At 43.5% G+C, this 67,345-nt stretch overlaps 3 protein-coding genes across 6 annotated transcripts; 1 reads left to right on the top strand and 2 right to left on the bottom strand.

The window, feature by feature from the left end:
- Window positions 1-8,134: 8,134 nt before the first annotated feature.
- Window positions 8,135-22,569, bottom strand: LOC130213251 (plasma membrane calcium-transporting ATPase 1-like). Its single transcript, XM_056444728.1, has 18 exons — window positions 22,374-22,569; window positions 18,786-18,983; window positions 18,411-18,656; window positions 17,757-17,882; window positions 17,242-17,421; window positions 16,365-16,475; window positions 16,042-16,253; window positions 15,326-15,568; window positions 14,827-15,068; window positions 14,509-14,746; window positions 13,781-13,960; window positions 13,485-13,572; window positions 12,104-12,210; window positions 11,674-11,865; window positions 11,364-11,577; window positions 10,986-11,197; window positions 10,796-10,903; window positions 8,135-10,088 (listed from the first exon to the last, which is right to left on the bottom strand). Exons 1-18 carry the CDS (start codon window positions 22,567-22,569, stop codon window positions 9,978-9,980), a joined length of 3,204 nt encoding a protein of 1,067 aa, XP_056300703.1. The 3' UTR covers window positions 8,135-9,977.
- Window positions 22,570-37,090: 14,521 nt separating this feature from the next.
- Window positions 37,091-46,082, top strand: cacng6b (calcium channel, voltage-dependent, gamma subunit 6b). Of its 2 annotated transcripts, XM_056405846.1 has the most exons (5): window positions 37,091-37,120; window positions 38,563-39,347; window positions 42,104-42,178; window positions 44,027-44,164; window positions 44,273-46,082. In XM_056405846.1, the coding sequence occupies exons 2-5, from the start codon at window positions 38,984-38,986 to the stop codon at window positions 44,491-44,493; spliced, it is 798 nt and encodes a 265-aa protein (XP_056261821.1). In that variant the 5' UTR covers window positions 37,091-37,120; window positions 38,563-38,983; the 3' UTR covers window positions 44,494-46,082. The 2 variants fall into 2 exon arrangements, with proteins under 2 accessions (XP_056261821.1, XP_056261820.1); XM_056405845.1 differs by lacking the exon at window positions 37,091-37,120 and having other exon boundaries at window positions 37,129-39,347.
- A 2,586-nt stretch (window positions 46,083-48,668) lies between these two features.
- Window positions 48,669-65,742, bottom strand: cacng8b (calcium channel, voltage-dependent, gamma subunit 8b). 3 transcript variants are annotated; one of them, XM_056444895.1, is made up of 6 exons: window positions 65,455-65,742; window positions 57,888-58,185; window positions 55,963-56,187; window positions 52,471-52,554; window positions 51,495-51,635; window positions 48,669-51,219 (listed from the first exon to the last, which is right to left on the bottom strand). In XM_056444895.1, exons 2-6 carry the CDS (start codon window positions 57,916-57,918, stop codon window positions 50,423-50,425), a joined length of 1,278 nt encoding a protein of 425 aa, XP_056300870.1. In that variant the 5' UTR covers window positions 57,919-58,185; window positions 65,455-65,742; the 3' UTR covers window positions 48,669-50,422. The 3 variants fall into 3 exon arrangements, with proteins under 3 accessions (XP_056300870.1, XP_056300871.1, XP_056300872.1); XM_056444896.1 differs by lacking the exon at window positions 65,455-65,742 and adding an exon at window positions 62,781-63,187; XM_056444897.1 differs by lacking the exons at window positions 57,888-58,185; window positions 65,455-65,742 and adding an exon at window positions 52,844-53,019 and having other exon boundaries at window positions 55,963-56,066.
- Between the last annotated feature and the right edge of the window lie 1,603 nt (window positions 65,743-67,345).

The raw sequence follows: 67,345 nt of genomic DNA, 5'->3' as shown, positions 1-67,345 counted from the left end.
CAAAAAAAATTTTTTAAAAAAAAAAAAAAGGAAAGGCGGGTTTTAAAAAAAATTTTAAAAAAAGGGGGGCCCCCCCAAAAAAAAAAAATTTAAAACTTTTAAAATTGGGGGGAAAAAAAAATTTTTAAAAAATTTTTTAAAAATTTTTTGGGGGGGTTTTTTTTCCGGAAATGGGGAAAGAAAACCCGGGGGGGGAAAAAAAAGGGGGGGGGAAAGGGGGGAAAAAGGGGGGAAGGGGAAAAAAAAAAGGGGGAAAAAAAAGAACCCCCCTTTTTTTTTTTTTTTGGGGGGGGGGGGGGGCTTTTTTTTTTTGGGGGGGGTGGGAAAAGGGGGGGCCCCCCCCAAAAAAAAAAAAAAAGGGGCCCCAAAAAAAAATTTTTTGGGAAAATTTTTTTTTTTTTTTTTTTTTTTTTTTTTTTAATTGGGGAAAAGGTTTTTTTTTGTTTAAAAATTTTTTTAAAATTTTTTTGGGGAAAAAAAAAAAAAATTTTTTAAGGGTTTAAAAAAAAAGGGGGGAACAAAAACCGCCCCCAAAAAAATACCAAAAGGGAAAACCCAAAAAACCGTTAAAAAAATTTTTTCCCTTTTTTCAAAAATTTTTTCTGGGGTTTTTTTGGTTTCCTTTTTGGGCCCCAAATTTTTTTTTTTTTTTTTGGGGGGTTTTTCCCCCCGGGGGGTTAAACCCCCCTTTTTTTTTTTTAAAAAAAAAAATTTTTAAAAAAAAAAAAAAAAAATTTAAAAAAAAAAACCTTTTCCTTTTATTTTTTTGGGGGTTTTTTTTTTCCCCCCCCCCCGGGGGAAAAACCCCCCTTTTTTTTTTCCCCTCCCCCCCATTCCCCTTTTTCCAATTAGGGTTTTCCCAAATTTTCCTTTTAAATTTTTTTTTTTTTAAATTTTAAAAACCCAAAGTTCTTTTTTTAAAAAAAAAAATTTTTTTTTTTTTTTAAATTTTTGGGGGGGGGCCCCTTTTTTTCCCGGAAAAACCTTTTTTTGTTTTTTTTTTTAAAAATTTTTTCCCCTTTTTTTTTTCCCAAAGGGCCCCTTAAATTTTTTTTGGGGGAAAAAAAAAATGGGCCTTTAAAAACCCCTTTTTTTGGGTTTTTAATTTTTTTTAAAATTTTTTTTTTTTAAAAAAAAAAAAAATTTTTTAAAAAACCCCAAAAAAATTTACCTTTTCCCCCCCCCAAAAAAATTTAAAGGGGGGTTTTTGGCCCCTTTGGGGGCCCCCCTTTTTTAAAGGGGGGGTTTTGGGGGGGTTGGGGGGGTTTTTTTAAATTTTAAAAAAAAAGGGGGGGGGGGGGGGGAAAAAAACCCGGGGAAACGGAAAAACCCCCCCCTGGGCCCCAAAAAAAAAAGGGGAAAAAACCCCCCTTTTTTTTTTTTTTTTTGGGGGAAAAAAAAATTTTTTTTTGGGTTTTTTGAAAAAAAAAACCCCCCCGGGGGGGGCCCCGGGGTTAAAATTTTTGGGGTTTTTTTAAAAGGGTTTTTTTAAAAATTTTTTTTTGGGGGGGCCCCCCCCCCGGGGGGGAAAATTTTTTTCCCCCCAAAAAAAAGGGGGGGGGGGAAAACCCCCCCCTTTTTTTTGAAAGTTTTTAAAGGGGGGGGGGTTTAAAAACCCCCCCAAAAGGGGGTTTTTTTAAAAAAATTTTTTGGGTTTTCCCCAAAAAAGGGGTTTTTCCCGGGTTTTTTTTTCCCCCTTTAATTTCCCTTTTTCAAAAATTTTTTCCCTTTTTTTAAAAAATTTTTTGGGGGTTTTTCCCCTTTTTTTTAAAAAATTTTTTAAAATTTTAAAAAGGGGGGTTGGTTTTCCCCAAAAAAGGGGCAAAAAAAATTTTTTTTGGGTTTTGGGGGGGGTTTTGAATTTTTTAAAAAAAAGGGGGGGCCCCCCCCCCCAACAAAAAGGGGGGGATCCCCCAAAAAACCCCAAAAAACCCGGGGGGGGTTTGGGGGGTTTCCCCAAAAAGGTTAACCCCCTTTTAAAAAAGGGTTTCCCCGGGGGAAAAAAACCCGATCCGGAAACAACCCGGGTTTTTTTTCCCAAAACCCCCCAAAAATTAAAACCCGTTTTTAAAAAAAAAAAAAAAACCCAATTTACCAAAAAAAACCCCCCCCCCGGGGGGGGGGGGCCCCCCCCAATTTTCCCCCCCAAAAAAAATTTTAAAAGGGGAAAAAAAAATTTTTTAACAAGGTTTTTTTGGGTTTTTTTTAAAAAAATGAAAAATTTAAGGGGAAAAAAAAAAATTTTTTTCAGTTTAAAAATTTTAAAACCCCCGGGAAACCTTTGGGGAAAAAAACCCCTTTTTTGGAAGGGTTTTAAACCTTTTTTTTCCCAAAAAATTTTTAAAAAAAGGGTTTTTTTTTTTTTTTTCCAAAAAAAAATTTTTTTTTTTTCCTTTTTTTGTTCACAAAAAAAAATTTTTTTTTAAAAAAACCCCGGGAAACCCGGCCAAGGGGCCCTTTTTTTTTTAAAAAAAAAAAATTTTAAAAAAACCCGGGAAAAGGGAAAAATTTTTCCCGCCCCAACCCTTTTTTGGGGCCCCAACCAAAAACCAAAAAGGACCCCAAAATCCGGGGGTTTTACCCCCCCCCGGGGGGGTTTGGAATTTTTAAAAAAAAGGGCCCCCCCCCCCCAAAAATTTTTTTTACTTAAAATTTGGAAAAAAACCCCCCTTTTTTTTAAAATTTTTTTTTTTTCCTTTTTCCCAAAAAAATTTAAAAATTTTTCCCGGTTTTTTTTAAAAAAAAAATTTTTTTTTTAAAAAGGGTTTCCCCAAAAAGGGGGGGGGGGGGAAAAAAACCCCCCAAAAAACCCCCCCAAAACCCCCCCCCCGGGGGGGGGGGAAAAAAAAAAAGTTCCCCCCTTTTTAAAAAATTAAAAATTTTTTTAAAAGGGCCCCCCGGGGGGGGGAAAAGGGGGGGGGGGCCCTTTTAAAAAAAAAAAAGGGGGGAAAAAAAAAATTTTTAAAAAGGGGGGGGGGGGGGAAGGGGTTTTAAAAAGGGGGGGTGTTTTTAAAAAAAACCCAAAAAAATTTTTTTTTTTTTAAAAAAAAAAAACAAAAAACTTTAAATTTTTCTTTTTTTTTTCTACTTAAGGTTTTTTGGAATTTTTTAAATTTTTTTAAAATTGTTAAATCCCCGGGGGGGGGGCCGGGCCCCCCGGGGTTTTTAAAATTCCCTTTTTTTTTTTCCCCCCCCCTTTTTTTTTTTTTTTAAAAAAAAAACAAAAAAACCCCCCCCCTTTTTTTTTTTTTTGGGGGAAACCCCCCCCCCCTTTTTTTGGGGGGGCCCCCCCGGGGGGGCCCCCCCCCCCCAAAAAAAAACCCCCCCCTTGGGGGAAAATTTTAAAAAAACCCCCCCCCCCAAAAATTTTTAAAAAAAATTTAAAAAAATTTTTTTTTTTTAAAAAAGGAAAAAATTTTAAAATTTTTTTTATTAAATTTTTTTTTTAATTTTTTTCCCCTTTTTTTAAAAAAAATTTTAAAAAATTTTTTTTTTAAAAAAAAAAAAATTTTTTTTTTTTTTTTTTAAAAAATTTTCCCCGGGAACCCCCCCTTTTTTTTTTTTTTTTCCCCTTTTAAAAAGTTGGGGGTTTTTTAGAGGGCCCTTAAAAAGGGCCCCCAAAAAAAAAAAAAACCCAATTTTTTGGGGAAAGGGGGGGCCCCCAAAAAAATTTAGGAAAATTTAAAAAAAAAAAAAATTTTTTTTAAAAAAGGGGGGGTTTTTTTTTTTTTAAAAATTTTTTAAAAAAAAAAAGTCGAGAGGGGCAGCGGTCGCTCTTCCTCGAAACAATAAATAAATAAACATAGTTGTGTTCAATTTAATGAACATTCATGTCGAGTGTATGGCCCCGGGTGAAAGAGATACCCCTCGGTGCGACAGTGGTGGTCCAGGTAAGTGGTGAAGTGCGTGTCAGTCCGCGGGAAGTAGACCGCAGATAGACCCTCTGGTGGGCGTTGTGTGGTCAGTAAAACCGAAACCAGCGAGACGGGCAAGAAAAAAACTTCGTAGATTTAGTTCTCACGCACTTCAACATTATCTACTCACATGCAATTTGTCGGATTGACTTTTATAAGTTTTCAAGTGAATCGTTAAATCACTGCGACCGGGAAGTGAGGCGCGAAGCTGCCGACAAGTGGCTCTAAATATGCAACAGTCGGTTTTTTTATTCTATTGTCTGGAGACCAATTCATTATATTTTCTTCACTAACTTTTGTAGGCCTACATATTCAATAAACTAGCCTGACTTTAGTTTTGTAATGTTTGTTAAATCCCCTTCAATAACTCAGTGTTATTTCTAGCAGAGGAGAATCGAGAGAGGGCGAGTGCAATCACTGGCACCGACAACTCACTGGCACCTCACTGGCAACTCACTGGCACCTCACTGGCACCTCACTGGCAACTCACTGGCACCTCACTGGCACCTCACTGGCACCTCACTGGCACCTCACTGGCAAGTCTGTGGCAAGTGCCACAGACTTGCATAGATAATGTATTTTTTTAGACTTACTTAAAATATGCAATACGATATTGCTGTACAATACTGCTGTACTATATTGAATATTGTTTTGCTACTACTACGTTTCACTTCGTAATATATAACACTTATATACCATGATATGTATAATGTACCGCCTTTCTTTAATAATAAAAATATATAATTACTTTTTTTACCATGTCATACTGTTATACCTCCATGAAATTCTCCTTTGAGGAGATGCCACTGTTAGTCTAAAGTTTAAGCACTGGCACTCAGTGACACTTGCGGCACTTGCCATCAGTTGCCAGCAGTTGCCAGCAGTTGCCAGCAGATGCCACTACTAGTCAAAAGTGCCACTACTAGTTAAAAGTGCCACTACTGGTTAAAAGTGCCACTACTAGTCAAAAGTGCCAGCAGGCCGGAGGGTCGGCCGCAGTGACGAGTCTGCGGCGATTTAGTGACAAGCTTCACTGAAGTGCCCGGACAGCGGAAGAAATCACTTTCATGATCACAGAATGGAGGAGCTGCGGTTTAGCTAGATAGATAGATAGATAGATAGATAGATAGCTAAAATAGCTAGATACACAGATGGATATATATATATATATATATAGTGTCTTTCTGTAGACACTTACTTACAATATGCGATAGTGCTGTACATTACTGCTGTACTATATTTAATATTGTTTTGCTTCTACTACGTTTCACTTCGTAATATATTGTAGCGACCCTGTGAAGTGGCTGTCAATCACAGTGTGGCACCGTGCTTGCTGGTCGAGGGCGTGCCTGTGATTGGCGGAGTAGAGGGAGGCGGGTTAACCTGTCGGAAAACAGGAGTTAAGGGTGGTTGACGGGAACCGTTGTTGTTGACTCGACCTGCTAAGCTGAGAGGAACACGCTGTCTGTTGGTGGATGCCCAATAAAGGGATGATTAATAACCTCGTCCCGTCCCCGTGTCGTCAGTGCCATGACGTCGGAGGCGTTACAATATCATGGTATATACGTGTAATAGGTTACAAGTGAAACGTAGTAGTAGCAAACAATATTAAATATAGTACAGCAGTAATGTACAGCACTATCTTATTGCATATTGTCAGTAAGTGTCTACAAAGACACTGATTAATATATATATATATATATTAATTAGTGTCTTTTATATATATATACACACATCCATCTGTGTATCTAGCTATTTTAGCTATCTATCTATCTAGCTAAACCGCAGCTCCTCCATTCTGTGATCATGAAAGTGATTTCTTCCGCTGTCCGGGCACTTCAGTGAAGCTTGTCACTAAATCGTCGCAGACTCGTCACGCGGCCGACCCTCCGTCTGCTGGCACTTTTGATAGTAGTGGCACTTTAACTAGTAGTGGCACTTTTAACTAGTAGTGGCACTTTTGACTAGTAGTGGCATCTGCTGGCAACTGCTGGCAACTGCTGGCAACTGATGGCAGTGCCGGCAAGTGTCACTGAGTGCCAGTGCTTAAACTTTAGACTAACAGTGGCATCTCCTCAAAGGAGAATTTCATGGAGGTATAACAGTATGACATGGTAAAAAAATAATTATATATTTTTATTATTAAAGAAAGGCGGGTACATTATACATATCATGGTATATAAGTGTTATATATTACGAAGTGAAGCGTAGCAGTGGCAAAACAATATTCAATATAGTACAGCAGTATTGTACAGCAATATCGTATTGCATATTTTAAGTAAGTCTAAAAAAATACATTATCTATGCAAGTCTGTGGCACTTGCCACAGACTTGCCAGTGAGGTGCCAGTGAGTTGCCAGTGAGGTGCCAGTGAGGTGCCAGTGAGTTGCCAGTGAGGTGCCAGTGAGGTGCCAGTGAGTTGCCAGTGAGGTGCCAGTGAGTTGTCGCTGAGTACTGGCACCGAGCGGCACTTGCCACAGACTTGCCACTGAGGTGCCACTGAGTGCCAGCGTCGCTAGGGGGATCTCGCCCCTACTGGGAGAATCTGCATTTAACATTTTTAAAGAGTCTGCCAAGAACTTTCCTTTGTTTTCAAATAAGTTATATGATAATATGTCTTATTTAAACAAAATAAAATGCAGTGCATTTAACTTTTGATCCAGATATGAATCAGCAGTTGTTGCTTATCTCTTTGCAGATGGTTTTGGTTTGTCTGATTATGTGTTGAGAAAACCACCTAAAAGTTCTGTTTTCATATTAACTATGTATTTGTCATAGAGTAGTGCCTTTGTTGTTGATCCTGACGAATAATAAACGCCTCAAATGAAATTTCCTTGACCACCATCAGAGATGGATGACTCAAAACCTCAGCAGTTGAATCAAAAACAACAAAAAACATGCTGGTTAGATACTTTTGAACGGTAGTGTATATATATATATATATTTATACATTTACATATATACATATATATACACACACACATTGTTATACCTTGTGCCTTTTTAAGTTGTCATTTATTTATGACAACTTAAAAAGTGCCTTACTTTTGTCTGTGCCAGTTTATTGATGTTTATCAAACTGGAGAGTCTGCCTATCGACGGTGTGTGAATGGGTTGTTCAGAGTTTTATTTGAATGGTGTATATGTAATAAAACGTTTTTATATTCAAAAACCTGCTGGCAGTCATTACAGATCACGTTAACGGTGATGAAAAATAAAGATTGTTAATTCAACATTTAAACTCCACTATTATGATATAACTATCTGTTACTGTGCAGATTCAGATTAATGATACAAAATCCAATCAACATATCCATATTTCTATGGATCAAGACTCTACAAGTACAGATCGTAACACCACGGTATAAATATGGAGGTGAAACCCGAGCATTCAAAATCTAAAGTAAAAGATATTGGCACCAGTCCAACCAAGCAAAAACAGACAAAGTCATCCGGGTTGCATTTGTTTCAAGTTGAACCATGTTGCACACAATCAAAACAACCTTGGAAATGAAAAGAAAATGGATATTTGCACAAAACAGCTAAATTGAAATGGAAAGGTGTCGCTGCCATGTTATTTTTTAAGTGTTTTATACTGTATCATTCCTAAAATGGTTTCTATGTTAAAAATGTCCATGTGTATAAAAAATCCTATTAACCTCTTCAGACTACATACACAACATTGTTAAGTTTCCATGACACATTAAGTATTCCCTATTAACATTATGAACATTCAGAATTCGGTTGATAAAAAAGTTAAATAATGTCTTGTTTTGTCCAAACAATGGTGCAGAATCTAGAATTATGAAAATTACTATCAAATACATGACCTGAAAAAGTAGAATGTTGTCATTTTTTGCTCCGACATTGTTATGGCTCACTTTCTATGATTTTCTGACATGTTTATGGCATTCTAAGCTATTCATTTGGTTAAATGCACTATTTGCCATTGTGGGATCATTTGACGACTCCTCTGCAGCACCCCCGAAAGATTAAAATGTGATTTTATACAATAATTGTATATTTCCTCCCAAGTAAACTAATGTGTAGTCCTTGAAATATGGCAGCAACATATTCATTCAATATATATTTTAAGCTAATGGGGTTCTTTTTGTGTCTGTAAAATAGCTCCATCGTTTGGACATCATTGAGCACAGGACTTGGTCTCACTGGATGAATTACAGAGCGCGAAACGAGAAGAAGCATGAAGGACAAAGACATCATGTAAATTCAGTTTTTAATCAACATTTGAAAACAAATTGGACAAACGAATGACCTATTTTTGCTTTTTATAAACTAGATGTGGTTTTCAGGATTTTAAATCACTTTTTTTTCAGAGAGGAAAAGAAATTAAATGACAGACACTGAGAGAGCAGAGTTCAGAACATAAGGAGTAACATCTCATAAGTTATTACTGACAAACTTTTCTTCAGCGCATTCATCTTTAGCAACCCCCCCCCCCCAAAAAAAGCAGTCTCCGGCTGCAGTGTGAACATGTGGTCTTCAGATTTCAGGGCAGAAGATGGAGATGAGAAAAGCTGACCGGGTACATACTCTTAGAAAACAAATTCACAAACAACATAATAAAATCAGGAAAGCGAAACACTAAAATGGGAAATTCTGTTTGTTGAAATTTAGTAAGGTATATGATACCGACGCTTCGTCTGCAGTTATTTATGAATTAATCTCCGGAGAGCCCAAACGTCTCAAAAAAGCCATGACAATATTCATCTTAAGTTTTGTGGCCGAGCCATCTTATCTTATCTCGTCCATCTTCGAGACAAATCATGCTGGAAGTTGACAGAAGTGATAGAAGTTGTGTGTTTTGGTTTCACCTTGCGGTAGAACATGAGTCAAGGGTGTTAGTCATGTGTTTATTTGGTCTTATTAAAGAGGCGAGACGCTTCACACACAAAAACAACCGGATCCAACACATCGCTCACTCCAATCTGCGGGGAAACAAGGATAGACGAGAACTAGTGATGCAAGGCTGAAGGACAAGATGGTGACATTTATTAACGCAGCGACATCATTGGTCGAGGGGCAAGCCAAATTTATTTCTTTAGCGAATTGACATTTATATTAAGGCTTTTTGGTAAGGAAGATAAAAATCCTCTATTAAAGACCAATATGTTTGCCTCTCCTATCATACTTTGTATTATTTTCTCCAATTAAATCCGGACTGAAGTGCTGAGCAAACAGCCTCACCTGTTAAAAGCTGAGCACACGAGAGTGAACTAAAGTTACAGGAAGAAGGAACTCAACACGCTGTCGTTGAACATGTTCTTTTGCGCCGCTCGTTATTCTGCGGCCTGAATATAAGTGATATTACAGCTCAAATCAGTGACGCTAAACACAGTTTTGGAACAATTACAGTTGACATTTAGATAAGAGTCCCACGAGACAACATATTCTCTAACAGTCGTCCTGAGGGGGGCAGTAGTCTGATAAAAATGGAAGGAACGCAACATTACTCAAATCAAAAAGTAAAATGAAAACTTCTCCACCGTTCTAATGATGCTGGCCAAACGGAAGTGGATGTTACAGCTATTGTGGATCTAAATTAGATGGTCAAACTAAAATGCCCTCATCTTCCTCTGCCCACATCTCCCGCTCACAAATAAACACTCCTGTTTTCATAATCCCTCTTCTCCATCAGAAAAGTCCAGTTAGTTCCCGGCTGCAACTTCTTCCTAATGTACTTAAAACAGGCTGCCTCCATTTAAATACAAACCGTAAAGTGTGGTACCCCCCTCCCACCCAAAATGACATTCCTGTCTCTCAAAGTATAACAATTGTTGACCCCATCCTGGACCCATTATTACACACATTACTCAAAAAATCTTCCCCAGCTACAACCTTACCACACAAACCTAGCCCCCTCCGTTATGGACTCCATATAAACACTCCCCACTCTTCTCCAATTCTGAAAAATTGGTTCAACTGCTGGACATTTCACATAGATCTGAAATGATTAATTGGATATCACCAATCGTCCGTGAGGGGGATCTCGGGGGCCAAGTCCACGATGCGGCGCAACAGCAACTGTCTCCTCTCCAGCTCCTACTGGCGCCGGCCGTGACCCGCCGTGTTCACCTCGGGGATCTCCTGGCGCCGGCCGTGACCCGCCGTGTTCAGGACCTTGAACCATCTGGTGGGGATGCTGGACACCACCTGGAGGGGGGGCCGATGCTGTATTCACGATGACACGCGGCTGAATGAAGCTCATTAAACATCTTCACTTGTTTCCTGTTTTATGTCAAACCGACTTTGTTGTTCACAATTCTGTTTTCTGGTAAAATCCCCCCCACACATGTTGGCCACTTTCTTCCAATTTCCTTTCTTGTAAAATGATCATCACATTATGTTTAATTATTAACTATTTTTCTTTGGACATTTAGAATTCTGTGTTCTACTTGTACAATTATGACCTTCAACGTTTCTTCAAATTTAAAATATTACCTCGTTATTCTTGTAATATTCTGGACTTTTTTCTTGGAAAGTTATGAAAAAGAATTTCACAATAATTATTTATATTTTTATATGAAACATTATGAGATGAAAATCTCACAAATAAAAAATAAAAAACTCCCTTGAGGGTAAAATTAAGGATATAAATCTTTTTATTATCATTTCATTTGGTTAATATTTCTATAAATATATTGTCCTGCAGTGGGACAGTGGGTGTGATGTAATGAACAAGCTGCAGCCTGAAAAGGAAGGATGTATGACGTCATGGAAGCCCCACGAAGGGGGCGGAGCTTCAGCAGGTTGCTAGGGGGACCAAAGAGGATCAATCAAGGGTCTTTAAGATGCGGACCGTCCTGCTGGAAACCTTTATCCCCCATCGTCACCTGTCTGCTATCAACACAACGTCTCACCTGTCCCCACAGCAGGCTGCCAACACCTAGGAGGAGGCACCACAGCCAGTGCTTCAGGCTCAGCGGCACGCAGCTGAATGGTGCACCACCAAACTCCACGATGAAGATCTAGAGGAGGAGGGAGGGAGAGAGAGACGCCATCATCCAGGGAGCCCCTCCCTGTCGAGCTGACCGAGTGACGACCTCCTACCTGCAGGACGAAGGTGCCCACGAGGATGGAGCAGAAGATGGGGTTCTGGTGGATGCCCTCGAACACGTTCCTCTCGCCGTGGATCTTGCGGGCGTTGATCTCGTTAAAGATCTGCATCAGGACGAACACGTTGAACACGATGGTGTAGTGCACGGAGGGCGGCGCGTGGAGGGGGGCGCAGCGGCCGCTGTCGATTTTAAAAATCGTCTCGCCTGTGAAAGGGGGAGGAGCCACAGAGCACTGAGCAGGTGCAGGAATCAATACGTCCATGATTTCACCTCCAAATGTCATGAATAATGAAATAACGATTAATTAGAAAGTCCCAATTAAGGGGCTTTCAAGGGGATTTCTTCGTGAGTCTGTGGTGCGTTCACTGACCCGCGAACAGCAGGGTGAAGATGACGGTCAGCTGGTAGACGGCGTGGCCCAGGATGTTCTTCATCATCGTGCGGGAGATGAGCGGCTTCTCGCGCCCGTACGGCTCGCGGAGCAGCAGCGCCTCGGTGGGCGGCTCGGTGGCCAGAGCCAGCGACGCCAAGGTGGCCATGATGAGGTTGACCCACAGCATCTGCACAGCTTTGAGAGGAGAGTCCTGGGAGCACACACACACACACACACACACACACACCGGTGGTCAGCGTCAACGCGGCGCGTCGGTGTGAGGACACAGGGTGTGGTGTTCCCCGACCTGCGTGATGCACGCCCCGGTGAAGGCCACGATGCCGGCGACCACGTTGACGGTGAGCTGGAACTGGAGGAACTTGGAGATGCTGTCGTAGACGTTGCGGCCCCACATCACGGCCTTCACGATGCTGCTGAAGTTGTCGTCCGTCAGGATGATGTCCGACGCCTCCTTTGCCACGTCCGTCCCGGCGATGCCCTGCAGGACACGAGGGGGACGTGAAGCTGGCAGTTAGACTGGGTTTAGACCGGGGCCGGTCCACACGGGGGTTCTGGACTCTGGGTTCTGAGTGACAGCCTGTGGTCACGTAGAAGCTCCTCACACAGAAGACGACGTTACTCAGGTTCCCACCGTTTGTCTTTTTGATCGGTTCAATGGAATTTATTTAAACATTTATTACTAATCCTATGGTTTTCTAAATCTCGTGAATGGTTACCATGGCGAAGCCGACGTCCGCCTTCTTGAGGGCGGGGCCGTCGTTCGTTCCGTCTCCGGTGACAGCGACTACCTGCCGCTTCTCCAGCACCGTGCTGTCGATGATACCTGAGAGGGCGACACGCACACACACACACACACACACACAGCTGAGACACACTCATGGAGAAAGATGAAGATGTGACCATGTAAATAATGGTATATATATATATATATATATATATATTAGGGCTGTCAGCGTTAACGCGTTAATCTATGCGTTTAATTTGGCCGCGTTAACGCACTAAAATATTTTAACGCAATTAACGCAACTTTGTTTACTTCCGGTGTTCGTTGAAGTTTTTACACTCCTCTGAGTGTCAAACCGCGGCAGTACGGTTTAACACTGTTTCCGTTTTTAAAACAATTATTTCTCCGCGAAAATAAGGAGCAGAAATCAGTTTAAACTCGTGTATGAATCAGTCGGGTTTCCTCCTCCGCTCCTTCCTCCCGTCTCCCCCTCTGATACACAGAGGAACAGAGGGGCGACGTGTTGGGTGACGCGGCGCGGAAAGAACTCGTCACACGAAACCTTCAACGTGATTTGTCAATCCGTTTGTCTGTCAACATTTTGCGAAAAAAACAACCAATGAACACTCAGTAAATCACAAAGGACCTCCCACCACACAGGTGAGGCTCATTAGCAGCCTGTCAGTCAGAGAACCAGAGAACACGGCGCGAGGACAACTGAGCCTCATTGAATAGAGCTGAGATTGTTCTGGAATGTTTGATGTAGAACACGTGGGTATGTGTCATATGAAAACGCCTTTAAAAGGTGAATTTAAATTTTTTTGTAAAATGTATAAAATGCCCCCAGCCTCCAGAGGGTTAACGTGACATATTTGAATGTCAGTCAGTTACCAAGGCCACTGGTTCTGCTGCTGTTCAATGTTAAAGATGACAGGACCAATGGGGTGTCAGATATACTTCATTTTTTAAACTAATCTGGATGTTTCACTGAAGAAACAATTTATCATCCACAATATTAAATACCTCGCTGCACTTTATAGGTAGGAGCCTCTTTGAAAACACAGCTCTGTGGGAAGTTTTGTCTTTAAAAAGAAAGAAAAAAACGTTTAATCGCGATTAATGAATTTCTAAATGTGCGATTAATTAGTTAATTTTTTTTAATCGATTGACAGCCCTAATATATATATATATATAAATATATATATACCTGAATATATATATAAAAAAGAAAAAAAAGATGTGTCCCAACCAGAAGCCCCAAGAAAGGCGGGAAATATGGTTTGTGTTTGTGTCTGAGTGGGGAGGTCGAAGAGGGCCGGGGGACCGAGTCCGTCCACCAGTCCGCTTCGCCCTCTTGACTCAACACGGCTCACCTTTCACCAGAGTGTATTTGTCCGTGGGAGAGGATCTGGCAAGGACTCTCAGCTTCGGCCAAATCAGATCAATACGCTCCTGCTCGATCTGAGAGAGAGAGAGGGGGAGAGAGGGAGAGGGAGAGAGAAAAAGAGAGAGAGAGAGAGGGAGAGAGAGAGAGAGAGGGAGAAAGGGAGAGAGAGGGGGAGAGAGGGAGAGAGAGAGAGAGGGAGAGGGAGAGAGAGATGTTCACTTGAAGCTGCTCAGAGACTCAGCAGCTCCTTCATCACGGTTAACAAACACAAACATGTCCGACCTCTCCGAGCTCGTTGCGGATCCGCTGGTTGAACTCGTTGCCCTCCATGCACAGGAAGTCGCCTCCCGGGCAGATGATGCCACATTTGGTGGCGATGGCTCGGGCGGTGGAGATGTTGTCTCCGGTCACCATGCGGATGGTGATTCCGGCCTGCTGGCAGCGTCTGATGGCGTCCGGTACCTGACGAGAACCACAGAAGACCAACGTGTTCAACGTCTCTGGATGACCTCTGAGGCACTTGAATAACTTACAGGCCGTTAAAATAAACAACTTCTTAAGGTGTAAATCGGCATCTTGATGAATCAAAGTTCTTCTTCTTCTTCACGTGTTTTTAAAATGCAGTCTGAAGTCTGCCGATGCGAGGAGTACGACACCAACCCCCAGTGTGCCAGTTGCATTGTGGGAAATGAAGGCCTCACATTCTGTGGTAGCGCCAGCATCAAAGGGGCGTAGACTTTATTTTTACTTTAGACGACGACCTTTTACAGCCGTCTTCGTCCAGTTTGTGATGAAGGTTTCTGACTCTTCGTATATTATGCTCTATTGCATATTTTAGGATTTCTTTAGATCCTTCAGCGCATTTGGGATTTTATAAAAACATTTTTAGATACGTTTTCTAAATGCCATTTAACGTTAACAAAACTCAAACGACCCCCTTCGGGTCTCGGGGACTAAAGAGCCTGAACACAACATGTGAGTCGTTGCTTCACTGTGATTGGCTGACGTACCTCGGGGCGCACAGGGTCCTCGATGCCCACCACGGCGATGCAGGTGAGGCCGGTGAGGATGTCGGCCTCGTCCTCCCAGTCGGGCTCTCCGTCGGCGGCGCTGAAGTCTCTGTAGGCGAGGCAGATGGTGCGCAGCCCCTCCGACGCCATCGGCTCAATCACAGTCCTCACCAGGTCGTCCCGGTCCCGGGGCGTAAAGCGTTGGGCGTGGCCGCTGCTGGACAGGATCATACAGCACCTGGATCCACACGGGGAGCAAGAGTCACGTGATCATCATCTAACCGGCGGCCGTGTGTGTGTGTGGGGTGGGGGACCTACTTCCTGAGCAGGAGCTCGGAGGCGCCCTTGCTGTACATGCGGTAGCTGCCGTCCTGGTTCTTCAGCACGGTGCTCATGGACTTCCTGGTGGAGTTGAAGGTGTAGACCTTGAACAGGCTCTCCTCTGGGAACTGGTTGCGGATGGTCTGGTAGTCTCGGTGCAGGCTGAGGCACAATCCCAGTAAGGCACATTCCGTCTTGTTTCCCACCTGGCGAGCCAGCCCGCTCTCCTTCTCCGGAGGCTGCGGGGAGCAGAGGAAGGTGAAGACTAATCAGCCTCTCCACATGTTGGATCTTCAACAGCTTCCCCTGACTGATGGGAGGCCCCGTCCCCGTGGGGGATTTTCTGCCCGCTTGTTCAAAGTTAAGCACATCAAATCCATCAATCCAGATAAACTGACGATTGAAAGAAAGGATGCACGTCGTGCGCTCTGTGCGGTGATCACATGAGTCCTGAGTCGCTCTTCACACCGACCGGACGGCTGTTTTTAGAGCTCACCATAATCTTGGTGGTGTAGGCGCAGTTGACCCCGATGCCGTGGACCAGCAGGTCCAGGTTCGCGGCGGCCACCTCGCCCGGCTCCAGCAGCCGGCGGTAGAAGTGGCCCGCGATGTAGGCCTGCACCACCGTCATGCGGTTCATGGTGAGCGTGCCCGTCTTGTCGGAGCAGATAGTCGTGGCGTTGCCCATCGTCTCGCAGGCGTCCAGGTGACGCACCAGGTTGTTGTCCTTCATCATTTTCTGTGCAGTGACCAAAAATTACATCAGAACCAGGTGACACATGTCGACCAATGGGTGTCCAGGACTTTAAAACAATTTTCCATTTTGTGAAATCTCGGTGTAAACATAATAAAGTGATAACATGTGGCATTTAAACTAACAAAGAGAATTACAAAGCATACAGTAAATAACCTTAAATGACACAAATGAATGAGAGACAATAGTTTAGATAAAAAGAATAAAACATTTATGTCTTTTCAGTTACGGTGCGTTCACTTGCAGCGCGGAAAAATGTGTGCTGTGAGTGTGAAAGAGCGTACGCAGGCTTTATATTTAGAGTGTTGTTTCTTTTATAAGCATGTTCATTATTTAAAACTCAGCGTGAATGAACATGTGAATATGGCACATATCCAAAACTTTTCAAAAACTTGAACAGTTCTTCCACATTTCATGAGACGTCGTGTTTTTACAGAACCATCTAGAAAACAACAGACCTTCACAGAGTAGGCCAGGGAGATGGTGACGGCCAGAGGGAGACCTACAGGCACGGCCGCCACCAGCACCGTCACGCCGAGGATGAAGAACTTGAGGAAATGCACGTAGACGGGCGCCAACTCGGAGCTCCAGAGCACGTGCTGCATCCAGAAAATGCCGATGACAAAGCGAGCGATGAGGATGTTGATGGTGTGCAAGGACATCAACCGACCTGGAGACAGAGAGGGACAGAGGCGTTCAGGGACCTGATGTTGAGGAGGACTGAGAGTGAGTGATGAAGCCTTCTTCGAGGACACCTGCACTCCCTCTCGTCTGATAGTACCCGCTTTGCCGATCTGCATGGCCATTTTGGTCAGCTTCCCCTGGAGGACCGACTTCTCCCTCTTCTTCTCCGGCTGTCCGTCCTCGTTGAAGTTCTGCACCAGGTTCGCTCCTGCGGAAGAACGCAGAGTCGGCAAAACGATGAGACTTCGAGTGGCGCACAACTATATCTGTACGGGTTATTAAACGGGCGATTGGTTGAAAGAATTGCTTCTGCAGACGTTTCGGTACAAACAGCTTCCCAGGAAAAGGAGAGCGTGGTCGACTCTGAGATGAAACGTGTGCAGGAAGACGCAAACAGCCGCTGAACAAGTGAGTGGCTGAACCCCTCATCGCATCATCAGGAGCTTCCATCTTGTAACTCATCAGAACAGATGAACACGGAGGAAGTGCTGATTGTGATATATGATCCAATAAGCCGTTAAAAACAATTAGATGTAAAAGTCTGTGCTTGGATGTCTGTCTGTGGTAAACGACAGGTCTCTAGGGCCGAACAGTCACCCAGCAGGACCTGAGGATGATGATGATGATGATGATGATGATGATGTCAGTGTGCGGGACACACCACATGGCCAGAGCTATAAAGCGATGGAGGATGAAATCATCGCGCTTACACACGTATTGCAGGGCAACATAGACAGAAATCAAGTCTTCCCGTCATGGTTCCACCCGGTGCAGCTGCAGCCTGGTGGTCGCTGCAGGGACTACATGCCCCGTTCTAGTTATTCGGTGTTTACTGTCTCAATACATCTGGACTGTGGGGATCAATACAGGTTCATGTCTTCTTCACAACAGAAGAGTATCTGAAGTGTGACGCCATGAAGGGCAGCAGCCTCCTGCTATGAATCCCTTTGATACCCTCAACTTATTTTTCTTGCCCTTCTTGTCTTTCTTCTTTTTCTTCTCCTTCTCCTTCTTCTTGGCTTTCTTGGCCTTCTCCTCAGCATCAGCGCCGCCGTCCTTACCAGCAGCCAGCAGCTTGAAGATGATCCCAGACTGAGAGTTCTCACCGACCGCGGTGACCAGCATCTTGCCTGAGCCCTCCATCACATGGGTACCTGAGAGAGAGAGAGAAAGAGAGAGGAAGAGAGAGAGAGAGGGAGAAAGAGAGAGAGAGGGGGAGACAGAGAGGGAGAGAGAGACAGAGAGAGAGAGAGAGAGAGACGTTACCCACTGCAGGAGTTCTCCCAGTGGGTTTGAGTGGGTCTCTTATGATGACGTATAGAAGGTGAAACCAGCCTTCACTGAGACTGCGTGTCTTTACATGTCCCATCGTCTCTACTCTCATCTTACTGGGTGGGTTTTTCTCGACACAGGGCACCTGTTGCAAGTCTGAAACCCGTATGATTTGTGAATAGCCCCCCCCCCCCTCCCCCCCCAGAGAGAGAGTCACCTGACAGCAACACAGGGTCACTGTCCACGGCCTTCTTGACGTGGTCAGACTTTCCGTTCATGGGGCTCTCGTCAATCTTCAGGTCGTTGCTCTGGATGAGGACTCCGTCGGCGGGGAGGAGGTCACCTGGAACACAGGGAACACCCGCTCACACACACAGGTCATGATGCTGCATCACATGGGGTCGGTCACATGACGAGTGGCGGGAGAGAAGAACAGGGTACATTTTGAAAGAAAGATGTTGAGACCTAAATGGTCTGGTTTATAAACGGGAGCGTGGGCCGTGTGATGATCACCGCTGGTCAGGACAATAATAACATTTGAAGATCATACAGTAGCCTGAGAGCATTTAGAAATACAACTCGCTCAATAACATTTGAAGATTTTCAGTCGTGAACTTCAAACTGAAGACGAGCTAAAGGCTGCAGGTGGATCAGATCTGATGTTTATTGCATCACTCTGGGACCAGAACTTCAGTTCTGATACCTAAACACTTCTTTTGATATCTTACTTTTAGAAATAAAATGTGTGTCTTCAAAACCCTTTTTTATTTAAACTAAAGATATGAATAAAATAAAACAACGAGATTATGCCTCCGCCGCATTCAGCTCTAATCAACCACCGTATCCACCACACCTGCTCTGGGTGCCTCACCGTACTTGACTTGAGCGATGTCCCCGACCACGAGCCCCGACACTTTGACCTGGAGCACCTGGCCCCCTCGGACCACGCTGAACTTCTGCTCCTGCTCGATGTGGCTCTGGAGGCCGCGGAACTGCTTCTTCTTGCTCCAGTCGTTGAAGGCCGTCACCAGAACCATGCAGACCACCGACAGCAGGATGGCGGCGCCTTCGATCCAGCCGGCCTTCATCTCCCTGTTGCCGGCTGCCGAGCGGCACACTGAACGCAGGTCGACAGTGTGACGGGATGTATGTTGAGTGTGGATGCGTGTGTGTGTTCTGAGACTGAAAAGGTAGGTTCCTGCTCACTTGGACAAACTGGGTGACAGTTTAAAATGTGTGAACTCACTGATTCTTTCAACATCGGGCGGGTTGTAGAAAGACACGTCGAGTGAAATGATGGCCACCACCTCCAGGATGATGAGCGTGGGGTCCTGCAGGGCTTCCCACACCAGCTCCAGAAAGGTTTTGGCTTTTTTCAGAGGGATGACGTTGGACCCAAACACCTGTCTCCTCCTGTCGATGTCCTCAGAGTTTCCATCTAAACCTGCAGACACACACAGCATCAGAGACGCGTCCTGCTCGGATCCCTGGAGAAGTACAAATTGTCTGTGTGACCTCACGTCTTTTGATCCTAAATCATGCTTAAAATGAACCTCTTCCCATGTTTTAAACTCTGAGGATTATCATTGGAAGTTATGAGTGCCATCATTGACACACGGACGCATCACTTGAAGATGAACTCGAGTCAAATAATCGGGTTGTACCGACCAATTCTCTTTCTCTTGTACTTCGTGGAGGCAGTTTCAACGATCACAAATCAGGCTCTGCTTTGCAGGAATGTGTCTAAAATGGTCACGCAAATATGGAAAGTGTCTTTCCTCCTTCTGTACACGATGCAACACCAGCCAGGACCGATGGAACATGTGGTTAGCCTGTTGCCCTGTGGTGGACAGATACTTTCAGGAATCTCTCACATAGGCTTGTGGGTTGCACAGCAGTGTTTCCCCCACCATTCGATCAGGGTGGCGGCCCGCCCCCCTGAAATCTCCGCCCGCCACCCTGTAATTGTCTCTATAGCGCCAGATTACAGCAGAAGTAATTTAAGGTCCCTTTTCTTAAAGAGCACGTCTTTGTTCTTTTATTAAACAAACTAAACAGCCGTCTGTTATTGATCGTATCTTCACAGCAGCTTGTCATTTCTGTCTCTACGTGGTGAGCACCAGGCGCGTCTCTAGGATTTGGATACATCTGGGGCTTAGCCCACGGCGAGCATTGTCGACGGGAGGGGGGGGGTGCTAGTGAGTTTTTCTAGTGAGAGTGTGCTCACCTGTGTGTGCGGATGTGTCGGCGCTTATCACGGCAGAGCGATGTGTGTTATGGGAGCCGCGGCGCTGGGCTTAGCCCAGAAGAGTGAAGCAGCGAAATGTGTAGACATAGAAACACTCTCAGACAGCAGCTTGCTGTTACGTGCGCCTGCTGCCAGTCTGACTCCGCTGCTTTGGGTGAATGACGTCACGTGCGACCTGGAGGTGTTAACCACTTTTGTGCCAAATTTTGTTTGTTTTTGTTTTTAAATTAACATTCGGGGCTAAAGCCCCGGATGTTTTTTAGCCTAGGGACGCCACTGGTGAGCACACTCCCGCTGGCACCAACCCCCCCCCTTCAAGCTCCATCTTTTAGTTTGGAGAAGATCACTTTCTTTTCCCCTCATGAATTCAGTCTGCACCAGCGTCAGATCACCGCAAAGCATCATGGGACTAATGTAAAAGGAAACAGCATTTCTCTAATTATTATATGTTTGAAAAAGGCCTGAATAGTATTTGCATGGGATGATTCAGGTAGTTTACTTCTGATCCTCACTAAACATCTGTTCAAATGTCTTTCATCATGACCTCATAACCATCACTTTTAGAGATATTATGTTCAGTTGACTTTTAGTAACGTTGGTAACTAAAATATTTAATGCCATCATATTTCAGTTCCACATTGAACCAGACCATCGCTAGTGAAAGACCAGGCATGAAAACGAGTCAGGGGTGAAAAAGGTGAGAAGGATAGGGGGGGGGGGGGGGGGAGACCATAAAAACAACATGATACCATAAATACGATACTGGTATATTTATCTATAATAGTAATAAATAAAACATCTGTATGGTTCACTTTTTACCAACTTTTTCAACACTAAATAAATGGCAGTAATCAGGCACGTGCACAGACATTTTGGGGGACAGGTGCTCAAACCAAAAAAAAGGAAACCCATTGCCAAAAAAAAATTCTGACAGAGTTGAAGCATAAGCAGCAATACACTGATGATGCTGTCCTCGACCTGCGTTTCCTCTGGGCGGGATTAGACCGCTATCTTACATGTTCCTTATGAATAAAGATGAATTATTATATGGCAACAACAGTACAAGTGTTCTGATTGGCGAATGGGTCGTCATGCCAGCCACTATCGCCCTCCTCGCCGGTCTGATTCGGATCCGTCTTGCCCTCTGACCTCATTTTCAAAATGAGCGATACTGATAGACATCAACAGCCAAGAAGAAATACAGAAGCGGCAAAAAGGTGTTGTTGAAAGTGATGAAGACTGGAAACTAGTTTGAATCACTTGTGTTGTTACTTTACTGTTAATTAAAATGTATATTAGCTGAGCCGTGTTGTTCGTTTTCTACAAGATTGATCGTTGTAAGACTGGAACAGAGCAAACAAAGAGATAACACATAAAACAACGAGGCACAAGGATAGCATGACACCGAGAGATAGCATAGTTAGAATAGTCTAGCTGCTATTTTCTAGCTGTGAATTCTCGAGACATTTATAAACATACTTTCAAAATACTTTCGAAATTGTCTAAACGGCATTTATACAACACAAAGAAAATGCTCTCTCTCTCTCTCTCTCTCCATTAAACATGACGCCAGTAAACAGCTGGACAAGGCTTTGAAATCACGGATTTCGTGAGTTTTTGTTTGTTCATTTTTTTTAGGAAACGTCGGACCACTAGTGACTTCATGTTTTCAGCAGCGCTAATGTTGTGGTTGATTTATCATAAAACAACGTCAGGGGACAAACACCGTCATGACCTCTTGGTCTGATGCTGCTGGTCAGAGAAGGAGGTGCACCCGTTTGGTGGCGTGAGGAGCACTGTGCGAGCACCAAGTGGAGGAGGAGGAGGGAGGGGCGCTGGGGGAGGAGGGGGGGGGGGGCTCGTGAGCGTCGCGGAGCATGTTGGGGCGAAATTCTCACAAGAACTCAAATAAATGCCCCGTCGGATATTAAAACACATTTGTGGGGAATTGATGACAGAGAGCAACTTTTATTCTTAAATACTGAAGAATGAAAAAAATGTGTCTCCAGCAAAAATGGTCCTTTTCTCATCCAGGGCAAAAGGGCTGGTGCTCGAGCACCACTAGGGCTCTATCTGTGCACGTGCCTGGCAGTAATATTCGTATTAGCCTACAGCCAGATATGAATGAAACTACATGGTGCCATCATACATTGATTATCCACTATGAGCCCTTTAGTCTCTGACCAGATGATACAGAGTTCATCAGGATGAGCAGCTGTAGAGTTACATCACTTTACAGACTGTCTGCATTGGAGACAAAGAACTGAAACATTTCACTTCTGGCATCTTTTTGTATTTTTATTTTTAAAGCCGAAGACTCAAAAATTCCGTCACTTAATTCTCTCGCTGTGAGCGCAGACAGCTTGACACGGAGCAGCGCGTGCGCTCTGATGGCTCTTTTAATGAAGTATCGACACTAAAAATATGCTAAATCACATCGTTTTAAACATACAGATAGGTTGTTACTATCGATACACCGTGCAGCGTGACAGCAGTAGATGTAGCGGGATAACATTCAAGCTAACACTAAACCCCAAACGCTGAAGACATCTTGACGCTGATTGGCCGAGTTCTTCACATATTTACCTTGGACAGGTGAGGTTCTCAGTCTGCTGCACAGTCCGGCCACGCCTCCAAAACTGGTGGTGATCTTGTTGATAGCTACTTGTCCTCTCAGCTCCATGAGGGTGCATAGCTCCTTCAGCGAGCAGCCGAACTCGGCCTTGATAATGGCCTCGGCGTCCCGGCCGTGGTTGCACCACCGAACAAAGTTGTTGCCCATGCCTCCTTCCTCTAGGCCTCGACGGAGGCCTCCCGAAAAACAGACTCAGTGGTCGGGTGCAGATGTGGCCTTACAGGGACTCTATGACTGGAGTGAGAAAGAAGGGTTGTGTCATTTCAGAGACCTCTGGGATCACAAATAACAACAAAATAACAACCTCAAGGGGAACGATGGCGCCGGTCACCAAGGTCATGACTTTGTGTCAGGGGTTCATGATTACATTCAATTTACACACGAGGGGTTTTAAAAGACTCAATATATCTAGATCAGATTTATGTGCCCATATGTACACATTAGTTTCACAAAGTATCTATATACAGACGTAGACGAGGCCTATAACTCTCCTATCTCCTGTTTGAGGAAAACTTCCATTTACCACTTTATATTGTTATTACACAACAAAACCAAGACTTACAGACCAACCCTTTTGTTCAACGTGTGTGCCATGCACCAACATTAAAACATTAGATCATTCATTAGGCCTTTACAATGATAATCTTAATTTTCCAATTATTCAAAATGATATTGCACATTATTGCACATGTTTCATTCACAAAAGTGTGCTTATTTGCTTCCTGGATCATACAAATCAGGCAGGGAAATATGTAAGAAAGTAAAAAAGCTACCATGCTTGTTTGGATTGAGAAATGGAATATTAATAACTTGGTCTAAAAAGTTGTTGTGCAGGCTGGATATTATAAAATGTATCAAGTCAAACCACATTATTGGGGATTTTATTAAGTACTATTAACACAGATACTATACAATAAAATAATGAAAGTTGTCTGGAAGAGCAAAACGTGGCAGAAATACTGGGACTTAAGTGGCACAGGGAGAGCTCTTTACAGTATTCAAAAACATGAAGGCATTGGTGGGATATGGAGGAAAGAGATGTTCGTTACCCTTCTAAGAATCACTGTACTGCGTTAACAGATAACAGATATGACAAAGAAAGAAGGGAAATAGTATTTGGAGCAATTGATTCCACAATATTTAATTGGGCAATGTGATAGGAAAGACATCAAAGAAAGCAACCACTCTTCTAGTTCTTTACTTAAGAGCAACGGCCATAAAAGAGAGAATTTAGTTTATATTTTTGGTGGTTTTCCTTATTCTTCTGCATATCCAACCCCCGTCCAGCAGGTGGTGACAATGGTGGCGACGCTAGGCTTTTACCAATCGCAACACACACAAAACCACAAAAGAAGAAGTTTTGAGCGCTGGTCCAAGGGGGGAGGAGTGGTCCCAGTGTTGCCAGGTCCGCGGTTTTCCCGCGGAATTGGGCTACTTTTGAAGTGTTGCCGCGGGTTGAATTTTTTGTCCGCTGGTTCGGGTAGACCTATTTTGCATGCAAATTACATGAATATCTTTCAATAAAAATCCATATTTTAAATGAAATAATTTATTTATACCCAAATCCTACCAAACTGACTCCAGATCAGCACGTCCACACATGGGCATGGGACACGCCCACATACACATACTGTCTACAAGGCAATTTTAGGACCTAGGTGAAATAACTGTTTAGGGAAAACTGCTTTTAATGCTGGCATACTAAACATTTGGTGTTACTTTGTAGATCTTACAATACATTTGGCAATGATAGCAATGCTGTTGGACTTTAAAAGCAGTGTATATGGTTTGGCACGGGCATATTTTGAGTTCTGATATTGGGCTGGTTTTTGGGCTGGTTTTGACACATTGGGCTGGTTCTGTCACACAGACCTGGCAACCCTGAGTGGTCCTCTCACAATTTGTTCACAGCAGATCGTGACGTCAACATGGCGGACTGGAATCGAGGTATTCTTTTTTTTATTTATTGTGACACGTATTCACTTTTAACTAATGTACACATATCTAATTCAATGGATGAGTGAATTACTGTGCTTGCTTTCTGTACGACAGCGGGAGGCGGGAAAAAAATGCTTAGAGACCCTGTTACCGTTGCTTTCTAACAAGAATACACGGTGGTCTGGGTGAATCAAACCGGTGTTACGGCTTAATTGACGACCCCGTCAACTGACGACTTTTCACGTAACTTATTACAAGCTGTCCTCGTAACTGCCGCTTGGTTTAATTTGGTCATAAAGTGTCTTATATACTTAATAATATATACTATACAACTTAAACATAGCGATGTTCACGAGGACATTTATACGTGTTCTCTGTCCATTTCCAACGGCTGTCTGTAACTGCGACAACAACGGACGCGTTGGTTCAAAGTCGCCAGTTAACACGGTCGCTTCCTAAACCGTAACCCCCTACAAATAAACGGTAGCTCTGCGGCGGGAAACGAGTCAGCAACTAATTTACGTTATTTGTAATCGGTAACGTTTTTAAAAAGCTGCCGTCGCGTGAGGCGGGCAGTCCGCGGTGGCGCATGACGGTGAGAAACGGGTTGAACCGGAAGAGCCGCCAGTTATATTAGGACCGTTTGAAATCTGCCACCAACGTTATGTTAATTCCTACGTTACAAACGTGATATGTAATAGTTATTACTATGTAATAGTTATATTATGTTATCACTGTAGGTTGCTTGACGAGGAATTACGTGTTATAAAGTAATTTATTCATCAAACACTCCACCAACGAAGTCCGTGTCATGACTAACGGCTGTTTGTTTTTTTACGTTAGCTAATGGTTGACGTTAGATAACGACCGCTAGATACCTTCAGTTGTGATAAAAACTTGTCTCAGTAAAATCAGTTGACTAGTTCTCTAAACGACACTTATTACTTTATTAAATTCACCTGAAAAAAGAAATTATATGTAAAAGTTTCTGCATACCGTTATATTCTTGTCGAGATGCGCAGCGACAGTCAATTAGGTTCCGGGGTTACTTTGGGCTTTAAAATCTAACGGGGTTTCCTGTATGGAAAGCACGGAGTTACGAAAGAACGTCACGAACAACCGCCAGAAGACCGGAAATGACATAGCAGTTACATAGTTATGTGGAGTTAATTAGCAGATTATTAAAAAGAAGAGAAACATATTAAATACTAGAACAATTGAGAAAGAAATGGTGTATTATTTTTTTCGAAAAACATTGTTTTAATTATACCCAAGAAAATATTGTATCGTACCTATCGCATGTCCAGCGGTTTGGGTCCATTTAATTTAAATCTGTTCAAGTGTGAAAAGCCACACAAATTGTGCATATATTTAATTTAAATCCATTTAAAGTGTGAAAAGCAAGATAAAGTGTTCATACATTTAATTTAAATCCATTTAAAGTGTGAAAAGCAAGATAAAGTGTGCATATATTTAATTTAAATCCATTTAAAGTGTGAAAAGCAAGATAAAGTGTGCATATTTAATTTAAATCCATCTGAAGTGTAATAAGCCACATACATTGTGCGTATATTTAATTTAAATCCATTTAAAGTGTGAAAAGTTAGATAAAGAGTGCATGTATTTAATTTAAATACAATCAAAGTGTGCGTCCGTTTAATTTAAATACAATCAAAGTGTAATAAGTCACATTAATTGTGCGTATATTTAATATAAATCCATTCAAAGTGTGGGAAAAAACAGATAAAGTAAATATATATTTAATTTGAATCCGTTCAAAGTGTGCTCTGAGATGGGGCTCAGGGCGTTGCTTATTTCTTTTAAAACGTTGTCACTTCATATTTGTAAATTAATATCATGAATGCAACAGAACCTGCAGAAGAGAGGACTTTTAGGCGAAACAAGTGTTACGCCACAACACGCCCTACACTTCAATGAGTGTGTTTGTGCGTTTCCAGGCCCGCGACTCTGTGGAAGGGGAGGAGTGGTCCCAGTGTTGCCAGGTCAGGTTTTCCCATGAATTGGGCTACTTTTGAAGTGTTGCTGCGGGTTGAATTTTTTGTCCGCTGGTTCGGGTAGACCTATTTTGCATGCAAATTACATGAATATCTTTCAATAAAAATCCATATTTTAAATGAAATAATTTATTTATACCCAAATCCTACCAAACTGACTCCAGATCAGCACGTCCACACATGGGCATGGGACACGCCCACATACACATACTGTCTACAAGGCCATTTTAGGACCTAGGTGAAATAACTGTTTAGGGAAAACTGCTTTTAATGCTGGCATACTAAACATTTGGTGTTACTTTGTAGATCTTACAATACATTTGGCAATGATAGCAATGCTGTTGGACTTTAAAAGCAGTGTATATGGTTTGGCACGGGCATATTTTGAGTTCTGATATTGGGCTGGTTTTTGGGCTGGTTTTATTGGCCATTGGGCTGGTTCTGTCACACAGACCTGGCAACCCTGAGTGGTCCTCTCACAATTTGTTCACAGCAGATCGTGACGTCAACATGGCGGACTGGAATCGAGGTATTCTTTTTTTTATTTATTGTGACACGTATTCACTTTTAACTAATGTACACATATCTAATTCAATGGATAAGTGAATTACTGTGCTTGCTTTCTGTACGACAGCGGGAGGCGGGAAAAAAATGCTTAGAGACCCTGTTACCGTTGCTTTCTAACAAGAATACACGGTGGTCTGGGTGAATCAAACCGGTGTTACGGCAATTGTGACCCCGTCAACTGACGACTTTTCACGTAACTTATTACAACTGTCCTCGTAACTGCCGCTTGGTTTAATTTGGTCATAAAGTGTCTTATATACTTAATAATATATACTATACAACTTAAACATAGCGATGTTCACGAGGACATTTATACGTGTTCTCTGTCCATTTCAACGGCTGTCTGTAACTGCGACAACAACGGACGCGTTGGTTCAAAGTGGCCAGTTAACACGGCCGCTTCCTAAACCGTAACCCCTACAAATAAACGGTAGCTCTGCGGCGGGAAACGAGTCAGCAACTAATTTACGTTATTTGTAATCGGTAACGTTTTTAAAAAGCTGCCGTCGCGTGAGGCGGGCAGTCCGCGGTGGCGCATGACGGTGAGAAACGGGTTGAACCGGAAGAGCCGCCAGTTATATTAGGACCGTTTGAAATCTGCCACCAACGTTATGTTAATTCCTACGTTACAAACGTGATATGTAATAGTTATTACTATGTAATAGTTATATTATGTTATCACTGTAGGTTGCTTGACGAGGAATTACGTGTTATAAAGTAATTTATTCATCAAACACTCCACCAACGAAGTCCGTGTCATGACTAACGGCTGTTTGTTTTTACGTTAGCTAATGGTTGACGTTAGATAACGACCGCTAGATACCTTCAGTTGTGATAAAAACTTGTCTCAGTAAAATCAGTTGACTAGTTCTCTAAACGACACTTATTACTTTATTAAATTCACCTGAAAAAGAAATTATATGTAAAAGTTTCTGCATACCGTTATATTCTTGTCGAGATGCGCAGCGACAGTCAATTAGGTTCCGGGGTTACTTTGGGCTTTAAAATCTAACGGGGTTTCCTGTATGGAAAGCACGGAGTTACGAAAGAACGTCACGAACAACCGCCAGAAGACCGGAAATGACATAGCAGTTACATAGTTATGTGGAGTTAATTAGCAGATTATTAAAAAGAAGAGAAACATATTAAATACTAGAACAATTGAGAAAGAAATGGTGTATTATTTTTTTCGAAAAACATTGTTTTAATTATACCCAAGAAAATATTGTATCAGAATCAGAATCAGAATCAGAAACAGGTTTATTGCCAAAGAATGAATGTTTTCACAAACAAACGAGGAATTTTTTTTGGTGGAAGGTGCAACATTTGGACATGACAAACAACAATCAACGCAAGGAGGGAGGAGGAGTGGGAGGAAGAGGGAGGAGGAGGAAGAGGAAGGAGCGGGAAGAAGGAGGAGAGAGGAAGGTGGAAGAAGAGGTGGTAGTCCTGGGGTGACAGTCAGTCAGTCCGGGGTCCATTGATGAGCCCGACCGCCGACGGAAAAAGCTATTGGTGTGGCGGGAGGTCGTGGTCATGATGGACCGCAGCCTCCTCCCGAGGGAGGGACTCGAACAGGAGTGTCCAGGGTGGGAGGGTCCGCGACAATCTTTCTGGCGCGCTTCAGTGAGCTGGAAGTCAACAGGACCTGGAGGCAAGGCAGATTGCAGCCGATAACCCTCTCGGCCGAGCGGATGATGCTCTGCAGCCTGCGCTTGTCTTTGGCTGTGGCTGCAGGGTGCCAGACGGTGATGGAGGAGCAGATGATGGACTCAACGATGGCCGTGTAGAACTGTACCATCATCTTCCCTGGCAGGTTGTATTTCCTCAGCTGCCTCAGGAAGAACATCCTCTGCTGGGCCTTCTTGGAGATGGAGCCGATGTTCAGCTCCCACTTGAGGTCCTGGGAGATGATGGAGCCCAGGAAGCGGTAGGACTCCACAGCGTCGGGGAGTCACACAGGATGAGAGGGCGGGTGGGGCTGCATTCCTCCTGAAATCCACAACCATCTCCACTGTCTTCAGGCGTTGAGCTCCAGGTTGTTCGGGCTCCACCAGGTCACCAGGTGGTCTGTCTCCCAAGTGTAGGCGGTCTCGTCCCGCCAGAGATGAGTCCAATGAGGGTGGTGTCATCCGCGAACTTTAGGAGCTTGACGGACTGGTGACTGGAGGTGCAGCTGTTGGTGTACAGGGAGAACAGCAGAGGGTGAGCACACAGCCTTGGAGAGGACCCGTGCTGGTGGTCCGGGAGCCTGAGACGTGTTTCCCCAGCCTCACGTGCTGCTTCCTGTCGGTCAGGAAGTCTGTGATCCACCTGCAGGTGGAGTCGGGCACGTGCAGCTGGGAGAGCTTGTCCTGCAACAGGGACGGGATGATGGAATTGAAGGCAGAGCTGAAGTCCACAAACAGGATCCTGGCGTAGGTTCCTCGGGAGTCCAGATGCTGGAGGATGTAGTGAAGGGCCATGTTGACTGCATCGTCTGCAGACCTGTTGGCTCTGTTGGCGAACTGCAGGGGGGTCAGGAGTGGGTCGGTGATGGTCTTGAGGTGTGACAGGACCAAGCGTTCAAAGGACTTCATGACCACAGAGGTCAGGGCGACGGGCCTGTAGTCATTGAGTCCTGTGATCTTGGGTTTTGGGGACGGGGATGATGGTGGAGGCCTTGAAGCAGGCTGGAACGTGGCATGTCTCCAGGGAGGTGTTGAAGATGTCGGTGAACACCGGAGACAGCTGGTCCGCACAGTGCTTCAGGGTGGAGGGAGGCGGAGTCCGGGCCCGCTGCTGCGGGGTTCTGCTTTTTAAACAGCCTGTTGACTGCTCTCTCCAGGATGACGAGGGGCGTCGCTGAGTTGATGGAGGGTGCTCCAGAGGTGTGAGCCCCTGATGGGCTGGGGAGGTGGGCTGATGGTCTGTGGCTTGTTGGTGGGGCTGTGGGGGATGGTCTCAGGACTGCTCCATTGTCTTTCAAAGCGGCAGTAGAACTCATTTAGCTCGTCTGCCAGAAGCACATTGTTCATGGAGTGGGATGATTTGGGCTTGTAGTTGGTGATCTGCCTGAGCCCTCTCCAGACAGAAGCAGAGTCGTTTGCTGAGAGCTGCTGTTGCAGTTTCTCAGAGTACAGTCGTTTAGCATCTCTCACCGCCTTGCTAAACCTGTATTTGGACTCTGTGTACAGGTCCTTGTCCCCACTCCTGAATGCCTGGTCCTTCTGCAGTCTTAGCTTCCTGAGCTCCGCTGTGAACCAGGGTTTGTCGTTGTTATAACTCACCCTGGAGCAGGATGGAATACAGCTGTCCTCACAGAAGCTGATGTAGGAAGTTACAGCCTCTGTGTACTCATCCAGGCTGTTGGTAGCAGTCCTGAAGACATCCCAGTCAGTACAGTCAAAGCACGCCCGTAGATCCTCCAGAGCCTCACTGGTCCACTTCTTGAACTTCCTCACCACAGGTTTGCAGAGCTTTAGTCTCTGCCTGTATGAGGGAATCAGATGAACCATGACGTGGTCAGAGTTTCCCAGTGCAGCTCGAGGGACGGCGTGATAGGCCCTGCTGATTGTTGTGTAGCAGTGGTCCAGAATGCTCTTCTCTCTGGTAGGGCATTTAATTAACTGTCTATATTTAGTACCTATCGCATGTCCAGCGGTTTGGGTCCATTTAATTTAAATCTGTTCAAGTGTGAAAAGCCACACAAATTGTGCATATATTTAATTTAAATCCATTTAAAGTGTGAAAAGCAAGATAAAGTGTTCATACATTTAATTTAAATCCATTTAAAGTGTGAAAAGCAAGATAAAGTGTGCATATATTTAATTTAAATCCATTTAAAGTGTGAAAAGCAAGATAAAGTGTGCATATATTTAATTTAAATCCATTCGAAGTGTAATAAGCCACATACATTGTGCGTATATTTAATTTAAATCCATTTAAAGTGTGAAAAGCTAGATAAAGTGTGCATATATTTAATTTAAATACATTCAAAGTGTGCGTCCATTTAATTTAAATACATTCAAAGTGTAATAAGTCACATTAATTGTGCGTATATTTAATATAAATCCATTCAAAGTGTGGGAAAAAAACAGATAAAGTGTGCGTATATTTAATTTGAATCCGTTCAAAGTGTGCTACAGATGGGGCTCAGGACGTTGCTTATTTCTTTTAAAACGTTGTCACTTCCATATTTGTAAATTAATATCATGAATGCAACAGAACCTGCAGAGGACTTTAGACGGAAACAAGTGTCCGCCACAACCGCCCCTACACTTCTGATGTGTTTGTGCGTTTCCAGGCCACGACTCTGTGGATGACATGCTGGACACAGAACAAACGCCTGGCTGAGAACCTGGCCACCAAGGTCTCCAGATTGAAGTCGGTGAGTCACACCCGACAAACACCCTTCAATTACACGCTTCACCGCTTTCACTGGTGCATCATCCAGACAGATGCTCTCCCAACACCTGCCATGGCATAATGTTGGGGTGCAGAAACTCACACAAACATCGACGGAGGGGAAGCTTTACACAGCATGCCGTTGGTCGGTGTAACATTTATGGCGGCAACCTCCGGTTGCTCGGGGAGGAGACGAGCGAGGGATTAACAGTGGACTGAAGATCCTCAATTTCCCTTTTGCCACACAGAACTGAGATTCGGTTTCCATTTGAAAAGACCTACATAATGGTGTTGTAGAGGATACAATAACATTACTGTCATCAGTTATTAACCGTGACTTCTTACGGGACAACCATTTGAAGTTTACCACGACCCCTGACCTTTAGTGCGTCGTTCTCACAGTCTTGGCTGTCTTCCAGGTCCAGGTGGATGAGCTTGATGGAGAGGGTGTGACCCTTATGGGCACACCTGCTCCAGTTCTGACTGGCATGGGGCAAATATCCAGTGGGATACCCTGGAGACTCCACCCCTCCCAGCAGCATCGAGTCGGCCGGGCGGGAGAATAGGAGAATCAGAAGATTGGAGAAGGTATGGAAGATACGAATATTCAAGAGAGGAGGTGATACGTTGTCAAGGAAGGAAGAGGGAAGCGGAGAAACAGCAAAGACCACAAAGTTTAGAAAGTAAAAGGTATTATTTAATGTGAGAAAGTCCAGTACATTAAACAATTCCAGAGAGCCAGAGACGAAGATGCATAAATCACAAAAACACTCATTCACAATGCCATAACCTAAATGTATTCACACCTCATATCTTACTCCACACATCGTGCTTCTCATTACAGAGCGGTAATCTGTTTTAATCAACTGAAAGGAAAAAAATCCAAACCCACCTTAATCTTATCATCGTGATCCGATCAAATCCCTTTTCTCAAATAAACTAAATCAACATCTCTCCTTCCCCTTTTCTCCAAAATGTATTCTTTCTCTCTGCCCTCCTTTCTTTCTCACACATATTTTGCAATTGCAGGCGTTTTATAAAGCACCATATTTTTGGGGTTTGCAGTAACGAGGGTTTGTTTATTGTTAATTATTTTTGGCTTTGTTTCGTTTTAAATCATTGAACTTCTGTATTAAACTTCTGTTTTAATTATACTAAACACGTCTCCGGCCTAATAACGGTTAAAACGAATCTTTATCCTTACAATTAAATTATATATTTTCATTGTAAACTTGTTTTTCTTAGGGTGCAAGGCCCCAGGTGGCATTGCTGGTCCCTTTCATTTCCCCCTCCTCTAAAGGTGCGTTCACACCTTCAAAGGGAGTTAAGGCTTTCAGTTTGGGATTCACCAACTCCAGAGCGCTCACACCGTAGCGGTCAGCACTGTACACATGTATTTGAATATCATAATATGAATTTGTATTTAACAACATATAATTAAACATTATGGTTTGAAATTGAATGTATTCCTCATCACCTTCAACTTGGTTTAGTTCAGTCAATTAAAACTAATTCAGTAATCGTAAAGACTTGATAAAGCCCCGTCCCTCATCACGGATCATCACGTAACAAACGGCTTTAAAACTCTCCCTGAATATATTGGAATATGTCTTTGCTAACTGGGAGTTTATCATTTGCTAATTAAATACTTGCTATAACTCAATGAAATGAGAATGTACTACACTTCTCAAATGTTATACATTTATGTTAAATGCTCAGTCTGGTGCATTTTCAACTCAATCATATTTATGAGGAATTATGAAGAACACATTATGCTGTTCTAGAAGCGGTGGAATGTAACTGAGTATGTTCAGGGTACTCAAGTACTGTAGCTACTGCAGTACAACGTCTTTAATTTCAGTATTTGCATCTGATAACTTTATACTTTGAGTACACAACATCTCAGAGGAAAATATTGTACTTTTAACTTCACTGCTTTTATTTGACAATATTAGTTACTAGTTAAGCTGCTTTGCAGAATCAGATTCTTAATACAAAATCTGAATCAACTAAGAAGCTGTAATGTGTTATTAAATGGTGATTTGTAAAATGAAGTATATAAAGTACTTAAAATGTTTTCCATCTTCCATCAACAACATTAACGCACAATAATGCATCAAGATTTATAATCTGATAATATACACAAACCATAATATTTGTATTTTAAATGGGCTATTATGCATAATGTATGCAGGAGTATACTTTTGGTACTTTAGTATAATCTGATGCTGAACATTGTACTTCAGTAACAATTTGAATGTAGGACCTATCCTGTGCTCTAGCAAATAATTGAAGCATAAAGTTGTAAAAACATGAGATATGATAACATGGCCGTCCCACTCACAAAGCGAGATGGCGTCCATCTTTCAAGGCCGGTTGACTTCTAATTATTTGTCATGAAAAAAAGTTAATTTGGTTTATTTTCTCTAGCCCAATATCACAATGACAAATCTGCCTCAGAGGGCTTTACAACCTGTACACCGATACATCCCTGACCTTTGACCTCACATTGGATCAGGAAAAACTCCCAAGGAAAAGAAGAAAAAAACTTTCACAGGGAAAAAAGGGAAGAAACCTTCAGGAGAGCAACAGAGGAGGATCCCTCTCCAGGATGGACAGAAGCAATATATGTGTACAGGTGAGCAGTGTTACAGAGGGGGGAAGCTCAAGTAAATTAGTTATTGTAATAATGACAGTTATGATTAAATCAGTTCATGATTTTTTGGGTGTAGGTTTACTCACAGTCAGATTCACTTCCTAACTAGATAGGCAAGTTACCATCTTCCTAAATCACTCAAGAGCAGAGGTCGAGTTTTAACCAGTTATCAGGGTCCAAACTCACAGAACTCTTTCTCTCCTGATTAAATTTATATTTTACTTAAAGCCATACAATAAAACATATTTAAAGTAGACATTAATCTCTGTGTTGTTCATTTCATTTCCACTATCAACAGTGAATTATATTTAGTTTTTTTAATATCCATTAAGTTGCGTCGTTAAATAAGCTTCTTTTGGGCTTATTTTCGTCTCCCTGTCATTGCTTGATGCGAATATCAATGAAACTGGGGCTGCTGGCTACGTGAAAAAGAAGTATTCCTTTCTGGTCTTACCCTCTTTATTTACATCCGTCCACATGAGTACACAGTCGGGGTCAGCAGCAGTACATGTCAGATGTTATGTCCACTTGGAAGCGTCACTGTAAAAGTTACAGGACCGCAACAAATCTCCGACATGAACTAATGTCCTGTGTCGGCTCTCTGCTGCCCATCTCCATCTGCATCGCTACACCCGGCTGCACACAACCCAGCAGCAGGGCCACCGATGCAACACTCCCCACGCTGGTGTTCCCAGAGGGCACGGATAAAGCAGCAGCTCCCCCGGCCAACAGAAGCCATTCCCACCAGAGGAAACATGTAAAAACAGACCCAGCCTCTCTTATAGGTCAGGACACTGCGGCTGCCTAACACAAGGCCTATTAACTGGCTGCCTAAAATAAGGCCTATTAACTGGCTGCCTAACACAAGGCCTATTAACTGTGAGAAGGAACCTTGCCTAGGCCTAATGCTGCAGTGAAGATGGCAATGACATCTCCCTCTAGTGGTGGATGTAACACTCTGGTGATGGTCATTGTCATTCTGGGTAAGGCCTCCCCATCGATCCTCATTCAGAAAGATAGAACACTGCAGCAGAGCGCACCGCTGCAGGAGGACGGCACAGGGCTCGGTGCAGACGCCGCTTTGCACTTCATTCAAACGCTGCACGGAAAAACACTTTGACGGGGACATAACTCTCAGAACACTGGCACAGAGAGAGATTACAGAGAGATGTCACGTCTATTGTGAAAAAGGATTTTTTAAAGACCATAATAAAGTCACAATAGGAAAAGCACAGGTGTAGATAACAAAATGACTAATGGCCTGTTTCAATTGAGCTGAATTGGTTTTGGGGTCCTGGCCTTGTGGATGTCGGCTCTCTGTCACACTGGGACACCTGAACAGAGCAGAGCCGATCCTAATGTGGTGCAAATAAAAAAACAAAGTGAGAGTGTGTCCTGACTTTCTTACTTTGCCAGACTGTCAGACCCAAGGTTGATTCTCCCAACAAGGTGAATCTTTAAATACAGGTCAGAAATATATATTATCTTTAAAATAAATAAATAAACCATCAACGTAAACGGCTTTGCTGCTGTAGTTCTTAGCAGACGGCATTACTCCATAACAAAATGAAGTAAATAGCGTGTTAATTGGCGACTATCTTCAGCTGCCAATCTGGTGTACTAGCTTGTATTAAAGACACAAGAACCGTACGTGTGGAATTGACTGAAAATAAACGACGGCGCCATGTTATCCTGTGTGGCTTCAAGATGCATGATTGGGTTTGGACAACAGTACAGAGCTGATCAATTCATTGGTTTGGTCTTTTTATGGCTTCATGGATTTGTCGGCAATAAGAAAAATAAGAACAAGACAGAAGACTTCTGCTATAATTGGTCAAAAGCGTCGCAGTAAGAAATGGCTGCAGCTGTAACGTGCACACGTGTGGTCAGTGTGCGCATGGCTGCATACACAAGAACACACGTGTGCAGTTCAGTGTGTCCACGCGTGAACCAGTACTGCTGACAGGGCGGCTGGAGCGATGCGGAGACGAGATTGTTCACATCAGCATACTGTAGGTTATTGATGGCCTCGGACCGCCTGTGGACACGTTCTATCAATCTCATGTGATGGAGGAGCGAGGCCGCACAATTAGAAGCAAAGTCATTTTCAGGAACAGACACACATGTAAAACAGATAGCTATACTCCGGATGAATCCATTCATCCTGGCTGTCATGTACTCGTGTTTCTTTCTCCCTGTGGATGTCCGTTTGGGGGCTTTACCAACAGGAGGAGCAGGAACTTCACCGTTCTGGACATTGTAGGTGTTTATTTTACCTGTCACAGCCTACAGCCTGTTTCGTCCCTTTTCTCAGATTCTCTCCTGTTCTGTCTCTGTCCCTGACTCACTCTCAGTTTGCATCACCCCTTCCCCCCTCCTACCCTCCCTGAGTGTGGCTGGCCGCTGGCGTCGGCCTGCCTCTCGCTGTGACACGTATGTAACCTAAACTCTGGAGGAGCAACGCAGGCTGGGCCACGAGTAAAGCTTTCCACGAGACCGGACTGGATCTCTGACATCTCCGGATCTTGTTCATTGAGGAATGAAATGGAGCTGCACATTGCTTTTATTTTCAGAACTATTCCATTTTGAGGCTGTGTAGTCCATATCTGCGGTTTACTTGCACTCATTTTGTTCCCTTCCCGCGTCTCCGTTTCCTTTTCCCTCTCCGTCTCTGTGTCAGATTTGCACTTCGCTCGCAGTGGGTTGTGTTGCTGTAAAACACACTCCTGGCAGCTCATATAAACACAGGCTCCTCCTCCACCCTTACTTAATGTCATTAACAGGTGGGCTGTCTAAAATAGACATGCACACACACACACACCCCAACACACACACATGTTTGTGATCATGCTGGCATGACTTGTCATGTTGTCACCTGGCAGCACCTCTGCTCATTGATTTAATATTCTATCACGTGTGTTGTGGGAACAGGGGGCTGTTGAGATTGAGGGGAAAGAAATGTAATCATCAACAGTGTTAACCAACCAGGCTGCACCCCCCCCCCCCTCCCCTGTTACACTCACTTTCCATAACCCTCATGTACCTCCCTCTCTCTCTCTAACTCTCCCATCAACACTCGCCCCCTCTATTAAGTTTAAAGCGTCTCTTCCTTTCTTCTGAACAACCCACCAAACAGGTCAGAGTTACTTTTCTTTTCCCTGAGCTACTTGTTGTTTCTTAGGCCCGGATGTCGCGCGGGTGGCTGTGTCTGTCTTTGGTGAAATTGTAGAGCGAGTTCCTCCTTTTCCTCCCGAAGAAAATGTCCGTCTGTGTGTAGAAGCTTGTGTTCTGCTCCGCTGCTGCAGAACTTCAGTCCATCAGAGTTTTGGTTGCATCGTCACATTTATACTCAGCTGAGGATAATGTTGAAGCTTTCTGTGTTATCCCGTCCTGGAGAGGAGCCTGATGGGCTCTGACCCCTCTGACCATCCTGTGGTTAATATAGATGTAATGTGATAAATGTAACTCTTTGAATACTTACTGGGCTGTCAGCAGCTTCAGTCTTGATATTGAAATGCATGGCTGATATTCTAAACACGTTATAATATGAATGATTATATTTCTTTACAGCGCTTACTGTGAATTAGGATCGCGTGGTAAATTGATATCGTTTCTCAACTTTTGGCAAAGTAATATCACAATGATTAATCTCCTCCAAGCGCACTGGAGGCCTGTCTGAGGATACGTTGGGAATATACTGCAAAACTCTAAATATACATACGGCACGCTGCTCGTTTTATTTATATGCTGTGAAATACTGCACACAAAAATAATTGCACTGAGGGGCTTCATGTGGTGCGTAGCCTACCAAAGTGTCTAAATGAAGTGATCCACCAACTGTGAGGCCTGCTGCCTTCCTCACTGGACCGGCCTCTTGCCTCCGCGATGCGACCTGGTGGACTGCTCGGCAAAGTTAATTACTGCAGCCTCCTGTCTGTCACAGGGTTCAGGCGTGAATTATCACCTCTCATGCTCCCTGTGCAGAGCAGCGACACCGTCGTGCCCTATCACTCACCTAGTTTAAACCTCTTGCTCACAGTTTAGAATAGCAGGAACAACTCTGTAAGCCTGGACCCACTTACAGTACAGACACACACACACACACACACACATAAAGACAGACACGGCTTCAGATTCCAAGTGTTTGCTGGGACACGTAATGCAGGATGGGGCGTATTTGTGGCCACCCGTTATCCCCTCAGATCAAAGCGGATCTGTGTCTAAGCCAGAGATAGTGTACCTGTTCGGGGAAGAGCTCTGTTGTCAACTCCGCTGGGAGAATAGAAGACGGGTGGTCCAGTCTGGCGCTGTGGTGTTCTCTCTCACCTTGAACCCACTCCACCCGACGTCACCGGCTCATCCGGCCCAATTGTTTCTTCATCTGCCTTTCAGGCGGACGCCATATGGCTTATCTATTGTTGGCTGAGAGCATGTCATGTGGGTTTTAGGAAGGGAATACTGTAGATGCTGATAAAGCTCATGGAAAATTAAATATTGCGCTGGCGATGAAAGGATTTTGCTCTTGTGAAGCATATGCTGGCTGCTCTTTCATCTTTCTGTTTCATCTCTCAATTTCAGGGGACTGGACAGAAAACAGACACTGGCTCTCCTGGTCCTTGCCTCCGTCTCCTCCCATTTAATAATTTCCTTACTTCACCCCCCCCCCCCCTCCTCCCCACCTTGTTGTAGCTCTGTTCATATCTCTTTCTGTCTAATTTCATTGTTCTGCCCACTTATTCTCCCTTCATCCGTTGTTCCCCCGACTGCTTTTGCTCAATTTTACCATCCATCACCGGATGGTTTATCGCTGTGTCGCCACTTTTTTTGTTTACTGTTTTTAAAACGAGACTTGTCGGCACCTTTTTTCACGTACCTCTCCCCATTCACTTCCTACTAAACCACCCTACCATCTTTGCATCTATTATTTGATCCAGTAACATTGAGCCTAAGTGCCTTGCTCTTTCCTCTGGTCTTCCTCAAGCTTGGCCCTGAGATCAGTATGTGGTCCAACTTCATTGTTCAGCAGGATGAGGATGGTCGTATCGGGGTGGTAGGGGCGGGACAAGGTGGGGGTTTAGGTGGGGTAAAAGGTGGAAGGGGACAGAGGAGGAGCCACAAGATAAGTGACAGCCAGGAGGGAAAGATCAAGCTGGCCTTCTTTGTGTCTATCATTGGAGTGACCCTGACGGTGTTGGGCATGGGGACAGAGTTTTGGGTGGAGCTGGCCCAACCAAAGAATTTCAGCGGCAACCAGACATGCCAGGTGGCCCATTACGGCCTGTGGAAGGGCTGCATCCGCACCCTCTGGGTGGCCGACATAGACCCAGAAAGGACGAGCTGTGGCCCTGCTGAACTACCTGGAGGTGAGACCTCTGACTGTCTGTGTCTGTCTGTCTGCAAGGCGAGCCGGTTTCTGGCGGGCCTGGGTCTGTTTGGTTTCTCCAACTGTCTGCTCATGTACGCTTCTCTGCAAACTGAATTGCCCGGCCATGCAAGTCTACCTTCAGGCTGCCTCTACGTTACAGTACGTGCCTCAGTACGGAAGTGAATTAATAGGAAAGAGTCAAAGGACATTCCTGAGAGGTAACAAGTCGTTGACTTTATTGAGGAAAAAACGTGTTCTCTTAATTGCCAGGATTTGTCTTTGCCATCACCGCTGATGTGAAGACAGTGGGAGCAGGCAGAACTAATATAATGTAAGCCCTCTGGGAATACGCTAACATCTGTAGGTCTTCTACTTGAGCCCAGAACGGACTGGGGGAAATTATGCAACATTTAATTTTAGAAAAAACAATTCATCCCACCGACAATCTCCAGATTTGTAAGTAACATAGTGATGATTGTTGATAAGTATTTCACATCATTACCCCTTGTATGTATGCATATATATACACATATATATACATACAGGACTGTCTCAGAAAATTAGAATATTGTGATGAAGTTCTTTATTTTCTGTAATGCAATTAAAAAAACAAAAATGTCATGCATTCTGGATTCATTACAAATCAACTGAAATATTGCAAGCCTTTTATTCTGATTTATTGCTGATTATGGCTTACAGCTTAAGAAAACTCAAATATCCTATCTCTAAATATTAGAATATCATGAAAAAGTATACTAGTAGGGTATTAAACAAATCACTTGAATTGTCTAATTAACTCGAAACACCTGCAAGGGTTTCCTGAGCCTTGACAAACACTCAGCTGTTATAAATCTTTTTTACTTGGTCTGAGGAAATATTAAAATTTTATGAGATAGGATTTTAGAGTTGTCTTAAGCTGTAAGCCATAATCAGCAATATTAAAAGAATAAAAGGCTTGCAATATTTCAGTTGATTTGTAATGAATCCAGAATGCATGACATTTTTGTTTTTTTAATTGCATTACAGAAAATAAAGAACTTTATCACAATATTCTAATTTTCTGAGACAGTCCTGTATATATACATTTACATATATGTGTATATATATGTATATATACATATATATATATATATTTACATATATATGTATATATACATATATATATACATATATATATTACTTAAATATGTATATACTATATGTATGCACATCCCCTGTAACCTTGTGAGGGGCTATACATTCGAGAGGATAGTTGTGTATGTGAAGCTCCCTGCATACATATGTATCTAGGTCATTGTACAGATAATGTGCAAATTAAATCATTAAAGAAATACGAGGTGCAGAACCAGAGCACCAGCAGGACCACAGTAAAGCTATAAAGAATGATGACAACATTGTTTTTCTATTCAGACGTCAAGGGGCTAATTCATCTTACCCGTCACTATGCCCTGCATCTCTGGCTACTAGCATGTATATATATGTATATGTATTTATATATATATATATATATGTATATATATATATATATATCTGAGATGGTCTTTTGGTGCATGAGAGCAGTCAGTATGCTTCTGACAATCTTTCTCACACGTCCTCTCTCTGTTGGCCCACGCCGTCGGCCCAGATGGCCGTGAGCCTGTCATGTTTGGAGGGAAACAACTGTTTTTGCCATTTCTGCTTCTCTGTTTCGCATCGCTGTTTTCATGCCTCTGGCTCCCGTCCTGAGAAAAGTGCGGCCCCGTACCTGTCATCTCAAGACCACACATCTATCTTCGTTGTCTGCTGGAGACATGACAGCTCAAAAAATATAGCCTCAGCAGGGGAAGCGAGAGCAAAGGCAGTTGACTGTGATAGCATAAGGTGTTAACAATCAGTACGCTAATAAATGCTGCGTCGGCTTCAGTAAAAATATGACACAAACATATTTGTGTGTGAAATAAAAGTGTGACTGTGAGTGTGTGTTCACAAGCATGTGGTCATCTTGGACCACAACGTATTCAGTTGGTGAAAGTCATCACTACGCGCTTGTGAAGCCAAGTGGAATCTGACTACTTCACAGTTTTTGTCTAAATATAGAGGGGGAAACGAAGAAGAGGGACAGACAGGGACTGAGGGAGAGTATATGTCTAATGCAGTATGAACCAACCCCTCTGTGTTTCCTGCCCCTCTTGACATCTCCTGCTCACCTCCTTCTCCATCTGTGGCTCCCCTCTCTTCCCCCTTTACTCACCACCCCTTCCATCTGCCTCCCTCACTCTTCCTTTCCCCCGCTATCTCATCCTTTGAGCCTCTATCCATATTTCCTGCATCCCCTTCATCATTTGCTCATCCCACATATCTCCTTCCCCTCAGCCCTTATTATTGTAGAGCCACGCCTCCCCATTTCTATTCTCCATCTGCCCCTTCTCTCTGTCTACCTCTCTTCTACCCCTCTGCCAACCGCGTAGTTTGCTGTCTTTCACCCTCTCTGGCCGCACCATATGTGCAATGCTGGGTAGTGTGTGTGTGTGTGTGCGCGTGTGTGTGTGTATATGTAGCGGCATTCGTCTCTGAGTATTGCAGCTAATGCTCGACAATTGGATATAAATAGGAATGATGCCTGGAAGGACAGAGTGCATGGATGCATAGGAGGCACATAACAGAAGACCAGCAGCTCTCCATAGGAGTGTGTGTGTGTGTGTTTGGTGTGCGTGTGTGTATGTGTGTGTGTATGTGTTTGTGATCTCTTTGTGTGATATTTGTATTTACCCACAGAAACCAACTGCACCTACTTCAAATTCTTCACCTCTGGGGAGAACGCCGTCATATTCAAGAAGACAACGAACAAGAGTGAGACCTTTTGAATCCTGACACATGCCGATGCGTATAACCGTTGCATTGCAGCGCGTATCAATGAAGACGTTTTCTGAGGAGCACGCTTTTGCTTCTTGCATGTTTCAACCCATTAACTTCTGCTGCAACCCATTTTGCAAAGCAGGCCACAGACCCTCGTGGTGATTGATCGTTTACCTGACTGTCCAGGCAGCCGCTGGTTTGACTGCAGTTTGAAGATCAGCTGGCTGAGACGTGATGCTTCAATCACATTGAGCATCAAGTCAACTTTACTGAGCAGAGACTGCTTTGATGCACTCAAGAAAGCCAAGACATTTATTACATACGAGCTGTGAGTTAAAATTGCGATCAGAAGGTGTGTTGTTTGCGTAAACCCAAAAGATAGACGAAGCAAACCAACCATGTGGATTACGGGACAAAGTTATAAGCCACTAACAGCTTTAGGATAGCAAAATCACAACAACTACTGGATTGATTAGCTTGAAAGCTTTGCTTCCTACATCATGTATCCTGATGACGTTACGTGACTCCTCCTTTCACCTTGAGGTTGACATGTGGTTGAGGGAAATATCTTTTAACTATTGGAAAGATTGCTAAGAAATCATATCCCCCTTAAGAATAATGAGTTTGATATAAAAGTCGAAACTTTGATGTGTGAACAAATTCCTGCAATTAATTTGTATTTTGTTCTAATGTTTTTATGCTAACATGCAGATTCACAGTCAGTGGATGTAAACATGTGTCTTTTCTTAAAGCGATCGGGGTAAAGGTGACGGGGTCGAACTCAAACTAAAGAATCCCCCCGACGAGTCCTCCGTCCCCCGTGGTTCGAGTCTTTACCTCCTGCTCGATGCTGCCTGTCTCCACTGGTTCATGAGCTCCTCCTGGTCCCCTGCAGCCGGTCGGCCTGCTCTGGTTACCTGGCGGGCTGCAGGTGTGACCAAGGCCCACGCCTCGGTGCTGCAGCGCCTGAACCGGATGGAGCGCTCCCTCTCTCACCTCCACCTGAGCTGATCTGCTTGGCTTTTTCCCTGGTGTGCCACAACATATGTAACCTTTGTTATTGTGAGCATGTTAGTGTGTGTGTGTGTGTGTGTGTGTGTGTGTGTGCCTAATACAGCCTCACAGAGCCGCGAGCATGACGTTAGACCCTTCTGGTTTGTTTAGTGGCTGCTGTTTGGCAGCCGGCTCGTAAGATGCCAGGAAAGAACGACTCGTGAAAATAATCTCTGGAGCCAACTACATTAACACAATGTGTTTGGTGATAACTGTTTCCTCTTCAAGCAAGTTTTAAGTCTCTGCAGATTCATTTCAAAATGTTATGGGCGCACACTTTCATCAATCAATTGATCAAAAACACATGAACCAATCTAAAAACTGTAAAATGCAGCTGGGCAAAAACAAAACGGCTGCATTTTTGTGTTGCTTTCATTTTTGTCTCTATCTTACGTCCTTTTTGTCATCGTCTTCCCCCAAGAGCAAAACACATGGACAAAATTTAATCTGCTGTGATTAATAATTATAAAAATAATAATATTAGTGTGGCAGTGTCAAAAAAATATTAAACTGGTACGAGCGATGTTGTGAAAAGTAGATAATTTTTTGGGGTTGCACCTGTTCAGCTCTGCAATGCCAAGTCGTTTGACAATCAGGCCTATAATCTATAAACCAAGGAGTACCACACTTTGTGAGGCAGTATAATATTTCTCTGCCTTCTTTCCTAAATATCTTACGCTGCATAAAATTACAGATTCCAGCCTTTAACTACACTAACGTTAACACATTCTGGCATATATATACACTAATCCTTTTTCTCTTTTAATTTATTGTGGCTCTCCTTCACAGAGCTGAATCTAGCAGCATCTATCTTGGCCCTTCTGAGTCTGACCATGATGGTAATGGGCTCCATCTGTATCGCGATGGCCCTCAGCAAAGGAGTCCCCTTCTTTATCAAGCCCGCCTCCTTCTGTTTCATCCTATCAGGTGGGACCTCACTGTGCTTTATGTTAACTTCAACATTCAAGTGGGGCAATATCCCTATCTGACTGATATTTGGTTTTGTGAACAGTTGTTTGTGGTCTCTGTGTGCAGGTGTACTGGTCCTTCTCTCCATCCTGATATTCCACCAGTCTGTGGTGTCCCTGCTGTCCAGTGACCACTCCATACCTCTACACCATGAGCTCTCATGGTCTGTGACCTGCATGGGCTCGGCCGGAGGCCTCCTTATTTTCGGTGGAATCCTCTTCATGATCCTCTCCCTTCCTTTCAGCCCCTGGGAGAAATGCTTTCCACACAAGGATAGCACCACCTAGCAATACAATATACATACAGTATTCTTGATTTCTTGTTTGAGAGCAAGTGGAAACATGTGTTTCTGAAGTGACTTTACTTGCTCTTGACATTTCATTAGTCAGAGAAGCCACACGTAAGTCTTAATAGGAAGTGCGAGGAGTCAGCAACACATTAGTAAGAGAATGTGCAAACAATATGTCGGTGTTTTTTTAGTAGAAGATAGATGGAGGGAGCCACAGAGCTACTGCTGACTGTCTGATGTTTAGCTCTGAGTTGTGTTCACGGAGACAAGTGTCATGAATAGGCGTGTTAGCCGAGCTGTACATCCACATAGTCTTTCTGCTAGCATCAGGAGAGTCGATACAAATGTCATAAATGCTCAGACACTTAACTATTTTAAAATGTCTGTTTAATATGGAAGCCTGTTTCTGCAAAAAAAACATGAAAAGTTAGCACCAAGTCCTCTACATTAAACCACAACATGTATCTTTTTTCCGAATCCAATTAGGAGCGTTTTGAAGCCAAAGTCGAACCAGAATTTAGTTGTGACTGCGTGGACAGTTATGGACAGTTATGGACAGTTATGAACAGTTATGGACAGTTATGAACAGTTATGAACAGTTATGGACAGTTATGGACAGTTTTCGAGAGTTAATCTGCAGCACACGTGTGGATTGGTCCCCTGAGCGAACCCTATAAACAGAACTACTAAGTGTCCACAGCGGTCCATGTTAGATTCTTTATCCGTCTTTTAAAACTATTACACATACATGTATATCTGTTTTATGGTGCAACGATGCAGCTGTTAAGGTCTGACCGTAAGCATATATTTCCTTTTGGGGTATTGATGCTGTCATTCTTCTTGAGAGGACTTAAAGTGAGACATAATACAAAATTCTGAGATTGTAAAGCAAAAGTTTGACAAAGTCAAAATGATGAATACCAAGCACAAATTGTTGACTTATCATCCTATAATTATTCATACTTTTTCACAGGCGGAAATGGGCTTCCACAGTTTAGAAGACCTAAAGCTCCATCAGAACGTCCTCAGCATAGCAACATATGCTGTTTGTGATCATGCTAACCATCAGTATGGAGGAGGTCCGCACTACTTTCAGAGAAGTTACTTGTCATATGTATATAAAAAGCAGTGAGTATCCTCAATATTAGAAATAACTACTCTGAATCTTTTTAACCATTAATATTTGATTAACATGAAGCTTCACGTCATTATTTATTACTTACGTGTGTTTTGCAACTTTTGGGTGAATGCTGCTTCAGTCTGAATGCATGTTGAATGAAATCAACAGTGAAAAGTGATTAAAATACCATTTTGTATATCTGAGAACTGTATGGACTCACTTAATAAGCTCAACCTTGTACATAAACTGAATGACTGTGTTTATATTGTATGAATGGCCCCTATATTGATGCCTCAATGACATCTGCAATACGTATGCATTACAAACACTTTGGTTTTGTCATAGGATGCTCACCTCGTCTGCCATGAAATGCAATTTTACAAAATATATGCTCATTTCTACTCATATATATGTACAGTATGTGGCACCAGTTTTGCTCATCATTAAAGTGATTTGACATGAAATAACTGCCTCCCGTCTGTTGTTGACGTGGCAGCCTGTCTGCTCTCAAGCTTGACGTTCACCCGTTTCACCTCTTCCCCGTGTGACTCCTCACCTCGCTGCCAAAGATCCACCTCTCCCAAACCCGCTGCTCTATATTTAGGCCAGAGCTCATCGCAATGTATTTCACTGCAGAGGTTGGGAAACCTTATCCCTGAATGTTAACTATGTAACCCCCCCTCTATCCTACCCTCGTAGCTCTGTGCCCCCTCCTCCTCCAACCCTGACCTCAGTGCCTCACTGTCGCTGTTGTCTCCAGGCGAGCTCGCTGGCCACTACTCCTCCACCCTACCTCCAACTAACCCCTCTGCCCCACCACACACACACACACACACACACACACAAGGACAAGGGGGACCATCAGATCAGAAATGTCCCAATAACTACTCTAGCACCTGGCCTGCTGGGGAATGAATGGCACCGGCCCACACAGGCTTTTAATTCTCAGTGGGCAGAAACCGAATCCTAATGACACACTATCCTGGTTGTATATATAGCTGTTAATAGTTCCACTGAGACTGTGTGACGTGTGGTACACAACCACTACGGTCGCTGCATGTTTCTACATCGAAATGGGCTTCCTATATATACAAATATGAATGTCCATATATGTTCATCTGGACATGGACGGATGTCTGTGTGGTAGGAGGCGTTGGCAGCCTCTCATCCTTCCTCCTTTAATCTCAGCTGCATCACTGTGACTAAAACTAGACTGTAGGTATGATAATAGCAGGGGAAGACACTGGATAACAAGTCCTCAGGCTCCAGGAGCTCAAGGAATCTCAGGCGTCTGAAGTATTATCTCTCGTGTCTGAAGATTCCCACTTCCCTCCCAAACAGTGATCAACCCTCAGAGGTCAAACACTGCCCAGTGGACCTGATGCAAAGCAGAACATGTCATAGTATTTTCCAATTGTTCATTCATAAACATGCATGAGGTACCAGATGGGACCAGGAGGAAATCAATGATATGCTCAGGTAGGGCGGTGGGCACAGAAAAGTACACTGAATTAAGTTTTTCATTATCCTGTTTGATAAATGCTGCCCAGCTGGCGCTACCCATATATTTGCAAATATTATGAGTCTGATATCTGACAGTGAAGGTCGAAGTGTTTTTAGGATCACAGCACACCAAAGATTAGCTGAAAGACCTTGAGCCTGAGTAACTACTAAGAGCAATGTTTGCTTACTAATGCAGAAAAATGTGTGTGTGTGTGTGTGTGTGTGTGCATGCGAGCGTGCATGCAACATAGCCCAGTCGTGGAAAGTAACTAAAGTACTTTTCAGTTAAGGATTTTACAAAGACAAAGCACACTTTATAATGTATGAGGCCTTTCTATAGAGGAAGTGTTCCAACAGTCTAGAGCAATTCAAATAGGCGTGCACCTGGCACAGCTATAGCATTACAACTATGTCAGTTAATGCATTAATAATAATCATTTGATACATTGGTATATTCAGTTGCTGATACTCCTTTAATTTGACTTAAAGATCCCCTCCAGACAGTTTTAAGACAAATACAAATATTCCGCGTAGAAATAATTAAAATATCTTTTGATTACTTTTTCCCTCTCATTTGAAATATTGTTTATTTTAAATATTATAGACACAGTGTCTGCTACTTTACTGGAAAGTCTATTCCCAGTGTACGTGCACTGGAGGTTTCAAGTGTCACATCACACTTGATCAAGTTGCATTTTGAACCACGATTGGCTACCAAAGAGATGTTAGAAAATATTGCTCGTACGCACACGTCTTAACCTCAGATTTAAGTCAAGCACAGAGAAATTTTCCGCAGATGAATGTAAAAAAAGACACATAAATCATTCTGTACAGTGAAACAGCCCATTGCATTAAGCAACATGTTTTTGAGAGGAGGGGTCGTTGATACTTTGACTTCAAGGAACTCAAAACGAAATCCAGAACATTTCTATTGATCCACACGGCTCTCAACACGCCGATGGACACTTATTCTGTCTACATAATAAATGTTAGTCAAATATCCATTCTTTCTACAGCTCTGTTGTTGGTCTCTACCAATTTCTGAAGGAAATATCTGTTTCCTTAGCTGCTAAAAGCTCCACTGTGTCCACCAGTAACCGGCCGGTTGGTTTGCTGGTGCCGGGCGGCCGTACGGTAGATTATTAGAGCTTAATATTATTATTATTAAAACAGCTGCAGCCAAAGATGATGAGAACGATGAGAGTAACTTTGATGAACAGACAACTAAATCAGCTAAAACTCACTTTAAATCAGCATGAATAATACACTATGTGCAAGTTTAACTCCTTTCACTGTCACATTGTTTTCACATTGTCAATAGATACATGGTAATTATGAAAATGTCAATTATAGCCGCTTTGAGTAACAGGTATGAATACTTTTAGACTCTTATGCTCTCGAAAGATACTCAAAACACAGTTATATATATATGTGTATATATATATACACATATATATATATAAATATATGTGTATATATATGCTCACTCTTCAGAAAAGACCCCCTCTTCTTTCTGTGCAGAAAAGAAACAAAAGACAGCAGTCTGTGAATATGTCTGTTATTGTTTTTTTTATAAACTTCGTGCAATACAGTGTTTAAGTTTATCACACATTTAGATAAACCATAATCATTTGTCTATATATATCTATTCTCAACTACATACTATTCATATTGCCCACATAAATTCTATCTGTGTGCAGTTTTTATCACATTATTCTTTTTCTGAAATGAAATCAAAGAAATGAAAATGTTTAGAATCTGGAAGCGTCTGGTTCGTTTTGTTTCTTCATTATATCGAGTGTCCATAGGTTCAATCTGGATCTGCAGTCAGTCGGGGAACTTTGGAGGAGGGGGGGGGGGGGGGGGAGTGTTTACATTCTTGACATAAACAGGTCAGGAGTCAGCGCTCACAAGTAAAGCACAGTGAAAAGAATCATGTCGAGGTCTAGGGGGTCCTCTATGTGGAGAATCTGCTGTTGGTGATCATGTGACCAAATATGGGCGGGCAGGGGGAGCAAGTATGGCAGCGCAGGGTTGGTCGATGAAACCACCCATCAGGAGTCCAGGGAGGGCACCGGGAACAAAACAGCCCAAAATGCATACCCAGTTAAAACAGTGGTCCCGAAAAACGTATCTATAGACTTTACAAATATATGTATGCGTAAATTACAATGTACATGTATCTTTTCAAAAGTTTTTCTCTACAGTGTTTTTTTCAAACCCTCTCAACCCACATATACACATTGTCTTTTTTTGCCACTGAAAATGATGAGTTGCATGTCTCACTTTGGGACTCTTCATAGAAAAAAAATGATTATGTTTTTTTGTTTTTCTGCTCAGGCAGTAAATTTTACCTGAATCTGTACAAATGTATTATTCTATGTCTCTTTTTTCTGCTTCCTCCAGTCAGAGGTTTCTGTTAATGCCCAAGAACAAACATCTTCAACACGACTATAGCTACAAGTACTACTGTTAACACTGATTAGAATGGAAATAAGACTAACAGAGGCCCATAGAAAACTCAGACTTATAATAACAAGGAAGTTGGTCAGTTGTCTCAGTCACTCACATTATTGTTGCATTTCTGTCAGTATCAATATTGGAAGACAATTTACAAGTAGTCAAATCTGACTTCATGTTATAAATGAAAATGATATAATATGGGGGTAAAAAAAACACACAGGCCCTCATTCTCCCACATATTGTGCACACTCATGCTTGACACTGACACAGTTACACACAGCTCACTGAGAGTCCCAGTGGCTCTGCATGGAAGAAATTCACAGTAAAAGTCGTAGAGATCTAAAATTAGAGTGAAAGTAACATGAAAATTAAAATGTTCATTCCAAACTATAGTGTTTGCAAATACGGCTAGCCTGTAATAATGCTAAGAATAATCACAACAACAATTTTACATTAACGATGATCTGGTTAATTAGCGGTAATATTGCACAAAAAAATCTGTGAAACATTTTCAGAATAGCCCAAGGTTAATTGTGTTTGATCATTAATAAAATAAATCATTTCTAGCACATTAAAATATCAAAATAGTTTTATTGTGAAAGTTCATTGTTGTTGTTATTATCACTCTGTTATTACTCATCTTCTTTTTGTTCTCAGTGAGATTGAGCAGACTAAATAACAGTGAACATGGAGGGAGAGATTTAGTATTTCACCCGTCTGTCTGTCTTTCTATCTTTTTCTCAGTGAGCCACAGAAACACAGTGCTCCTCTCTATCTTCCCTCTTTCATGACTACCCATCCTCCTTCTCTCCCCTCTTTCTCGCCCTCTGACACCCTCTCTCTACACAGGCGTTGTCTTCCTATTGAGGGTGTTAGAGTTGCTCTCCCTGTCCCCCTTCAGCCTGTCCAGAGTCCCCATCCCTCGCTCCCTGTCTACTGTGGACGAGGTGAAGGGTGGAGGGCCGGAGCCCACCGAGTTGGGCATCGGCGCGTTGGAGTTGGAAGAGTTGGAAGGGTTGTGGGACTTAAGCGATGGAAGTGTACCGCTCATCATCACTCCCCCACCACCTCCATCCTTTGGGAAGCAGTTGTGGAGCTGGTAGAGTGTGGCCCTGTCCACCGTTCCATACATGGGCGGCAAACCCCCCATTTTGGGGTCACGGGACAACGTGTAGAGAGAGATGTCGCCTCCAGCCAGGGCCGTGTGGGAGCGAGAGTGGGGGTTCGGTAAGGTAGATACTGAAATGGGGCCCTGGGAAAGCAGCGAAGAGGGGGGCAGGCCGAAGTTCTTGCTCCCGCCTCCCCCTACAGGTGAGGGGTCTCGGGAGCGGGAGGGGTCGGTGGAGCGGGACGAAGAGCGGGAGCGGCGGCGGAAGCGGTAGCTGGGCAGGCGGAGCATGGCGTGCGTGGTGCTCTTGAAAATGTCGGTGCGTGACCGGCAGCGCAGCTCCTTGTTCTTCTCGATGTAGATGTTAACAGCGAGCACCCCCACCATCTCGGCCATGATGAAGGAGAGACCCCCAAAGTAAAAGGACCAACCGTAGGAGTACTGCCACTTCTTATCCTCGTCCTTCTTCGGTGAGATGTCCCCCAGTGCGGCCGAGATGTACACAATCACACCAATGATGTTACTGAGGCCTGAGGGAGCACATACACATGGTATTCACAAAAGAGCGGAACACGTTTAGACGGACTAAGTTACAAGTTGAGTAAACACACTCGTTCAACATGATGATTTGCGACAATAAAGACAACTGCCAAGATGGAGGCTGGATGTAAACTTCTCTTTTAAACTGTCAGAATAGTCTAAACACAACTAGACACAAATAAAGCATAAAAACTGTTTGGGCAAGTCATATACACACTGACAACAGCAGTCACACACATATACGCACACATTATTCTTAAGTTACCTGCAGCCACAAAGAGAATTCCTGCCCCCAGGATGATGTTTCTTTTGCTCTTATAGAAGCGGCTAGCAGCGATGCAAAGCCCCCCCATCAGCAGCAGGATGGCACTGAGGATCGGGAAGATGTTGGAAGCCCTGACGACCCCTAGACAGAGGAGAGATAATGCTCAACAGCAAAAACTAGAGAAGAGTGTACATATACGTATGTTTATATTGACATGAGACGTCCGTGAAGAAGAAAAGAAAATATGTCTTTTGGATGTAAACAGACAGAAAACATTCTGTCACCGAATCAACTGGGATTTGAACTTTTATGATTACAACTTTAAGTAAACGGGTGCTGTACTAGAGTAGAGTAAAACGACCGACAAACACAAAAAGTGTTAACTTATACCGCACAACCCAGGTTTAGACAATACAAGGAGGATGCAGAATAATAGTCACAGAAAAATATGAAATGGTTAAAGCTACTCCATTAAAAACAATACTCAGTGAGGAAATTAATTACTCAGTCCTAGACACACGATTAAATCAAATCAAACCCTTCCCATGTGGCCTTTAGTACTGCCCCCCCCCCCACACACACACACACATATTAACACTCATCTCGAGAACAACTAGGACATGGGAGAGAAAATGCCACCTAAATGCCAGCAAGATGCCTCTGCAACATAGCAAACAGAACACAAGCTCCTCTACGGATGCCCCGGCTCACATGTAGCACAACGATACCCTGCAGGGCACTGAGCACCAACTAGGACACTCCATCTCCCCTGACTTTATGGACACAATGTCACATGCTTCTTTCTTGCAAAGACAATCATATGAGGAATGAGCAATAACAAAACCAGTTCTAAAAGATAATGGCGTTACATGTTTCACTACTGCAGTTTACATTATGTTCCTCCTCTCTCTTATTTATAACCAGAGTTATGTCATTCATGTATTATCCATGTTGAGAAGTGCTGGTGTTGACTTACGTAGAACGTACTCTGCCCCATCATGGTCAAAGTCTGCATCTTCTGGGAAGTGGTTGATCTGAGAACACACTCCTCTCTTTACTCCTGCGATATGACAGGAGAAACAGGGGTGACCAGACGCAACACAAGGCAGGAACTCATAACTGTAAGCTCACGAAGAGAGAACAGCAAACAGTCTCCTGAGGAAGAAATAGATCGGCGACTCAACAGTCATAGCTTTGTTAGAAAATGTCTTTTTCTGAATCCAATGTGCCAGATGATGAACTTCAACATGATAATAAGAACATCACCAATTCAAAATGCAAGTTAGTAACATCACACACACGGAAATACATACAAGTATGCAGACACACACAGGCAGACGGATAACTACCCGCCGGGGTCTTGCATGTAGACAGACAGACGAACGGAGGGATGCTGACGCACGATGATGACAGCACACCACTGTTGCTGATGGATTGTGGGAAAGATGGATGGAGGTGAAAGAGACACAGACGGAAGGAGAGACTGACAGATGTGGGATGAGCTGTTATATGTCCACAGGTTGCTCTGTAAAGAAACAGAGGAACATCAGTTGAGCCGCACAGCGTTATCGTTCTCACACAAAATGTTCTAGGTGATGTTCGTTCATTGTTTTAGACGTGAGATATTGAACTGGTCAACACACATGTTGCTCTCTCTTTTCATGGACAACCATGACCACTTACCTTCAGGTGTAGCTATTCGGCACTTTTCATACATATCTATGATCTTTCTGTTAATCTGTTAAAATGTTGGGCATTGTGTATAACTCCAAATTGCACCTTGTTTGTTTTGTATTTGCACTCAAATCAATGTTTTTGTATTCTTTCCAACTTTCTACTTGCTGCACAACATAAAATGTCCTCGTGATGAAAGAAAGCTCCGTCTCCTCTTATCTTGGCGTGCTTATCCGTATCAGTGATGGGGCACTTGCCCCCCAAAGGGCACTGGTTCTGCAGTTGCCAAGGGGAATGTGGCAAGATTTGTAATGGTTCAACAGACGTGATGAATAAATAAGTCAAAAATATAAATAAAACAATTCACACATTGAGTCAGCTTCAACACGTGAACAAAGTGTGAAAAGATAGCGAGTGAGCAAAAAAGTAAAAACTGTCAGCTGCAAGCATAGACAAATGCTTCATGTTTGAAGTTAGTTCAAAATGAAGAGTTCAAAACAAGTAATTAAAATTGTTTGATAGAACATAGATTATTACTATTATAAATAGTATAAGATACCTTGTTGGAAGATACAAATGAATTGGTACATTGGTAAAGTAGAAACATGGCCGAGCCTCCGCCACTCAACCAAACTGACCTCAACATTAAGAGTTCATTGTACGTATTATAACAATATCCATTTTTATAAAATGAATAGTATTAGAGAATATCTAGTTAATAATAAATCAGTGAACTCATCTATAACCTAATGCTGGGTGTCGATGACGGGGTACCTGAGTCTAGCTCACAGAGCTGGGGGCTGGGAGGGAAGTGTAAATACGTGCTAGGAATAAGAAATCTGACAAATAAAAGAAAGTAATGACCGACAGGTAATTCAGTGCAATATCACCTTCAGTAAACCTGCGGAAGGGCAGTAGAGGAGGACAGGACACATCTCTATCTACAGCATAATGTGCCACCCACCCACAGACATACATCTTGTAGGTCTAGCATGTCCTGCATCTCCACTCCAGCTCCACCTCACTGCATCGCTGCACGGCTACTGAGAATCTATCTTGGCTGAATACTCCACAGACATCAAGGATACTTGACCTCTAAGCCATGCCAAGATACTGTCAGCCTTACTGCACCACAATGTGAGAGAAAGGAAAGAAAGAGAGGAAACTTTAAGGAGGGGAAGAGGAGGAGAAACCAGTGAAAGATTACATTTAATGTTTGGGGGAGTGAGACAGAGAAACGGAAAGAGTCAGGCATCGGAGGGAGTGGGTGGGGGAGCACTGCAGCAGTGCTGCAAGGGCGAGAGCTTATCACTAATTGGCTGCTTTGCTATCAGGAAGCTTAGAGATGAGGACAAATTAGCTTTGTACAATGACCAAGCCCAGAATGGGCTGGGGATGCTTTATAAGGAGAGCCAAGAGGTTTTCCTGGAGACAGTAGTCTGCAGCAAAGGCCCAGATTGCTAACTCTCACCACCCTGTTGGCTGTAGCTGCTTCACTGCTCGCTCCACCCGGCCTTCACTGTCGAGTGTCAGCCAGGCCGTGTGATGTATCATGAATTAGAGCTCGTGTTGATGACCACTTGGAGTGAGAAGTCGATGGGCATCAGGCTAAACGTGGGCCTTTTGTTTCAACACTTGAATTAAATTACTGCAGCCTGAATCAAACACAATGATTCATGGATTATTTGGGTACAAATGTCATGTAAATATACTGCAATTATGCAAAATTGTTTTCTTTTCACGATGGTACGGTCTACCAAGTACAAACAGAATGTGTATATGTTGATGCCAACAACACAATGATTACTGATAATACAGCAGCGCTGCAGCTTCCCAAACAAAGTGCTCGAAGGTCAAGTGAAAGGCGCTGAACACGCTTACACTGATCCTGCTTTGCCACGCATGAAATAAAGAAATAACACCAGCAACACATGGTGGCCGACAAACAATATGATTACCCTTAAAAGCTTTGACATAGCCAAGAGATTTTCATTGCACCGTAATGAGATAGTTCAGTTGGATCCATCACCACCTCCACTGTGCCACCCACTCAACATTGGCGAGTGTTAAATCGTCAAATCACAGCAGAGGCAGAAAGTCAAGAGTTTGTGATTACAATAAAGTCAAAATACAGAAATAACAACACTAAATTCAGCTTAAATTAAATTATTATGCAGGACAAATGGGCAAATAGTACCCATCCCCTCTTCCTTGACATAGCGAGAAATAACAGTTATTTAGAATAGTTTAACATTTTGGGAAAACAGCTGATTTACTCGCTTGCAAGAGTAAAAAAAGTAAAGAGTGACATCACTTTCAGGACTGTGCTGCGTTATTATAAATCGTAATCTTCTAACGAGACCCGCCCAGTGCAGCGCTATGACTGGTCAAACGTCCGTGCTCGTCGGGGTACTGGTAACCTGATTCGTTCATGTCCTACACCTTGTCCAATGGGCGATCCTGATCTGAACTACAGGAGGTTCAAGCCTAACCTCAATCGTCGCTGCCCAAACCAGCCACGCAGGCCAGGTCTCACCAAGAAGACTCGTGGGATTTGTAATGTCTGTGGTGTAAATACGAAGCTGCACCTAGCAGCCAGTTAGCTTAGATTAGCACAACAACTTCAAATATGGCTATGACCATATTCAGATTTTTTCCGCTTTCGTTTTTATATGGATTTAATGTTCCTTCGCACACATCAACCGCCTCGACCAATGCAAACTCCTTCCTGCAAGCATCCCCTTCAGGACAAATCCCACCCACAGGCCCAATGTTCCCATAACTTCTCCGTTACCTTCCAGGCAGCATATCCTCCACAATCCAGAGTGGGTGAGCGCCCCCGGATCCTTCTTGTCCTTGTTATGGGGGTCGTCCTGGGTAACGTTGGCTGTGCTGTTGCAGATGAGGGCCCGGGAGTACAGCCAGTAGTCCGTCCCTATTGCCACCGTCATCAGGCCGAAGGAAGCAAAGGCCCCGACGATGGTGAGAAGGATCTGAATCCCCTTCTCACACACCATGCCTTCCGGGGGAGAAAAAGAGAGGAGGAAGAAGGGAGGGAGAAAAAGAAAAAGGTTGATAAAGTTAAAAGAATGGAATAACTAACCAAGTGTGTGTTACGATCGTACACAAAGTGCAGTTTAGTGGAAAAAGACGGCAAACGTTCAGGTGAGATGATGAGGGGCAATGGGAGGTGAGGCGAACCGATGGGAGGCAGAGAGGGTGCTGATGGGAAAATGCGAGAGCGAGGAGGAGGCGGATGTGGGAGGTGCTTAAGTGGCTCTATGATGTGTCCTTGGAGGAGAGTTGGATGACTCTGCTGACTCCGCTTAACAAGACAGAATTGATGAGAAACACAATAGATCACACCCTCCCAATCTCAGTGTACTCCATATTCATGACCCTGACACTCTCTCCCTCAGAATCAGCACGGCTGGAGATGAATACACAAACAAAAACACACGCACACACACTCAGTGCGTTTACATGCAATCGAATTATTGGCTTAGTCGGACTGAAATCGAATTATCCGTTTCATGTAAACACCTTAGTCGGACTATGTGCGGTCCGACTTCGGTCCGATTAACACCCCTGGATAGCTCGGTCCGATCCAGTTGATAATTCGACTCGCGGCATGTAACTTTGAATTCGATTCGGAACTGGACTTTGCGTCTTTGCGCATGCTCGAGATCCCGCCGCCCGCCCTCCTCCCTCCCTCCCATGTCGTGACCCGGAAGTCGAAAGAGACGATAAATTGTTTCCCAGGTTGCAACAAATAACCAGTCCGCTGCTAACCATGTTGGTGCCTAAGCATAACTCCTCATGATGTCCCCTGAGATCGGGTCTGTGCGCGGATGGTCGGCGCGCATCACGGCAGAGCGATGCGACCCGAGAAGTGTTAACGGGGGGGGGGGAGAGTTGCTGAGCGATTAAATATATCTCTTGTTCTGCCTGTTTTGTGATATACATGCCTAAAAGGCGCCTAATATTTCTAGACTGAAATAATATCGGCATTATAATTATTATAACTATGAGGATTTTATTAGTTGCCTATTTAGTGGTGCCCCCTCAGGACTTGGTGCCCTACGCGCAGCGCGTCGTGCGCGTTATGGGAGCGGCGGCGCTGCAAACAACGCTATGGAGAACACAAGAGCCACACATCTCTGGACCGAAGAGCAGACAGAATTTATGCTTAATGTATTGAAGGATTTGAACATACTAAAGTTCATGGTTCTTTCTCGAAATGTTGATGTTGTTGTTGGTTGTTGTTGGTGGTGGTGAAGAGGTCAAGCGGAAATGGCTGTATCACCACGAGTTGTAATGAAAACAGCGCCGCCTATCGTATCGGATATGACATGCTTTCGGCCAATGATTCGAATTACTCACTGCCATGTATATTGGGAGAACAGCTGATCCCCCAAAAGATAGCATAGTCCGACTAAAGCAAGATTCGAATTATACCATCATGTAACCGCACTGACTATATCAAGATCACCTTGCACCGATAGTCTTCTTTCGGAAGCAAATGTGGTTGCCCCTTTTAAATACATGCAGTGAGGCTCTCACACAAACAGCTTCACACAGCCAGCCTCACAGACCCATGAAGTGGCCTCTACTGTCAACATCCTCCACTATGTTCAGCATCAAAAGTTTTCATTTCATCTTAATAACGCTGATTCTGACAGACATGAGAAAGCAAAGTCTCAAACAGTCGGGACTCACCTGCCGCCGTGTTTCTATCCTTCGACTCCATTTTGAAATCTTTCTCTTCCTCGTCAGTGAAGAACGTGCTGTCCCCTCAATCCGGACAGCATCCATCGACTGTTTTCACCCGCTCCCCTCTTTCCTTCTTGCACTTGTTCCCTCTCTTTTGCCTCTTTCTCTTGCTCTCTCTCTCTCTTTTTCTTTCTTTCTCACTGGAAAGCTGTTGCTGGTGGAGGTTGTGGCTTGGACGGTTGTTCCGCTCTCTCCGTCCGTCCTCTGTTAGCAGCAGACTCGCACCATGGTCACCGCTCTGCTGCTGCACATGAAATGAAGCAAAGGGTCGGGGATTTTTGCATTTTCTTCGTTCATGGAGCAGTAAAGGCCATAAATTCACAGATGAAAAGAAAAGAGGACTCGTAAAGAAACAAGTATCATCATATCAGAGCTGCAACAACTCCATAATTCTAATATATAAATATATAGCCCGCTACAACGGTCTCAATGGCAATAGTCCACATCAAAAAGACTGGTGCTCTCACAATAAATAATTTGAAAGGTAATATCGGTTCTACTCCTATTTTATTAATCTTTTGTTGTGCTAATTAACAAACGTTAGCATACCAACACACTAAACTGAAATTGTGAACCTGTAAAACATGAAACCTGCTTAAAGTCAGTGTTATCGTTGTGAGAATGTTCTGCTTGAGTTGGTGGTTAGCAGCTGCAGCTACCTCCAGCCTCACAGAGCTGCGAGCAGGCTGGAGACATCTTCTGTTGATTGACTCATCATTATCAACCCACCAGCTCTATATTCTACACGAAAGATGCTTTTTTGGGTAATGTTAGCCAATATTGAAACATTGTTTACACAGATTAGAGTGATTATAAGTGACAGCTTCACAGGCTAAAGACAGAATGACTCCACGGCGAGTTGTACTGCATCTACCCTGAATAAGAAGAGCGAGAGGGGGAGGCAGAGAGGACCAACCCGACATTGTTACCATAGCAACATCGAATTCCAAAGTCTGGATCAGCATAGAGCGAGGGGGGGGAAAGCGATAGAGGGAGAAAGAGGCAGATAGCAAAGCGGAGAGAGGGAAAAGAAGAGTGAGAACAGAGATGGGAAAGAAAGAGAAAGAAAGGGGGGGGATATTTCAAATCACTAGCATGAGTGAGTGAAACACAGACAGACTCACAAACAGAACAGTGCGCTAACGCTCTATCAATAGGTGTGTGACCATGGTGACACAGATGCTCCCAGACAGACACACACACACACACACATGCACGTGCACGCACAAACACACGGCGGTAAAGACAACGAGAGAGGATGAGAAGAAACCGCTTCGTCGGTGTGTTTTCTGGATGGATTAAAGAAAGAGTATGAGGATGCAATAAAGCAGCACACATTATTCAACAAACATTATTTAGCAGCCATAATGCAGTGCAGTCAAGTCTGTTAATATTTGATGATGCAATATGGCACCGTGATCAAAATAGGTTACATCCTGTTTGCATTGTGAGACCCAAAACAGAGCCGCCTCGGAGACAGAAGGGGAGATGGAGGAGAGACGGTGTGTTGTGTGCGTTTGTTTTATGTGTGTGTGTGCGCATTTTCCCTCCAATCTCATATGTGCAGGCAAACAAGTGAATTTGATTGTGCACGTGCTTGTGTGTGTGTGTGTGTGTGTGTGTAGTATGACCTTCCAACCCTATCAACATACTGCCTCTCTCTGAGGAGAATACACGTCCAGAAGGGATTACCCGATCTCTTAAGACCTTAACAAATGCAGTATCTATTGTGTGTGTGTGAATGTGTGTGCGCGTGTGTGTGCGCGCGTGTCTGCGTGTGGTCTTTGACTCCAGTATTTAATGAATGACCTTAACAATAACCTACTAAGTTATTACCCGTAGCAAAAACTCCCTTGTGTAGGAGATCATAATTGCCATTTAATTATCTGTAATTTCCATTTTCCTCGAATAATTAAGAAAGAGGGGAACGAGAGCAAGAGAGCGTGAAAGAACAAGAGGGCAAGAACGAAGAAAGAAAGTATGAAAGTTTAACTAAATGTTTAGGACTTAGGGACTTTACAAGCATGACTTAACACTATTCAGGTTTATATCTGGGTCCACAGTGCTCCTCATTTTCTCTTGAAGCGAGCAACTTCAGGCTACACGAACCACGGCTTGGATAACACAACCAAACATCTGTTAAGTTGCGATGAGGGGAATGGAGGTGCCGGTTTAAAGTCTTTAGTACAAAGTGAACTACGGGTCAGTCCAACCCGACACCTCAATCATTGCCATACGGTCCTTAACAGCAACATAGAGGTTCATTTCAGAATCTGGATTGATTTGAGGAATAAAAAGACATGTTTTCCTTTTCCATAGTGTGATGCTCCATAGTATGTGTGCATGCAGCACCCTGAGGAGCAGGTTGTCCTGCAGCAACGAAGGCCGAGGGGAGCAAGCTGCTACAGCGACCACTCGGGGACCGGGTCTTCACTCGCCTGGAAACTCAGGATGTAATCAGACATTCCTGTGTGACTACTTCCCAGCATGACAGCATACCTTGTATAAAATACAAGCACACCCAATGCGTTGTGGCTCCAATAATGCAGCCATAAATCACATAGGAGATTTGAATTTTGAAGCAGCTGCTCCATTAGCTATTCATTGCATAAATCAAATACCAAACTGCTTATTGAATAAATGATGACATTTGTAATAACTTTTTTTCCACACATGTGAAAGGCAAACTATTCTGTGTGGGCATGTGAGAGTATTTCCAGTGTCGATACACAACAACGATTCAACAGCACAGTCACACTAAATTGACTGTTCCATGAGAGGAACATCAGGGGCTTAGCTAGTGAATATTACACTGGCTAATACTGATTGCTTGACCAAGAGAGAAAAAAATGCACCAGGCCTACTTATGATGACAGCTCTAAAAATACAAGCAGCATCTTCTATTTTGAGTGCTTGATGCAAACATGTCTAAATATTCAGAGCAGTGACTCTTGGTAGCTGTGATGATTTCTCTCCTTAATCATGAGAAAAAGCTACACACCTGAGCTCCTTGCTGAGATCCCACAGCTGGTAAACACACACACACACACACACACACACACATTTACATCTCTGCACACTCACATGCATTTCCAGCACAGACACACACGCAGGTGCATAGAAAAAGATCAACACGCAAACAAACCCTTGGCATGCAGGCACATATGCAGCCTCAAACCCCCACAACTGTCAAAATGATGACAATACAATCATAAAATAGGTCATCTTTAAAAAGGCATGACAAAGCGGAGCCAAATTGCCATTAAGCCCAAGTTGAAGAGTCTACCAAGATCTTCAGACTGCATGTGAGCGAGCCTCTGCCCGTCTGAGCAGAACAGCCTGAGGACGCAGTGACAGCAGCACCTTGGTCTAAGAGGCTCCCGAAATAAAATGTCTCTGGACGACCTGACGCTCGTGACCCCATGAACTTATGGCTCAACACATGCACACGTGCAGCACATGCTTCAAGACAGCCCGATTCACCGAGTAAAGTAACAGCTGATCTAATTTAAGACGGCTCTTTGAATTTATGGTTTTAATAAAGAAATAGGTGTGTCATTAATTCATTATCCTGCTGTTTAAGTGCAGCGGAGGTGATGGAAATTAAGTAGGAAAATAACTGAATAATCGCAAATATCAAAGCTTATAATAAAAATAAAATAACAGTAACCCTTATTACAGGCTGAAATTTAATTATTATTTGTATTTGTGATTAATGATTTAATCTGTAAAATGTTCACACAAAGAAAAAAAGGAAATCACAATTTAACTGAGTCCAAGGACAAACCGTCCAAACCCAGACACACGATTCACAACGACACACGTCTGAGAACATTAGCAAATGCTCATAACTGAGAAGGTAAATGTTTCGGATCTTTCTTTAAAAAAATGATTTAACAGTTGTAATAAATTAATGTAGGTGTGAAATAAAACATATTAAGAATTCTGACATACGTGATCCCACTTTTCTGTGAAAAAGATGAGAGAGGATCAATACTGCTCTCAGATTGAAGTGGTATTGATCTTCTCATCCGACTTTCAGCAAGAAAGAATGTTTACCAAAATGACTAAAACTCAAGGTTCACCCACCAGCGTTCTCAGGGGCTTTCAACCCCATCCCATGCTCTTCATTAGTGAATAGAGTTGTGTGACACATGAGAAATGAGCGTCTTCTGTTAATTAAGGAAACATGGTTAAGAGCTCCAGAAGAAACTAATCCGTAGACCTGGATTTTATATATTTATTGTCAGATTATTGTCTATTTCTTTTCCGTCAGTCAAGTAATTAAACGACTTATCTTTACAGTTATTTACAGGTATGTCATTAGATAATTCATGTTTTTGTTCGCTAATAATACACGTGATGTACACAACCTTTTCTGCCCTATGAAAGGGTGAACATCTTACGACGTGGTCTGAACGAGATCTTTTTAATGTTGCAATGATGGAGAACACTTGGTCGCAGGCCTCACGATGTGTGTCTCCAGTCTAGTGAGCACGCTCTCCCGTCAGACATGCTAACACTTGGTCGGCTGTGTGTTTGACCTGCGTGCCTTTGCACAGACCGGTTGCTACAATACATCACGGACACGACGCTTCAATCACAGGCTCGTACAGCCCTGCTCTCACAGGCTGCACTAACTTGAGCAAAGCACTTAAAAACTCCAAAGCTGGAGGTTAATTGATGCATAGGTCACAGCCATTGAGACGGGAGTCAATTAGAAAGCGTTGGATAAAAGCATCACTGGAATTATAAGCAACGTTGTGTATGGAATCAGCTAAAACACGAAGCCCTGTACGCCTTTGAGTACAATCATGGGTTAAAATGTACTTTACTTACCAAGTACAGTCCAGATGCAGGAGTTTGTGTTACTGACATTGGTGCAGAGAGCAGAAGTCACACATGTATCAGATCGAATGGTTATATTTTGATAATTAGACTTGTTATGGGACCCTGATGTACAATGAGGTATCTGAGTCTGCCGTCTTGTACAATGCAGGGTTTCCTCCTGAGCTCCCCGAAGAGAAGAAGCAACATTGTGAAGCCTTGCCGGAGACCATCAAGAAAATTGCAGCAAAGGCATTGATCCCCTGAAGAATATGGCTACGTGACATATGCGATGATCATTGCAGAATTGCTTCTCCTCGAAGAGCGAAGCAGAGGAAGAAGAAGATGAACGGCTTACGGCCAACCAGCTCTGAAATATGGGAGCCATAGCGAGGCAAAACAAGCGGAAGTATTCAAGTTCCAGATATTGTTTCCAATCGCTCCGGACCGCTCGTGCATTCGATGATTAGGATTTGGCCGGCGCTTTCAACAACTCCAGCCTGTGTGGGCTTCGCACCAGTTGTGACTGCAGTGAGTCACTTTACAGCGTAAACAGCAGATCTTAGAGGCGGCTGAGGGGTTTTGAACGTAATCCAAAATCCACAGAGACAATCATCAAGGCCACACACAGTACAGACGTGTTTACCACGTGGGACGCCGAGTGGCTGAGGGGGCGTGGCCAACAGACTGCGGGACCGACCACCTCTCAATGAAAGATGGCTGATCATTGATGCAGAGTTAATTAATGGCACCATGTTGCAAGAACTTCCCCTGTCGCTGTTTGGGACGTGTTTGGTGTATCACTGCGCATAAGTTAGCCCAACGTGCCCAAAATCATATAGTTCCTACAAACGGCTTACAACAAGGTCGCTGGATTATCTTGAGCAGCCAGGCCAGGATTTCTGGAAAGAGAGATTAATGATGAGTATTATTTTGGGTGCTTTGAACACCACAAGCAGATCTAGATTATGTAGTCCCATTATATTGGAGAAAAGGCCAACATCGCTATGGCCGGTATCTCAGAGACTCACACCAAAATAATTTAGCTGTATACATAGCACTTTGTAGAAGGTTAGAGGTATATATAGGTAAGAGGAGAAATGTGCATTTTGTATTTTGGGGTGAACTGTCCCTTTAACGTGCAACAATCATGAGGCTTCATTTAGACTGCCATTAAAAGTCTGAATCCTGAAGTTATTTTGCAAACTACAGTTTAAATTAAATATTTTAACTCTATGTTTCACGAGACATCTGTGGAGATGTACAGAATGGCGATTACTTAATTGTGCAATTAAGTTTTTCATCCACCAAGATCTATTTACAAATTGCATCTATTTATTATGACATGAACACATGAACTACAATTTAACAATCAATCACCACCCACATTGACAACAGCAATTCCCGGCTCAACGCCATGATGTATCCAAAGTGCAACTTCATCCCTGTGACACTGCTCACATGGAGCGAGAGCCACACAAGCTGCATCTGCATGATAACCACAAAGGAGCAGGTGCTGCTGATGGACACTTAGGCTGCTGTAAAAGGAAAAAGGCCAGACCCCATGCTGAAGAGACGCTGCACCTAAATCAAAAACTCAGCTCAGAGGGGAAACGCTTGTGCTTCAACTGCACGTGACACCATTTGGTTATCTCACACTAGATGATGGTAATCATTCAGAGTCCTTCCTGCAGCTGCCCGTGAAGACAGGTATAGGTTGTTTTTGACAGTGCACAGTGTCTCCTGAATGCTGCAGTGCACACTCCTATAGCATCTCCAATCACATGTCATTCCACCTTTGGCCCAGATGTGCTCTAAGCTGTGATGAGAAATGAATGATTGATAACGCGCCAGATGTTTGGTGCCCTTTACCTCCGAATCTGGCAGAACACAGAGCACACGTCGGCCAGAGAGAGCAGACAGAGGGGCTGAGAGAAAACGAATCTCGTAACTCATCAGATAACATGATGTGGCCCAGGTCCAACACGAAGCTAAGATGTTGGCCCTGCAATGAGAGGAGTCCGGCGGCGGAGCGCGCGAGCTGGAGACCACAGATGCGAGCTCGGAGCATCGGGCCGAGCGCGGGCCAAGCTCAATATAGTGATGCGGACTGCGGTGCATTCATTAATAGAGCCACACACACACACACACACACACACACACACACACACACACACACACACACACACACACACACACACACGCCTGCATACGGCTACAGTGGAAAATGGACGCCTAGCATTAAGCGGCCGGTACAGAAACTCAGTGGAATGGGACACAGATCCCACATCACACAACCCGGTCCATTCCGGCCCATACAACCGAGATGTTAGCCCCAACATGCGGTGCGGATGCAGGGGGAGCTTTAAAGAACTATTATAAGGATTTTATTTGCATAAAAGACGTTGCCGCTGCTAATTATAGGCCCGAGGAAATAGGTGGTAAAAAAACCATCCAGCGTTTTTATCAGAGAAGTGGCAGAAATCTGAGAATGATGATTATTATTATTTGTCCTCATTCCGTAGTCCACAGTGCCAGTAGTGGGCTAAGTTGCGGGCAACGTGAAACAAATCAACGTGGCGTGTAAATGACAGTGAATACACTGATCCATTAAGCTGCAAAGTAAAAACAACAGTGACACTGTGTCATCTTAATCATTGAAAGAATAAGCTGGTAGAGGTCTTACCTGCAGGCTGTTTTATTTCAGAGATTCGCAGCGCGTCGCACTCCCAAAGAGAGATGGAGATGGAGGGGGGGAAAAGAAGATAGAGGGTGGACGGTGGATGGGCTGAATAACGGCTCTATCGAGGCAACAAATAAAAATAAATAGAAAAGGGGATGATTAGAGTTGGTAGAAATAAAAAGATCGCGAGGGACTGGGTTCTCAATTCCTGATTAAATGTGAGTCAGCCAGCGGTGGAAAAGGGTTGAACATGCATAAAAAAGGCTAATACAAAACACGTCACTGAACACGGATTTGTCTACAGTGGATGTGGCCGCTGCTTGTGTGTACTCGGGGAGAATGCGTCTCCCCCCTCCCCTCCGGTTGCAGCTGCCTGCCTGCCTGTCTGCTCCTCTTTCTCTTTTTCCCACACTCAGACCGGCGCAAGCAACTTGTCGCATCCCACCAAAACTCCTCAATGATGGGAATGATGACGGATAGTGTCAGAATCGACACAAGATGAAATCGACACTATGTCGCGCTACAAGACCACGGCGAAGGTTTACCCCCCCCCCCCTTCTCTTCTCTCTCATATTGAGGGAATCGGTTTAGATGTGCTTATTGGAGCGTGTGCCGCGCGCGCACGGCTGTGCGAGTAGCCTACTAGCCATGACCGGGTTGTATGTGTTATTGATGTGAAAAACATATACATATATACATATATATATGTCATTATTTATTTATTTTTTGCTGGAGAGCGACTCGATGGAGTGCCAGTGGGACACTTTCCCTCTGTGATGATGATGATGATGGTGATGATGGGGCCGCGCTGGTAGTTCTGGGAAATGCTGCACGAGCGCAGCCCTGCAGAGAGAGAGAGAGAGAGAGAGAGAGAGAGAGAAGAAGAGACATTGTGTTAAATAGTGGATTCAAATATCCACATGGTCAATATTAATGTATCCATATGGTCAGAAATTCATCCGGAGTCATGTAATATAATTGTGATAGTTGACTATCATTGCCATAATTATTTAATCTTTGGTGATAACGGATCTATCTGTTTGTATTATAGACTAAATAATGTCATGCACGGATCTATAAACAAGGATCCGCAGCTGAAGCTACTTGTCGCAAAGCAGTCAACAAAACTGAGCGGACAATGACCTTCACTCGCTTTAAAATGGCTTTGCGGCCAGTTCACCTCTCTCTCTCTCTCTCTCCTCTCTCTCTCTCCCTCTCTCTCTCTCTCTCCTCTCACACACATACACACGGAGGGGCGAGGGATAGCTGGAGAGAGCTAATACAGAGTGACAGATCTTTCATGCAGTAATGGTGATGGTGAAAAGAGAGATCCACTCAACCCACACTGCCACACACATTAAGTCACACAAACGCATACGCAGACAAACAAAAGAAGCTAGCACACGCCAGCCAAAACACACACACAAACACACACACACACACACACACACACACACACACACACACACACACACACACACACACACACACACACACACACATACACAAACACACACACAAACACACACAAACACAAACACACACACTATTACAGAAAAGTGGCCACATAGCAACCACAAGTCACAATTGAATCTCAATTGTTTAGACCATCAGTCAGGCTTTATTTCTCAGGAGACACACACACACACACACACACACACACACACACACACACACACACACACACACACACACACACACACACACACACACACACACCAGTCCTATAGTCAGACAGACAGCAGAGTGCTCGTGCGTTTTAGCTTTATTGACCTGTGGATGTTTGATGTTTAACTTCCTAATATAATTCTTACTCTTACCTTTTACTCTGACTTGATTTCTCTTGCACACACAAGGACAGTCACACATTTTTATTTACTATTTGCAGATTTGA

This window comes from Pseudoliparis swirei, chromosome 22 (genome assembly GCF_029220125.1).
Source record: "Pseudoliparis swirei isolate HS2019 ecotype Mariana Trench chromosome 22, NWPU_hadal_v1, whole genome shotgun sequence".
Classification (NCBI taxonomy): Eukaryota; Metazoa; Chordata; class Actinopteri; order Perciformes; family Liparidae; genus Pseudoliparis; species Pseudoliparis swirei.
The sequence above is the reverse complement of the archived record's forward strand: the minus strand, read 5'-3'. Positions and strand labels throughout refer to the sequence as shown.

Coding starts and splice junctions, on each gene's coding strand:
- LOC130213251 (XM_056444728.1), bottom strand. CDS start 22,569: ATGGGCAACAACTTTGTTCGGTGGTGCAACCACGGCCGGGACGCCGAG. Junction 17,422..17,756: donor TGACCCTGTGTTGCTGTCAG/GTGACTCTCTCT, acceptor TCTCTCTCTCAG/GTACCCATGTGATGGAGGGC. Junction 14,747..14,826: donor TCCGAGCTCCTGCTCAGGAA/GTAGGTCCCCCA, acceptor GTGTGGATCCAG/GTGCTGTATGATCCTGTCCA.
- cacng6b (XM_056405846.1), top strand. CDS start 38,984: ATGTGGTCCAACTTCATTGTTCAGCAGGATGAGGATGGTCGTATCGGG. Junction 39,348..42,103: donor CCCTGCTGAACTACCTGGAG/GTGAGACCTCTG, acceptor ATTTACCCACAG/AAACCAACTGCACCTACTTC. Junction 42,179..44,026: donor CAAGAAGACAACGAACAAGA/GTGAGACCTTTT, acceptor TCTCCTTCACAG/AGCTGAATCTAGCAGCATCT.
- cacng8b (XM_056444895.1), bottom strand. CDS start 57,918: ATGGAGTCGAAGGATAGAAACACGGCGGCAG. Junction 56,188..57,887: donor GGATAGAAACACGGCGGCAG/GTGAGTCCCGAC, acceptor CTCCCCCGGAAG/GCATGGTGTGTGAGAAGGGG. Junction 51,636..52,470: donor TGGGGCAGAGTACGTTCTAC/GTAAGTCAACAC, acceptor TCCTCTGTCTAG/GGGTCGTCAGGGCTTCCAAC.